Consider the following 55525-nt stretch of genomic DNA (forward strand, 5'->3'; position numbering starts at 1 on the left):
TTTTTTTTTTTTTTTTAGAAAAGACTATAGATCTTATTAAAACTTTCCCTGGGTGAAAAGAGATTGAAAATTGGTTTTGTGTTACCTACCTAGCATTGGTACCATCCTGGTCTGGCCAAAGAGATCATAGATTTAGAGTTGAAAGAATTATAAGAAACCTTAGAGGTCATCTAGTCCACCCCAACCCCCAATTTACAAATGGTGAATATGACATTCAGAAAGAATAAGTAAAGGATTTCCTTAAATGGGAACAGATTTGACTCAGTTGTTTCATAGACTAAAACTATTTGCCATGTTTTCCTGGGATCTTTCCATTCTCAGGAATGACTATCACCTTCCTAAGCTGTGATCTTTTTCAACGTGCAGCTTCTCCAAAGGGGAAATGAGTCTGGTGTCACAATCACACTTTATAGATGAAGAAAATAAGCCACATAAAGAGAGTGAGTTGGAATGTTCTATCACTCATCCATCAAGTGACTCTAAAAGTAACTTGTATCAGCTTTCCCATTCATGGTCTTATCACTTCCCTTTTTGCTTCTGACCATGCTGCAAACACATCTCTCCATCATTTCCTCACTACTTTCCCAAGAACTCTCCATCACCACATTACCTATCACCATTCTCTTCATCTTCTCTTTGAATTCCATGGTCATGAGTATACCACCACTGGAAATATTTAAATAAAAGAAGGATAAACATTTGTTGAGGATGCTGCAGAATGGATTTGTTATTTAGCTAGGTGAAGTGGTTGAATAGATGTCATTTGAAGTTTCTTCCAACTCTCTGGTTCTATTGCCTCCAATTCCCAACCAGCATCCTATAACATCTTTTATCACTTCCTTATTACCATCCCTCACTCATAAAGTTAATGTTCTAAAGTCTACAAATTCAGGTGGACCAAACTCCTAGTTCAGTGTACCATCTAGTGGGAAACAATACTGAGGCTTCATGAGGTTAAATCACTTTGTTCTTGGCCACCCAGACAGTAAGTAGAATCAAGATTTGAATTGTTGTGAGGAAGATTATTTTTTCTTCCTCACAACAGAATACAGGTTTAGTTATCAATTTCCAAGATCTTGCCATTCTCTGTAAGGAATATAGCATAGATAATATAAGACAATTAGAATGGGAAACTGACATTAGTAATAAGGGAAATCCAGGAAGGCTTGTGGAGGGGTGGCACCTGATCTGAGCCTTGAAAGAAGATAAGAATTTGAAACAAATGAGGAGGAAATACATTTCAAGCTTGGGGGATGGCTTGGATTGTATCTCCTATGCAAAAATAGGAGATGGAATGCTGAGTCTGGGGAAATCATTTGTCGTTTCAAGAGTTTATTAATCTACCTTTCTTTCTCCTTTCCAGTTGTCCCCTCACCTTTCCCTTTCGCTTTAAGACTCTAAAAAAACACCCCTTACCTTCTATCTTGGTTATCAATTCTAAGACAGAAGAGCAGCAAGGGCTAGCTAATAGGAATTAAGTGACTTGCCTAGGGTCACACAGATAAGGAGGTATCTGAGGCTAGACTTGAACCCAGGTCCTCCTGACCCCAAGCCTGGCACTCCATCCACTGTGCCACCTAGATTCCCCTTCTCTTTCACTTTAAAGGTGTCTATTGATGTTGACAATCTAAGTGAAGAGGGGAAATGCTATTAGCTCTGCCTAGAATCAGTAATATTCCCCTCCCTTACCCCCAAGGAATTGGGGAAGACAGTAATCACCTCACCTTGGCTAGTCACCCCCAATATATTGTTTGTGGTCTCATCCATCATCATGACAGCTGGGTAGGGTTAGGGAAGTGAAGGAACTGTCACTTATTCTCTAGGAATAATTTCTAAGCATTCCTCCACTTAATTATTAATGGTCCTCTACTTATAAAACCATATACTAGGAAAGTAATTTATGGTCAAGTCAATTCAAAAAATGCTTATTAAATGTATGTTGGGTGAAGAGTTTTGTGATCACCACCGGGATAGATAAAAAGTTTCTCTGTGTGCTTGCTCATATCAGATGTGGAGTACTACATACTGCATTGTGGGTGGGACATTGATTAGAGTGGCACCATTGTATAGTAGATAAAGAGCTGCCCTGGAGCCAAGAAGACTGGGTTCAAGGCCTGCTTTGGATACATATTGGCTATGTTACTCCAGGCCCCTCAGGACTCTGGGCAACTGTCAAAGACCATAAATTCCAGGGGCAGCTAGATGGCTCAATGGAAAGAGCATCAGGCCTAGAGTTGGGAAGACCTGGGTTTAAATCTGGCCTTACACACTTCTTAACTATGTGACCCTGGGCAAGTCACTTAACCCTCATTGCCTAGTCCTTACTGCTTTTTCTACCTTAGAATTGTTACTAGGACAGAAAGTAAGGTTTTATTTTTTTAAACGAGACTATACATTGTAGAAAGTATTGGTAGAAGGAATTCCCTCATATTAGAATTTCTTATACCAATGAAATCACAGATCCAGTTTCATAAGCTTGGAGATCAACCAGAGGAAGATGTTCGGATTGGTGAAGGGACTAGAGACCACACCATAGGGAATTTTTAAAAAATATCACTTATTTTATCAATTAACAAGCACTTATTTTCTCTCCTTCCAGTTTAAAAGAAAAAGAGAAAAATAAAACTTTTGTAACAAATACGCACATTTAAGCAATATAAATCCCCACATTGTCCATATCCAGATATGCATATCTCATTCTGCCTCTTGAATTCATCACTTTTTGCCTAGAAGAGGTTAACCTAGATCAGTAATATCAAACTCAAATAGAAAAACCATGCAGTTCTCATATTGACTTAGAAAACAAACATTATTCATATTATATTTTTTAAACCCTTACTTCTGTCCTAGTGACAACTCTGACAACAAGGCAAGGGCTAGGCAAACAGGGGTAAGGGACTTTCCCAGAGTAATACAGTTAGGAAGTATCTGAAGCCAAATATGAACCCAGGTCCTCTCAATTCCAGGTCTCGTGCTCTATCCACTGTGCTACCTAGCTGCTCCATCTATGTTGTACTGCATTTTTGTTTACTTTGTTAAAGATTTCCCAATTACATTTTAATCTGATTTGGCCTACAGTAGGAAGTTTTGCAGCAGTCTTGACTTTGGCACTTTTTGTGTAGATCAGCATTCATAGGATGAATTCTTGAAGGAACTGGGATGTTGAATTTGGAGAAAAGAAGACATGGAGGACCACTAGAGCTGTCTTTGAACAGCAATCAGAAAAGAGGGATTAGGCATGTTCTGCTTAGTCCCAGAAGGCAGAACCGAGAACAATGCATGGAAGTTTCAGAGAAGTAGATTTCAGTTCCATATAAGGAAAAAGCTTCCTAATAATTTAATGTATCCAAAAGAAGAATGGGCTGCCTCAGAAGGTAGATTCCAAAAGGAAATACAAGAGGTGTCCAACTCAACAATTTCCAAGGCCCTTTCCAGTTCTGAGGTTTGTGATTCTCCAGAATAAATCCTGGTTCTCATCCACAAAGAACTTGCCTTTGGGATATGAAACACATACAAATCACTGTATTATATAATTAGGTACAATAAGTGCAAAAAGGGGATGCTAGGTGAGGCCTGCAGGAGAAAGGCGAGCTTTTAAACTTTCTGAAGCAAAAACAAGGATAAAAGAACAGTGACCGAGAGAGGCTGACAGCTCTGTTATAAAGCCGAACAGGACAGGCTCCAGCAGAAAGGCTTGTGTGGTCAAAGATCATCTCTCTCTTTGTCTCATTTTGCTGGGCCTGTGGTGACAAAGAAGTGATAGAAATTCTTTTAACCTGAAATTACCAGTTACAAAGGTTTCTGGCATGGGGGGGGGGTATAAGGGGAAGTCAGTTTCAGAGCCTGTCAAGCTGAAAATGCAGCAACCTTGACCACCCAAAGGAGAGATAAAGTAGCTCTATTGTTAAAGTGGGAGCCAGAGACAATTGCATAACTGATGAAAAAGAGGAGGAGGAGCGATCACTAGGGTAGATCTAGAATCCAAATATGATAACCCCAAAATGGGAGCCAATTTTTTTCCCCTTTCTAATATTAGAGGCCCCTCTCTAGGCAGATGGCTGGGTTGGGCTTGGTATCCTGCCCTGTCTCCTTCAGCCATTTTCTGAGAGGGTGATTATGCTGGGAAAAGCGTTCTCTCCTTCCAGTGGGGTGAAACCTGTCCTAAATCTAAACTAGGTGGAGGGGATTTTGCTTTAATGGAGAGAAATAGTGGAAAGAGAGACTTTCAAAGGAATAGTCTTCCTGGCACTGGGGAATCAGCACAGGAATACCTGCAGTTTTCTTTGTTCAGCAAACAGTGCTGACTTCCCAAAGTTATCAGTTCTGGGGAGGTAGGAGTGGGAGCTATGGAATCAGGATAGCAAAGCTTGGCCAAGCTTGCAGCTCCGCCACCTTTCTGCCATCCCAGGATGGATAGTATTACCGATGAATGGGCTGCAAAACCATCCCAAAAAATTATTTGGAAACAAAGTGAGTGTCCTGGGCCAAGAAAAGGAGAGAGGCTGCTGTAGGAGAAAACTGGCCCTAGAGAGAATGACTCACCTCACGCTTGGTGAGGTTCACATCAGCACACATTTAATTGGGAGACTGCAGTGACTTCTTATCCCAGGGGACCAGCAGAGGGGGATGGAGGCCACTTGAAAATGTCCTGTCCTCAGCAATCTCATCTGTCCATGGACTCAGGCTGAAAGAAGAATGGCCATTTAATCAGATGCACAATCGGAAAATGTCACATTATTATTTATGAAGTGTTTAATAATCACACTGCAATCATGGGATGCAGCAGGGTGGAAAGTGCAAATGTAGTTTTTAAATAGTACATTTGAATGTGGTTATTGCTAGAAAAATCAAAATAGTTTCTTTCTTCTCTCTCTATTCTCCTTCCTTCTTTTCTTCTTTCCTTCCTTTCTAATTCCTTTCTTCTTTCCTTCTTTCCTTCCTTCTTATGATTCCTTCCAATGTTTCTTCTTTCTATCTGGGATGAGAATTGACACACAAAGCAGGATACTTATTTTCCTTTAGCCAGAGCTATTTGTATACAAGTTTTGATCCTTTCTTTTCTCTATCTAAATATGTGCCCTCTTCCCTCTTTTTTGTTTCCTACTGCGACTCTGGCTTTGGAATCCCACAATTAGCTTAGGCACAGAAAGAAACATTATGTTCTGTGAAGAGAGATGAGTTTACAAAGTTCACATCTAGAAATTTCAAGTTGGAAGCTGAGTATAAATATTCAACCACAGCCCAAATATAAAAATGAGTTACTTTCCAGGAGAATGGCATTTTCCTTTTGGATAGAATGACAGATTCTATGCATTTGTTTCCTGAATTAGCCTTGTTTTGATTTTGTCTCAGTTCAAGGCTAGACTCTTGCAATTGGTGACGATTGAAAAGGAACAAAGAAAATGCACCCTTCTTTTTAAAACTGGTAACTTTCTGATTTTGCATTTGGTATTTTAAAAAGCCACAAGAAGACTTCAGCTGTCTGCACATACGTGATTGATTCAACCTATTAAAATGGTCAAATTGGCTCTTAAAAAGAAAATCAGTTTTTGATCAACCAAACAGGGCATAAGCTTTTTGTTTAAAGTTTCTGCTGCCTCTTCACGACCTAAGGCCCTGCCCCCCACCCAGGGCTTGCAGCAGGGTTTGCTTTAGAGATCATCTCTCACAGTAGGAAGTGTAGCTGCCACCTGGCACCACAGTCTTTGGCCCTGTATTAGTTTGTAGTGATTCTTCAGAAAAAAGTTAAGAGTCCACCTAGAAAGGCCCAGGCAATTGAATGAGGCTGTGTGATCACGGGCAAGACAGTTCCTCTTGCCGAACCTCAGTTTCCTCATTTGTAAAGTGAAAAGGTTGAAATAAATAATTCTTAACTTCTGACATTTTAGGATTCTACACTGATTCTTCCAACTATTGGCCTGAAATTGTTCCAGAAGTGTTTCATGGATGTGTCTGCTAAATTTAAAGAGAAAAACCTGAAGAAGCTGGTGCTTGATTCAAAGGAATCATAGCCTAAATATGGAATTTCAGACAACAATAAGAAGCTGATAGGGGAGAAAACTATATCTATATCTACTTCACTATCAATATATAGATATAGAGACAGGAGGCATATTTCCCAGTTCTTATCAAATTGCACTATCACATATGTAGGTTTGGCCCTTTTTGTTGATGGTATTAAATATTCATTGAGTGAATAACTGAATGAGTTGATGAACAAGTGAATGGATGAAAGATAAATCTAAGGGGTTTCATCTTTCTGAAGGAGACAAAGAGTAGGATAATTTGGAATTGGGGGAAGATATGAAGAAAAACTGACACCTTTCAAGTGGGAAGGTTATAGGTGCTTAGACTGGAGAATCATCACAAGTCTGCTTGCTCCTCTGGGTAAAGCATTGCTCTCTTTAGTTTTCTCTTGTAATGTAGACCAAATGCCCAAGAAAAGACTCTGCAATGATTTCATTGCAACATGTGGGAGGTATGGGCAAGGAGATGGGACCATTGAGCATGATAATATCCATTCTGAAAGAGGGAGCAAAGGGACTGATTTCTTTAAGGACCATTTCCTTCTCCTCCCTTTCACTCATTTTTTTCATTGCCTTCTTCCCGCTTCTTCCTATGCCTCATTTTCACAAATTAATCTAAAAGGAGAAAAATCTTAATATCTTCCCTTATCTCTGGCTGCGATGACAGTAAACTGGTCATATTGTTGGTCTTTAGTGGCCATGAGTCCTTGGAGATGCTGGGGTTGGTCATAGTGGTGGAGCTGGAAAGGGAGTCTTCACACAAGAATGGATTAGGGTTAGGGCTGATGTTCTCAGCCTAAGGAGAAGAATAGGAAGATGTGTAAACTGAGGACAGAAACTTGCCTACATCCAGCATATGAGAAAAAAGGAAACAACAGAGCAGATAGGAACATAGAAGTGATGCCAAAGAGTAAGTAAAGGCTGGGAGAGAGAGACAGATAGACAAAGATGGCAAGAGAGGGGAGAAAGAGAGAGAGAGGGAGAGGGAAAGACAGAGACAGAGAGAAAGAGACAGAGACAGAGACAGAGACAGAGATAGAGACAGAGACAGAGAGTGAGTTATTGTTACAGTACCAAGTTTTCCAGGGCACTGACCCTGATGAGTTGCTCATTACAGCTAATATAGGTATTATTTGGTCCTCAGGGCTGTTTGAGTCAAGGACTTCAACAACTTTTCCCTTCTGGTTTCCTTTCCTGTTGTTTGCCAGCTCCTTTCAGGGGTGACAGAAACAAGGCTCCTGCCTGATCTGCTATGTTCTTCTCTTGCAAGATCTGATTTCTTTTTTGTCTATTACCTTCTTATCCTAAGTTTTCAACATCATAACATTCATGCTCCTGGATTGGATGCTGGTAGCTTCAGAAACATCTCTGATGGTAATGCTTCAGTTCTGGAAATGCTGATTGTCCATTTGTTAGTGTGCCCAAGGAAAATATTGTCTGAAACATGTTTGGAAATGAGAGTAACACTTCAAGACAGTCTTGCATATAAGGACCTAGTACCACCAGACTGCATAGTCACTTCCTCCTTTTAACCCAAGAGTTTTCAAGAGGTAAGGCAAAGAAGACACTAAAATATGCAGGACACCACTGGAATAACCCTATCATAGCCAACTGCCCCCAAATATTTCCCCCAGTGATATTTTCCAGTGCCTGAAATTTCATCATCAGAGATTTTTCCCTTTATGTTAAGGTGTTGTATTTATATTTACAGTGGAACAGTCTGGAACAGTCTTGATTTTTTCTTATTAAATCCTAACCAGTATATAAGGTCCATTTCAACTTATTTGGTTTTTCTGGGCTTCATTTTCCTTATCTGTAACATAAGGGAATTGGTCTACAGTGCCCTGAAGGAAAGACAGGAGGCAGCATGTCCTAGGTGGGTCAAACTAGTATCTTGCTCAGCAGGTAGTTATAAAAGACCCAGAAAAGAAAGTTCTTGCTCCCAAGATCCTTGGCACTCTCAAATGGTTCAGCATCAGAAATGGACATGGTTCTATCAATAAGATGCACTAGCATTTTCTCTGCCATTATACTCTAAAGATCACTGGGCTTTTTCAATTGCTCAGCAGCTGAACTCTTCTGTTTTGTCTCCCTTTATTATCTCTCTTTGTGAGCAGGGATTTTTGAAAATTAGGACATATAGCAGTCTCTAATATTTTGCTATTTTTCTAATTCAGCATGATTTCTTAGAGATAATCAATAATGGTTCTAAGATCACATTTGTAAGCTTTTTCAATACTTTTGAATATAATTAATATGGATATAGATATCTGAACTTAAACAGGGTGTGAGGTGGTATAATAGATAGAGTCAGGAAGATTCATCTTCTTGAGTTCAAATCTGGCCCCAGACACTAGCTATGTGACTCTGAGCAAGTCCCTTAACTCCATCTGCCTTAGTTTCCTCATCTGTAAAATGAGCTGGAGAAGGAAATGCAAATTACTCCAGTATCCTTGCCAAGAAAACCCAAAATGGGATCATGAGTTGGATATGACTAAAATGACTGAAGAGCAACAAATTGGAACTTAAAATTATCTTCCTATACTTATATTTATGTAGCAGTCCTTCAGGTAAGCTCTTCTATCCACTGATACTGGGGATACCTATGATACATACATAAGATATGAATTGCTTCTAAATATAAGGCAGAACACATAAAACATGAGGAGAAAAGAAGGAGAAACTAAGTTTCAAGGACCTGGGGAAAGGCCTGTGCAACAACATGAGTCCTTCAGAGAACTATGCTCACTGAGAAGCTGTTGTCAAATGGAGAATCTGAAATTATGAAAGAGGCCTGATAAGGATGAGCAACCCCAAAGACTTTGTCTTTAGAAGGACTAAAGAATTGGTACAGAAGGTAATTATGTAGACTGAGGAATGATTTGGACCTAGCCCATTGCTGCTACTGTGAGTCATGTGAACTATATAGGTCCTGAGTACTTGTAGAAGAACTCAAAGTACTTTTTTTTTGTGGAGAAAGACATTAACAAGATGCAGACGTTTTCATAGCTTTCCTAGGAAGGAATATGACTCAGAGGAGTTTTTGTACCCATGTCTATCATGGACTAGACCCAGCTGGCATATAAAATTACATATGTATGTAATGGGGAAGGTTGATCATACAATCCTCATCAGTTGTTTTCCTTCAGCCTATTTGATGAAATTACAGATTGTAGGAGGTGGAGCAAGTAACTGACAGGGGTGTTGATAATTTAATCAATAAATTTTGATAAAAGTAATAGGATATAAGGGACAACAAGTATTAAGGTCTTAAATGAATTATAAGGTAACATTTACACTTTATTACCCCTTTACAAGGCATGAAGAAATTCTTCATTCAAATTTGATTGAATTATAGGGTGAATATCCATTGGCAAACTGAAAGCTCAGTAAAATCCCAGTGGCATTTAAAGAGCAAGTTAAAAAAAAGAAAGAGCAAGTCATACTCTCTCTAAGAAGTGAGTCAGGGAGGAGACAGATTTGAGGAGTGTGACCTCTGGCAGTCAAGAATAAATCCAGTTACAGAAGAAGAATGAAACTTTTGAGATGGAATTACTCTTTGCCTCTTTGGGGTGGGATGGAGGTAAAGAGATTTCTCTCTCTTCCCCTTGAATAGCCATGGTGTCTTACACTGGAGCTACTCACCCTGTAGGAAACACTGTGCCCATCAAGAGCATGGCCAGAAATCCCAGTAGAATGACATATCCAACAGACTGTACTTCAGAGGAGCAGCATGAGGACACTATAAGAAGAGAAAATGAGGACCCTGTAGCCTTAAAGATGTGTTGCATGTTGGGAGTGATGATCTGTAGTTTTGGACCCACCGGCTATCTCCTTGAGTCTGTGGTAGTGATCTCCTAGATGTGCCACTGTGGGGGGAGTCTGGAAATGATCCTACATATATGATGTCCCTACATTATTTGTGGGCAGAGGCTTTGTCTCATGCTTCTTTTGTAACTCAATAGCACTCAGTGCAATATAGACATATAGGCACATACTAATTGCATCCATGAAGAATGCACTAGAGCTTCACATCCTTGGTGAATGAGGTGATAATCTGGATGTCACCAATAGATCTATTGGATGGCTCCTGTTACGATTAAAAATTATCTCAAGAGACTGATTTTTGGTTAAGAGTATAATAATAATAATATTATATTATAATTATTATTATATATTAATCATATGATAATATAATTATTATTATATCGGGTTTATTGGTTAGGCCAGCATCTTAACTGATAAAGTGGTATAAGTCTCCATGGCTGTCTCTCATGACCAGGGATAACCAGCACTGCCTCTGGCAGCCTTATATAGATTTTTTTTAGGGGCTCATTATTCAGCCCCTCCCTTGACCATTCTAAGAGATCTTTAATTGGTGATAGCTGATTTAAGAGGTGATCCATCAACCTATCTATCTATCCTTATACCTATGTCACATGAAAAGAGCCCTTGTCCCATTTAATTATTAAACAAATTCTGTTAAAAGGAAAGACATTCCTTTGGATTCCCAAGAAAAAGAAAATGCAAAAAGTAGCAAACTAGATGGTATCTCTGATCCGGATCCCAGACAGAGGAACACACAGTAATTCTCCCTAATATGTAGGAAATAATACAATATATGAAAAATGAAATCTCATACTCTGGTGCTGTGATGCCACCCTTTGCTAGTGTATCCATAATTTGCATTGATGGCTATGACTTCAGTTTAATCTCTCAGATGATCTCTCCAGCTAAATGGCATGGAGCCTCATCAGCATCTTAAGAACCCCCCAAAAAGAATAAAAGTGATATGTCTTAGTTAAAACTCAACCCTTTGGCAAAGAATTGAAAACTGAGAGGATGTTCATCAAGTGGGAAATTTGATTGAACAAATTATGGCCTATGAATATGATGAAATACTATTGTGCTGTAAGAAATGATGAAGAGAATGGTTTCAGAAAAACCTAGGAAGATGTATATGAACTGATACAGAGTAAAGTGAGCAGAACCAGGAGAACATCATACATGGTAATAGTAGAATTTTAATAATAATCAATTGTGAAGACTTCACTACTCTGATCAGTACAATGATCATGGACTTATGGTGAAAAACACTATTCACCTGCAGAGAGAGAACCAGAGATGGATTCTGAGTACATATGGAACGATATTCTTTTTCCTCTTTATTTTTCTTCCTATTTAATATTTTCACAACAGGACTAATGTAGAAATATATTTTCCATGTTTCATATGTATAAAAGGACTTGAAGTTATTGCCTTCTCAATGGGTAGGAAAGGGAGAGAATTTTGAACTGAAAATAAGAATAACTTTTAAAATCTTAAAAGAAAAATTAAGTCTAACCCTCATCCTTGGTGCTCTTTATCCCTTCTTGGAGATCCTTGACATTGGAATAATTTAGATTATATAATATTTTATGATGTAATATAATAATATGGGATTCCACTGGGAAAATACTTTCTAAAATACTTCTTTTCTTTTTGGCCATACATTAATAACTGTCGTTATTTTCATCACCTTCAAATAAAATGCCTCCTGACAAAATATTTTCCTATTTGCTTCAGATTTGGGAAGGAAGGGGTTTTTTCATTTCTATATAGGAACAACAACTTCTTGCCTCCCCCAAACACAGATGATTTCACACATCTTGGGTAAAGACACAGAAATTAAAGCAAGAAGTTGCAAATGGAAACAAGCCACAGCTGTCGGTATTTCTTCCCAAAGCAACCGGAGGTACAACCACAGCCAGTACCTGTTCAGGTGGCCTCTTGATGCTATAGAGAGTCACATTGTGCTTTAAAAAAATACAGTGTTTTCTTTCATTTCTAAATGAAGCAGCCTATGAAATAATCACTATGACTTTTCTTACTCACACACAACCTTGAAAGAGAAATCACCTGATAAGAAAAAAATACCACCACAGCTGGTGCCAAAAGCTTTATAAATATTGCTTTCTTGAGCATCTAGTTCCTAAATATTTGCATATATCAAATTTGACTGAAAGCTCGATGTTTCTTCAAATTGCTCTAAGGCCCCCCAGAATCCCGTGATCATGAACAATCTATAATTTGCCATTTAGCGAACTGTCTCATTTGGGGGGAAGGGTGAGTAAAGGGAGATGGGAGGGTGGGAGAAGAGGAAGAGCAAGAGCTGGAGAATTGAGGGAGAGGAAGGAGAAGAAAAGGTAGGGGCTTTGGATTTAATCTTGTCTAGGCATCTAAATTGCTATTTGATTTCCGACTCCTCTGAGTCTCTATGTGACAAATATATTTGGCTTAGGATGTCATAGAAGGCTGTAGATTGCTTTGTTTTTGGGATATGTGTGTGTATGTATGTGGTATGTATGACTGGTATGTGGGGTGTGCATGTGTGTATGTGGCATGATTGTGTTTACTGATATTTTCATTTTTAAACATCACTAAACCCTGCTGTTGCTGCAATAGGAAGGCATTGGGGAAGAAAAAGGAATATTCCATTTATCTCATTCATCTTTATGTCCTGTGGTACAGCATGTAAGCAATGAAGGCTCAAAGCCAAAGGCACAAACCTACAGGCAGGCGCTGAGATGTATGGGCAGTGGAGAAAAAGTCATTATTGTCTGTCTGTATGGCCTGAGAGAAAAGATGCGAGAATTCCAGAGGAGGAAGAGCCACTTTAGGGAGGATTAAAAAACTTCGGAAACTGGGCAGAATAAAATGATGCTCATGGAATGTAGGCATTAAACTGGGAAACAGTCAAGATGGACTTCCAGTGGCAGCTGGACCATTTGAACAGGAAATGCCTTCCCTGCAGCTTTTGCTTTTGGGACCTCCACTTTGAAGAAGAAACTGGGACTGGTGCAGCAGGGCATAATAGATAAATAAAAATAGGGCAATCGTTTTGTTAGCTTGTCACATCTTCTGGCTAATTATTTAATTACTCTAATTTAAAGTTTTACCAGATTTAGCATCAAAACATAAAAATCTTGTGATTGCAATGTCAGAAAGTAATAATGTAATTAACTTATTTAGTAGTAACATATTAACTGTACTGATTGCTAGGCACTAATCTTAGAATGAAATCACAGGTGAAAGTATGTACCTGAGCACATGTGTGATCAGCACAGAGGTAGGAATACATGCCCTGGAGCATGCTGGGGCTTAGTGAAGATGCTGCTCTCCCTAGTCCTCAGGCAACCAACCACACTATTGATTTTCAAGTCTGTTTAATGGACACAAGGGACTTTGAACTACTGCTCTTTTCCCCTGGGGTTTCATATAATGGGGGGATGAGAATGTCTGGAAAATAATGGGAAAATATGATATTTGAAGTAATTGAAGTAGTTCAATTGAGATTTTTTACCCTATACAAATGCTAGTTAAATATAGGTGGGCTTCACTTGAGACACATGATATGAGATATTGCATGTGAGTCAAATTTTGCAAATCAAAATACAACTAACTCCATGAAGGAAGTTCCATATTTAAAGCACCTTTTCAGTAAACCCTTTTATAAAGTGAATAATCATACCCTATCCCTGCTGTCTTATTTTGTTTAATTAAAAATTATATTTTGGGAAGCAACGAGGTGGCTCAGCAGATTGAGAGCAGGTCCAGCAATGGGAGGTCTTGGGTTCAAATCTTAACCCAGACATTTCCTGGCTGTGTGACCCTGGGTAAGTCACTTAACCCCCAGCCTAACCCTTACTGATCTTCTGCCTTGGAACCAATACATAGTATTGATTCTAAGATGGAAGGTAAGGATTTAAAAATAAATAAAATTATATTTTTATCTTTTGAGTTTTCCTAATAGAAAGTGAATTTATGGAAGAATGTGGGTGGGGGTCTTCACAGGATGTATATTATCACAATCTCTATTGCTATCTAATTAACCCCAGAGGTTAACTACCTCAGGTACAAGGTCCCCTGCGAAGCTTCAGTCCTAAAACTCAGAATCCTCCACTAGCGCATTTACCTTTAATAGTCAAGAGGACACAATAATCTTACTTGATAAAATTACGGATTGATTTGGATATTAGAGATTCTCCTGAAAGAAAGGACAGCATCTCTCTTCCTTTAGCAGTCCCTATGCCCCTTTCCAATTTTGCCAATCAAAAAATGTTTTCTTAACTTTAATTCCTGTAATGGTGGCTACTAGTTCTCTGTATAAAGGTTAGTCATAGCATGGAAAGCTTGCTATTGGATTCCCAAGGTAGAATTTTCTTTTAATGAGAGAAAAAGGGTACATTCTAGACTCTTTTAATACAGAATATCTGGTCACTCTGGTTTTAACAACGATACTTGGTAAAATGATAATGGATGAAGGGCTAGCCATATGGTCCCACATTTCAAATATGTGGGTATTGTTTACATGCATATTGGTATACGGACACACAGCACCCTTCTTGGAGTCATACAACTTTTAATTCATTTCCTTATCAGCTATTTTTTAGGGAGGAAAAGATTTTGCTTCAGAAGAAACTTTAAAATAGCTTGAGTGTTTCTGTAGCTTGTTTTGGGGGCTAGTTCTATCTTGGAAGGTACATAAATCCATATGCTTTCATAGGAAAATCAGACCTACCAGACTGATGAAGTGTGATGCAGCTCCCTATAAAAGCAGGTCTGATAGGTGATGAGAAAGTCTCTGTGTTTAGCAGGTGAATGGGTAAGAGAATAACAAAAGGACTTATGATTTTGGCATCTGGGTGTCAAGAAAACAAAGCCCCCCAGTACAGAGGAACTCAGCCACCTTTCAAATAGATTCATCAATGTATGTAAAGCAAAAGGAAAATTTCATTTTATATTTAAACACAGACTTCAGAGCCATGCTTATGAAAGATGTAACCTTCCCAAGCAAAGCATTTCTGAATACATCATCTGACTTATCTCACTGTGCAGGTGTTGCAGACAATTCCAAACCCAGTTAACTTTGGGAAGAATGAAAAAAAAATTCCAAACCCAATACCCTGGATATGGTTCCTTGAACTGCCTCTAATAATTGTAAGCATAAGAAGGTACAGATGAAGGTGTGTAGTTTTAGGACACATTCATTTGGATATTCTATTCTGAGTTCCAGCAGAGCCAACAAGAGGGCAGGGCATTGTTTCTAGCTCTTTCCATCCTTCAAAGCCCACCTCCTCCAAGAAGCCTCTCCTAAGAGGCTATATGAAAAGAGATGCTGGAGCACTGGCCTTGGACTCCAGCGAGTTGACTTCAAAGCCCATCTCAGATATTAACTTACTATGTAACCAGGCAAATCACCTCATCTTTCAGTCATAATTTCCTGTAAAGTAGGGTGTATAGCACTAAGAGATACTACTTACCTCACAGGATTACTGTGAGAAAAAAGTACTGGGCATCTTAAAGGGGGTATAGATATGGGAGCCATTATTTTCCCCTTAGAAATTATTTTTCTCCATGCAGCCAGATTTAGCATTTTTGCATACTTAAACATATATCATATCTTTTTTGCATTAGAAAATTATTTTTGTTTTAGTCAGAATAAAAGCTACATAGAATCATAGACCATGTAACAATAATAGTATTTACATAGCTCATTAGGATTACAAAGTGCTTTACACAAGTTATCTCCTTTTTTCCTTACAAACGTTTAAACTCTATGAAGGAGGTGATATTGCTGTGCCTGTTTTACAGATAAGAAAACTGAAACTCAAAGACGTTATTAAATAACTTGTTCAGGATCACAAAGCTAATGTTTGAAGCGGGATTTGAACTCAGGTTTTCTTGACCTCCAAGCCGAACATTTTCTACTATGATATCAATCAGTTATCAATCACAGAGTTCAAAGGGACCTTGTGGGGTCACAGGGCAACATGATCACAAATTCAGAGTTAGAGGAGACTTTAGAAATCATCCTCATTTTACCGATGTGGGAACTAAGGTTCATAGTAGTCACATTATCTGAGCTTTTGCAGAAAATAAATAGGTTAGATTTAAAAAAATTTTTTTTTTTATTTTAAACCCTTAACTTCTGTGTATTGACTTATAGGTGGAAGAGTGGTAAGGGTAGGCAATGGGGGTCAAGTGACTTGCCCAGGGTCACACAGCTGGGAAGTGTCTGAGGCCGGATTTGAACCTAAGACCTCCTGTCTCTAGGCCTGGCTCTCAATCCACTGAGCTACCCAGCTGCCCCTAGGTTAGATTTTGAACCCAAATCGTCTAGCTCAAATTCTATTAAATTTATTAAGTGCTTTTTAGGTATGCGGTATTGTGCAAGATTCAATCAAGTCATTCTCTAAGATTTGTGCTATGACCTGCACACATACACAGTAGATGAATCAGTGAAAAATTATTTATTCAGTGATTATTATGTACCAAACATTGAACTTGGCACTGGAGAGGACACTAAAAAAAGCAAGTTCAGTGCCTGTTCTCAGAGCTTGTATTATTTTTTTTTAAACCCTTATCTTCTATCTTCAAATCAATAATAAGTATGAATTCCAAGGCAGAAGAATGGTAAGGGCCAGGCAGTTGAGGTTAAGTGATTCTCCCAAGGTCACAAAGCTAGGAAGTATCTGAATCCAGGACCTTCTGTCTCCATACCTGGCTCTCCATCCACTGAGCACCTGGCTGTCCCTGAGAGCTTACATTCTAATCAGGGAGACAACACAGAAAAAAGCCTGGTGGCCGGGAAGGGGCACATTGGTTTGTGAACTACAGGGATGCTCGGTGCATGGCAGAATTCATTCAGTCATGATGAAGCATGGCTACGGCTTTTCTTGAAATAATGGCGCCCCAGGAGTGGTGGTCAGCAACAGGAGGGCAGGGCCTCAGCGTGGAAGTTTCTCCAGGGAGGGAAGGTGGCTGATTAAGACAATGGAAGAGATGACCAGAGAGTTGGGAGTGCTGTGAAGTACCGATGGAGCTTTTCCATCATTTCCTGGGCCTCTGGGATTCTCCACTGGGTTTCTTGGAGGACTGCCTTCCTACTCTTCCAGGTTCGGGGTTGAATGCTGTTCTGTGCATAATAGATGCTTAATGGTTTTTCAGCTAGGTGGTACAGTGGAAAGAGGACTGGGCCTGGAGTCAGGAAGATCCAAATTCAAATCTTAACTCTGACACTTATTAGCTGTGTGACCCTGGGCAAGTCACTTAACTTCTATTTGTCTCATTTTCCCCATCTATCAAATAATAACCCCTACCTCCCAGAATTGTTTTGAGGATCAAATGAAATAACAATTGTAAAGCACTTAACACAATGCCTGGCACATAGTAAGCTTTATCTAAATATTAGCTATTTTTTGATTGAATTGAGTCATTGAATTTACTCACTTGGATGGTAAGGAAAATTGGTTATGCTAATTTTCAAAGGGGCAGAAAACAGGGACTATAGGGTAGTGGGGCTAAAAGGAAGTCTTGCCTGCCTGCTAAAGATAATAACAATAATGACTAGCACTTATATATAACACTTTACAAATTTTATCTCATTTTAGCCTCTCAACAATCCTGGCAGGTAGGTATTATTATTAGTCTCATTTTATAGATTAAGAAACTGAGGTGGAGAAAGGTTAAGTGACTTGCCTTACTTACCATCACGGCTAGTATCTGAAGTAGGATTTGAACTTGGGTCTTCTGGACTTCAGGTCCCTGAGCTATTCACTGCTCTACCTAACTGTATAGGTATCAGACAAGTTATTTCGTTGATTAAGGGAGGGGTGGGGAGGAACCCCCTTTTTGTCAGTTTTATTTTTCTAGAATGCAAAAACTGGAAAAGTGACTTTAAATTTAATCAAATACATTGTATAACTCTTGCATTAAAGTCCTTCGGTGTTTCACAGCGGGTTTCTGGGTGAAGCCGGGTTCTCCGAGGCTAAGCCAGCAGGGCACAAGCTCAGGTTGCTCCTGCCAAACTGGAAACGTGTCAAGAACAGGCCAGGGATAGACTCTGTGTTCCTGTTGTCTAAGGACCTGCCTCGCTAGGTTCCAAGAAGCTCATCACCAAAAGGTTGGTCATTGGGATGCCTTTTTTTTTGGCTACTCCTGAAAGCAGCCTGCAATCTGTTTGGGTAGAGAGAGTATTTATACTGATGAGATAAGGGAGTTTTTAAAAGTACTGGATAATCAATTTATTCCTTGTTCATGATCTGAGGTTCATAGGTTTAGAGCTGGAAGGAACTTTAGATTTGTGAAGGAGGAAGGAAAAAAAAATTCAACAAGCTCAAACATGATGTTAAAGCTAGCTTTAATCAATCAGCCACATCTGCGTGTGTGTGTGTGTGTGTGTGTGTGTGTGTGTGTGTGTGTGTGTGTGTGTTTAGCACTATAGAAGGGAGAAGGCGAAAAGTATGAGGTATAGTTTTTGTCCTAAAAGAGTTTATGATAATAGGATCGATTGCTCAAAAGAGTGAAGAAAAATAGTCTAGCATTCTTTTACATATGAGGAAACTGAGGCCCGGAAAGAGGAGTGATTTGCCTAAAGTCACATAGGTCTTCTGACTCCAAATCCAGTTATTAGGGACAGGTCTGACTCAGGTCAGACCATGTTAGCTCAGGTTCAATTTTGGGACAGAATGAGGCGTTAAAAGGTCATTTGACAGCTTACAAATGAAGGTTTAATTAGCCCCGACAGAATTATTGAACAAGGATACTCCAACCCTTAGCTAAGATAGATACAAACCCTCCCCTCGGCCCCCACAATCTTATGTCCAAATGGAAATGGATCTAGTCAGCAGGGTTGAATATGGAGAATCACAATATCTTGGGGGATATTTGTCAAGTCTTAAGGCCTTCAATTCTGTGCTTTTATACTTTTAGGTAATTAGGAAGCCATGACTAGAAGCTACCATGAAGTGGTGTCAAAAGGAAACCTAGAGGGGGGCAGCTGAGTATCTCAGTGGATTGAGAGCCAGGCCTAGAGATGGGAGGTCCTGGGTTCAAGTCTGGCCTCAGACACTTCCTAGCTGTGTGACCCTGGGCAAGTCACTTGACCCCCATTGCCTACCTTTACCACTCTTCTGCCTTGGAGCCAATACATAGTATTGACTCCAAGACGGAAGGTAAGGGTTTAAAAAAAAAAAAAAAAGGAAATCTAGCTTGAGCCTTGGTCCTCTGAATCCATTAAATTCTGGGACCAACTATGTCTCTTTTTTAGAAGAAAAACTAGTCTACCCCATTTTGCAAGGGGAGGGGGGAAACCCCAGCAGATAGTGGTCTTATCACACCAGTGATTTTAAAATTTTATCACAGAGATTTGTACGAAAACCCAACTCCTAACAGATAGGCTTGTTTTCTTAGTGGTAAGCATTTTATACCTTGCTCTGTGTTTTTCTCATTGGGTTGGACCCATTTCTGAGTTTCAAAGAGTTTGTGGGACTATTGTGACCACCTTTTCTCCCAGAGGGCCTGATTCTGTGCCAAGAACTAGAATGGAAGTGGAATTGGCCCATGCCCCAATAGTTTAGTACATTCAGCTGCTGTCTGTAATGGCCATTTAAATATCCAATGGCTGCCTACGGAACCTGCTTTAAAAAGACTCTGCCCACTAAGGCCATTCCACAACAACTGAGCATGACAGTGAACATTCCCTGGCACGTAGAAGGGCACAGACTGTCCTAGAAGTTGCTTCTCCCAGTTATTTTCCCAGATACCCTGGCAACATTCTTTCCTAATTTGTCATTTTATTTATTAATGCAATATGCAATTTTAGCAGAAATCCTTAGGAGGTCAGAGTCAAAAGCTTTCTTCATGACAGGTGATTCACGGCTCAAGATGCCCTCCTGAACCACACTTTTAATAACTTGGGGAGGCCAAGAGCAAAGGTAATTTTCAAACTGTTACAACCTTTTGAACTAGGATGGTGCCTATATAAATTACCCTTCCTCTCAACCCTTTGACTTCCCCCTTTCTCTACCATCTCTGCACCTGTGTTATGATTAGTGGAATAAGGGATGTGGAGAAATATAAAATATGTTACAGAAGGGTTTGCTTGGGAAGAAAGAATAGAAAAGGGATTCTCTGGGATCATATGGTTGAATCTGACAAATGAGAATTCCAGGGCTCCTTGGAGATGCAGAACTGTGTATGGTCTTTTACATTTACTTTCAGGGCCATAAGTGAGGAGCTTTTGGATGGTGATTAAAAAAAAAAATCCCTGGCTTTGCAGGGGGGTGGGGAGGAGAGAAGGTGGCAGAAGATCTCTATAACTGACTGATTTTGTGACTTTGCATAAGTCACTTTGCTTCTCTTTCACTTTTCCCATCTCTAAATAAGGAATAATAGTAGCTACCATTCTCCTGTATAACATACCTATTTGTCATAAGTAGAGGATGATGAGATAATGTGGAAAAACTGAATTTTTAGGAATGAATCCTAATTCAAGAAATCGTTGTCTTCTCTTTTGTTGTTTTTAATCCAGCATATATCTTACTATTTACTCAAACCCCTCAGGAAAGTGATTTACTAAGAACATAATCACCTTGACCCTCACCTCTTCTTTGAGGATAAGGATGCTAAAGCTCCTAGTTTCCAATGTGAACTTTGTAAGCAATCTTCTATAGGACAGACCTAGAGGATGATGGATGTTTGCTGTCTTCATTGGGTTGAATTTTGTTTTCTATAGTTCCCCCTTCTGTCCCTGATACCCTTAAATCTATCATGCCAGGGTCAGAATGCCTCCTCTGTGTGATATCACAATGCTCTCCATGGCAACAAATTATATTGTCACCAGCACTGGCTGGATTGGTGATTGGTGGGTTGCCAATGATCTATGGCACTGGGTTCCCTTGGGGACACAGCTCTTGACACTCACATTTAGATAGACTTTCTGTGATATCGGCCATCTGAAGATCTCAAAGTACATTATGGGACTTTCTTATTTCTTAGAATATTCTAAATAGAAACAATCCGATATGATCATTCAATTTAATTTAACAAAGCTTTAATGAACACTTATCATGTAGATTATTGATGCTAGGGGCTAGAGAAGTTTAAATGAGATATAATCCTTGTCTTCACGGGGCCTATAGTCTAATAGGTAGTTTTGGCAAATAAATAAATAACTATAATTCAAAATGGTGCTTGAAAAGGAGTAAAAAGAAAAGGAAATATGAAGTTTGGAATGAGGGAAGAAGTAACATTAGAGTTCAGTTTAGTGATTTTAATGAATGGTTAGGAATTAAAGGGGGCATCTAGGTGGCATAGTCGTTAGAGTACCAGGCCTGGAGCCAGGGAGACTCATCCTCCTGAGTTCAAATCTGGCCTCAGACACTTTCTAGCTCTGTGAACAAGGGCAAGTCATCTATCCTTGTTTTCCTCAGTTTCCTCATCTGTAAAAGGAGCTAGAGAAGGAATGGCAAGATATTCCAGTATCTTTGCCAAGAAAACATCAAATGGGGTCACAAAGAGTTGACAAGACTGAAAAATGACTGAATAAAAACAACTAGTAATTAAATGAGTGGGAGCAGGCATTCCAGGTATATCAGGAGCAAAAGTTTAGAGGTAAGAAAATGTCTAGTGGTGAGGAGTGTTACAGTTTGAAAAGCAGAGTATTTTGAATATTTTGAGTATTTTGAGAGGAATAATATAAGAATGGAAAGATAGGATGGGGTTAGCTTATCGAGGGCTTTGATTGCCAAAAAAGAGAGTTTAAATTAATATTGTATTCAATAAAGAGCATTTAAAGGGTTTTAAACAAAGACATTACATGTCCAAACTTAAATAGAGAAAATCAGTTTGACAATGTGAAGTGTGGAATAGAGTAGGTAAAAAGAGGAGATAAGGGAGATCTATTAGGAGGCTACAGCAATGGCATGTGCACCAGTGGCAACAACAGTGGAAATAGAAAGCAGAACAAATGGGGAAAATATTGTGCAAATAGATTTGGTAACTGATGGCAAATAAGAGAGAGAGAAAGAACAGTAAAAAACAATGCCAAGGTTATCAACGTGGGGCATTAGGTGAATGTCGATGCCACTGATAAAAACAGAGAAGTTGGAAGGAGGAAGAACATCTTCTGAAGAAAATAATAAACTTGGTTTTGAACATGTATTTGAGATATAGAAAGAACTACAGGTAGAGTTCTCTTATAGACAGAGTTGTCGATCTGGGTCTTATTTGAAAGGCCAGGCACAGAGAAATCAAGCTGTGAAACATACTTGGAAGTGATAGTTGAAACTATGGGAATGAATGAGCTTGTAAAAAAAAAGTTCACTGAAAGAAAAAACCCGAGGACAGAACTTTAGGTGAAAACTCCCTTTAGAAGTGACCAAATTCAGATGAGGTCCAATTGAAATAATTCAAAATACTGTAATTTCCATTCATTATGGAGTTCCTGTCTTTCATTCATCTTTAAAAATAAGAATTTCATCTGCCAAGCACAGTTTTGGGGGTATATCCTGAAAGGAGGACGATAGACTAGAGAAGAGTTCTGGGATTGTGCATTATTGATTATGAGCTCATCAGCAAGAGGGTAGTATGGGCAGAGAATAGTCTTTTCTGGCTAGTCGCACTCATTTCAGGAGAGGGGGAGGGGGTGGCCCATTCCAATGGAAGAGGGGAATAAGGGTATAGGAAGATGAATTCTAGGTAAAGGATGAGACCTTCAGAAATGGTGTCATTGGGCAGACAGAAAACTTTGAGGTAGAGTGATGGTGTACCCCCTAGAGATGTTGACATTAAAGCATTCAACTATATCCATCTAACCTTATTCTTCACTACATTTTGAACTTCTACCCATCCTTCCAATCCTATGTCCTCTGTGGAGACTTCATTGACTACTTCTCTGGCCCCCAATGCTTTCTACTTTCAAAGGGGAGGCAGTATAATGGAAGTGGAAAAGGCATTGGATATGAAATCAGAGGTCCTCAATTCAAACCTTACTCTAATTACTTGGGTGCTCTTGGGAAAATCAATTCATGTGCCTGAATCTTTGTTTCATCATCTGGAAAAGGAGGTAATTGTACTAGATGGTCTTTTAGGTCCTTTCCAGATGTATACCTAGGATCTAGATTCTAGGAGCCTATGAATGCCTATGATCCTCAGAGTCAGCACCACAGTACCTACCACTTGAATCAATAATGTATTGTGAAATGCCCTATGTACTTTGTTTCCCCTTTCTACCTGGAAGTGAGGCATTGTGCCATAATCTAAGGACTACTAATGACGCTGTTATGTTCTGTTTTTAGAGCTGTGATGCTATTATTATTTAAATTCTACCAAGGCTAACAAACTCTTCTCCAAAGTAGTATTTACTGAGGTGCTAAAGAATTTCCAACTCCATGTGATGAATTCCACTGAAATTGAGTTTCATATAAAAACCTCCCTTCACTAGGGACAGACTTTTTAATTCTAGGACTCACATAAGATGCACCAGAAAATGAACTGTTGACATATTGGAAATTCTTTGCTTTATATAATCAGACTCTTGAGAGCTGAAAGAGATCTTGGCAACCATCTACCCTGGCTTATACTTACTAAGTGGACATCTAGTTTGTGTTTGAAGACCTCTAATTAGGGAAAACTCAATACTTCCCAAGGCTTCATATTACTCTATTGAATAATCTTAATTGTTGGGAAGTTTTCTTGCACCAACCCTAAATATACCTCTATTTTACAACTTCCTTCATCTAGTGCTCCCTTTGGGGCTCAGCAGAATAAGTCTAATTCCTCTTTTATGTGAAAGCCCCTCAAATAAGGGCTATCATGTCCCTTTAAAGATGAGTCATCTTAAAAAAGTTGCATGGGAATTTAATTAAAAAAATCCAACAAGGGAGCTTGTTATTTAAAAGGATCCATTCATGAAATCTTACCTCTAACCTTTTTCTTGTAAGCCTGGATATTTTGACTTGGATTTGCTTAATGTGAAGTTCATTTGCAAATAGATGCTTATTAGTAGAATATCTCTCAAACTAAATTGTTTTTCCCTCAGTGAGTAGAATGACAGCACGTAGAGACTAGCCTTAGCTTCAGGAAGTTGTTTCCACAACTTGTTTCGGTTTGGGACATGCAGGATTGGAAAACATGCCATCTTTTCATTGGCTGCTGTCCTTTATTCATCCTTTGTCACATGGATTGGTTGGTATATCCACTTTCAAAAGCAAGAGGAAGGAACATTGGAAAGTAGGGGACCAGGAGAGAGAAGGAAATAATGGGATTTTAATGCTGTAATTTTGCACATATGGTATGGAGAAACAATGGACCTGACCACACATCCTTATGTCATGAACATCTATTCTCTCTTTTTTCTATGACCTTGGACAGCTGCCCTTGTTTTGACAGAACAATCTTGATTGAAGGGAATTTGTTACCAGGAAAAGATGACTTCTTTCCCTTTATGAAATATAAGACTAGTTACTAGCCATTGAGCAGGGGCTTATTACTACCCATTTACTATGATTAGCACAAGACCTTGCACACAGTAGGCACTCAAAAAATATTTGTCGAATAGCCGAACAATTGAATAGATTCTAATTGAGAGAATTAGGTAAGAACTGAGTAACTTCCTTTTCAATAAACTTTAAGGAAAAGTTAGAAATTCTTTTGCTCTATTGAAGTTTTTATATATTTCATGGTCCTTGAAATAGGTAGCTCAGCTACAAGGTGAGGGGGGAAAATTTTTAGTAAAATAATCAATCTATGACCTTTTCAACACCAGATTACCAATGGAGGACTGTCCCATTTATGCTTAACTCCCATGTGAAAGTTACTGCAAGGCAGAGGTGGTTTGGAGTTAACCCATTTTTCTCCTGAAAAGTCTTTTACATTTATGTTCTTGTTTTGATTATGTATGTCATTCAGTTCCGTGGCATCATAGGACAGCAGGATGCATTTAGGATAGAAGTCCAAAGTCAGGACCACACCTGTTTGGTGTCTTTGGAAGTTGTTTAGACCCTGAGAGTTCTTTCACATGTGTCCAAGATGGATTCCTGCTGGTTTTAATGGCAATGTAGGCTACACAAGGACAGTCCAGGACAGACAGATTAGCATGCACCTCACTTCTGGGTAAAATTCTCACCTCCACAGCAACTTTAGTTGTTTCTACAAAGGAAAAGCTCTCTGTTTCCCTTTCCCCTCCTCTACTCTAAACAAATTGTGGAAATTTTAAGTGCCTTTCATGATACTGAGTCTAATTAATTAAAGGTTTATGAAAAACAATTAGGGTTTTGATAGGAATCACCTTCTATCCAATCCCAGGTCTGTGTGGAAAACGAGAAAGGTTACAAAGGCACAGGATGAAATTTAGAGCTACAGCGAATAAGAGAGCACTCAAGTCCCACATGGATTGAGGAAATTAGGACATTTGGTGCCAGATTGTCTGACTAATTAGATTTCTATCAACTCCAGAGGGACTGGCTGAGGCAGCATTTAATTTAAAGCAGTAGCAGCTTTGCTTATAGTGTCCGTGTCTTTTTGCAAAATGCCCATATTCCAACATGTGAACAGCCTCACTCTTGCCCATCTCAGAAGTCTGAATCCTTTCCATTCTAGGACTCCTAAAACATGCACACCACACACACATGAACAGACAGACACACTAATACACGCATGCCCTACATTCTTGTTAATTTGGTTGGAGAAAGTTTTGGTGGCTAATCACACTAGAACTAGAGGAAGGAGCTCTGTTATTGACTGGGAAAGAGTAAAATAGAGTGAGAATAAAAGGAGTCAGCCTAGGTCCTGGAACCATCATTTCTCTGAGGCAAAATTCAAGGGTGAATTCTGGATTTTTTTTCCTGCTGAAAGTTTCTGAGAAATATGTTATTATCTTGAGTAGTGCTACCTAGAAAACTTGCCTAGGAAAAAAAAGTTTCATTATTTACTTTTAACAAAGACTAAAACCTCTGGTTATCAGAGTCTGCAATTTGGTGTTAATTGACCTAAAATGAGTAACTCTCATTGGAATAGACCAAATAGAGCCTTAAAGTCTTTCCTTTTTGTCAGAAGGTGATTGCAAAAGTTTCCAGACCTATTTAATGAAAAATGAGCATATGATTAATGATATTTCATATGATGGATATATAATTAACTCAGTTGCTGGTTTTCTTTCTCCTTCCCTTTCTGATGTTCTGTGCTTTTGAGATTATTTTAGTTTAAAAAAAGAGAGGAATTAAACGACAGCATTGGCTTCAAAAAGGCTGAAAATATGTTCATTTCTGCAGCAACTGGACCCACCATGTTGGTTACATTATATATGAAAAGCACACTCTCAGATATTGGTGGAAGAGTTCCTGTTTCAATTCAGTCTCTCAAAATATGATCTAGCAGTGTTGTGTAGAGAATCTATCATAGATTTGTTAGGATTGAATTCTAATCTATAGCAAATAGGACAATGTCTTCCCTGGTAATATTACATTTTTGTGTCTGTGTGTGTTCTTCTTCATTCCCTTTTTTCCTTAAGAAGTTAGAGGAGCTTTTTACCAAGTTGTGTCTAGATGCAAAGGGTCCTCTTGGCCATTGAAACTCTCTATATAGGCTTTATTACTTTTCTTTTCTTTTTTTTTAAACCCTTACCTTTCGTCTTGGAGTCAGTACTGTGTATTGGCTCCAGGGCAGAAGAGTGGTAAGGGTAGGCAATGGGGGTCAAGTGACTTGCCCAGGGTCACACAGCTGGGAAGTGGCTGAGGCCAGATTTGAACCTAAGACCTCCCGTCTCTAGGCTTGGCTCTCAATTCACTGAGCTACCCAGCTGCCCCCTAGGCTTTATTACTTTTATTTATTTTAATTATAAAATTATAAAATTAATTATTACATTTTATTTATTACATTTTATTACTTCTGGATAGCTTGCTCCCCACCTCCTTAAATCTTCAAGATTCTCCTATTTAGGAAATCATTCTGTCGCGATGAGTTATAAACTCAAGGCTATAGATTAATTTTTCCTTTTCTGATCAGCTAGATGATCTTATGGAGAACTGAAAATATTGATGCATCTCCCCTGGTGCCCAACTGTGTTACTTTCTTTAGGCCTCATCTATAAAGTGAAATAGATGGGCTAGATGCTAGATGATATTCTAGTTTCTTTCTAGTTTTGACATTCTTTAAGTCTGAGTGCTTATTCTTTTGCAAACTGATTCATTATCCCCCCCACCAAATATTCATCCATCTATATATTTATACATCTATCAGTAAATCTGGATTTTTATCCATTGGGTTTATCTAAAGTGAGTAATAATTATATAGAAATCCAGTATAACATAAGAGAAAAACATAGTTAATGGACTTGGCTCTACTTATGCCAGAATCAAAGATCCAGAATCCCTGGATAGGGAGGCTCATTATAGCCTTCTCTTTTTGGAAAAGTGGGACAGCCACAAGAATTCAAAAGAAATTACCATCTGACCAAAGAAATCAGTCAGGTTAACAAGCATTTGTTAAGCATTTATAATGCATTAAACTCCATCCTAAATGCTAGAGATATAAAGACAAAAACTATAGTTCCTGCTCTCAAGGAGCATACATTCTAATGGCAGAGATGACATGTAAATGCCTGAGTAAATACAAGATACGTATAGAATAGATGGAAGCTATTCTGAGAGGAGAGAGAGAAGAAATCAGTGAACCTAAAGAGAAAGCAGCTGTGCTCACTGCCTTATTAGGTGGTTTGTACAAAGAAGATACTTAATAAATATCACCAATTTCTTTTTCTATTCCTTCTTGCTTGTTTTCATGTTAATTCTGTTGACAAATTTTATTAGTCACCAGCTCTGTATAAGGCCCTGTGCTAGCTGCCATGGGAAAATATAGAAATAAGATATGGTCCCTGCCCTCAGGGAGCTCACAGTGTCATTGGGAAGACTGGATGTATATCAGGAAGAAGAATTAGACAGAAAGGTATGGTTAAGCAGAAGGAAATACAGCCAAACAGGAGGTGTGAAAAACGATCCCTAGGAGAGACCAAAGCAGATTGCAATTTTCTTGGAAGTCTTGTCCTTTGGAGGTTTTTAACCAGAGGCTGAGCTTGTCATGTCTGTGGAAAGGATTCTAGTATGAATCAGGATTGACTGAGATGATTTCTAAGGTCCATTCTAGCTAAGATCTTAAGGTTTTCTAATAAAATGTTATTATGGTCTATAGCATTGTTCATTTCATTTTCCTTTCCCAATCGCCTTTCTTTACCATAATTTTACTTTATGTGAGGTGTGTGTGTGTGTGTGTGTGTGTGTGTGCATGTGTATGTATATGTGTATAAGAAGTGGGGGGAGGAAAGGAATCAGATATTTGTTGGATGCTGTCTATATGTACAGTCTTGTAATTGGCACTGAGGGATACAAAAAAGTTGAAGACGTACCCTACTATTGAGTTGTTCACACATAGCCTATCTGGAGAGATAGAGGCTAAGACACATAGAACCAATGACGAATGATATAAGACCAAACAAAAGGCACTGTTAATTGGTGTGGTGTGTTACGAATGTAAATCCAACCAGATTTCTGGATCATTGAGTGTGTTTTCCATTGTAAGATCCTACAGGCAGGATACTCATTTTTCAGAAAAAGACTTCTTGAAGGATATGGGACAAGGATATGGGACTTGCAGGGATGGGTCATATTTGGATATGGGTAAGGAAAAGTATTTTAGGAGTGTGTGTATGTGTATGTGTGGGTGTGAAGACCCTTGAATTTAGAGTCTGAGGAATTCAAACTTAGGGAAATAACCATCTGGTACTTCTCTATACCATTGAAATCACAGGTCCAGTTAGTTGATCAAATCAACAAACATTTATTAAGTAGTTATTACATATCAGGTACACCATGATAACCACTAGGGACAAAATGAAAGGCAAAATCAAGATCTCTGTCCTTCAAAGCTCACAATGTGAATGGGGAAGACAACATATAAAGAACTATATATCTAGTAGATGTGTAGTATAAATGTAAGAGAATCTCAGCAACAGCAATAGGAAGGGTTAGGGAGGAATGCCAAGAAAGGCCTCCTACAGAGGGTAGGATTTTAACTAAATCTTGAAGGAAGTCAGGGATGCCAGGAGGAAAAGAGTAGGAAGGAGAATATTCCAGGCATGGGAGACAAACGGTGGAAAGGCAGGATGTCAGGAGGTAATGTCTTGTTTAAGAAATAGCTTGTAGTCCAGTGCTGTGCATGGAGGGTAGTAAAATGTAAGAAGACTGGAAATATAGGAATGACCCTATTTTTGAAGGGCTGTAAATCTTAAACAGAGCCCATATATGTCTTGGCCTTACCTCTTTTGCTCTGAACAAAGGAGATAAACTTATCCATGCAGGGGAAAGTGAGTATAGACTGATTAGAATAAAAGATCTGTGTTAGAGAGGAGATGGTTTAGGTAAGATGGGACCATGCCATGAGGTACCTGGAGAGTCAGATAAAGATATTTAGATCTGGAAATAGTACCCACTGATAATTTTTCAGCAGGAGAGTGCCATTGTGAAAGTAAAACTTTGACTACCCCCTATCTTCTATAGCCTCTCAATATTCCTTAAGTAAGAGTCATTAGGGAAATCGAAGAAGAGAATAGTTGGAAAAATTTCTGTTGGACTATGAGCTACATGAAGACAAGGACCATGTCTTAATAATCTTTAATTGCCTCAGAATATCTAGCATAACTGCTCTGCCTACAGTGGACATCATTTATTTATTTATTTATTTATTTGTTTGTTTGTTTATTCATTCATTCATTCATTCATTCATTCATTTATTTATTTGCTTATTTGTTTATTCATTCATTCATTCATTCATTTATTTGTTTATTTATTTATTTATTTATTCATTTATCTATCTATCTATCTATCTATCTACATTTTTAAATCCTTAACTTCTGTGCATTGGCTCCTAGGTGGAAGAGTGGTAAGGGTGGGTGGGCAATGGGGGTCAAGTGACTTGCCCAGGGTCACACAGCTTGGAAGTGTTTGAGGCTGGATTTGAACCTAGGACCTCCCCTCTATAGGCCTGACTCTCAATCCACTGAGCTACTACCCAGCTGCCCCCTACAGTAGACATTTAATAAGTGATTTATTAGATCAATGTTTGAAAGAGGAAGATCTTAGAAAGAACCCAAATGAGTGGAAGGGGGGCCACCAACTGGGTTCTTGTTCTGAAATATGGTCCAGATGTCACTTGAACCCAGTGACCTTTTCCCCATCTGGAGAAGTGTAGGCTCTCTTTAGAGAGAAAATATAAGGAAGGAAATCTCAAGCTATTTCCAACTAGTTGCATTAGAGCAGACAAGGTCCCTATAAAGAGGTGCTCAACTTTCTCTGGCCCCTTGGGTCTGTTCACAAAATTGCCTTCCCTGAGGGGACCTTCCTCAGAGAAAATAAAATGAAGACAAAAGTCTGCATCAATTCCAGTGAAAAATGTACAGCCTTCCTACAGCTAGGTAGCAAATAACCAGTGAAGATTGGGTTTGAACATAAACTCATAAATTCATATTTAAAAAAAAAACTCAATAAAACTTCAAACTCTAGCCTACCAACCTTACTGAAGAATCTTAGAACAAATGAGTTTTTTCTACTCTCTCTTTTTCACCTTTCTACTTCCTGTTTTTCTCCCTTTTCCTCCCTTATAAGGAATTCAAGTGCTTTTTTATTTTCTTCCATGAAAATACACCCATTGGAATCTACTCAGCTTTTCTCAGGATGGTTCCACCTGGGAAAGGGAAGTTAGCAGCTTCCTAGACTCACTAGAGACTCCACATTGCCCTTCTCTAGGGACCAAAAACATGATTTTGTTAGGAATGATTTAGCATTTCTAACAAGTCTCATCTTATTGCTAGGCTGCTCGGACTCAGTGTGATGATGACTTAACTGGCTTTCTCATTAGTTGAAAATGTTTCTAATGTCCTAATCAGCAAACCGAAGAACAAGGGGAAACAAGTTAGAATTTCCAAAAGCTGGGTGTCAGGCCCATTCTCTGGCAGCCTGGCTGTTGGGAAAGCAGATTAAGATTGAATGAAAGATTGCAGCGACTGCTTCACTCCCTCCAGCCAATTTAGTCTCCAGAATTAGACTTGTAAATGTCATTCGCAAACGAAATTCTCTTAACTCAGAGACAGGTATTACTCTTGCTTTTCCTCTTGTCAGAGTTCCCAATAAAATTCACAGATATCTGGAGTTCTGGGTCTCATTCTAGGTAATTCCTATTCTCTTCTCTTGACCATCAGTCTGTATCCACCATGTAACACTTCCCTGTGAAATGAAGGGGAATCTATTTTGTTTGTAATAAAGCTGATTATCATAGATAAATGTATCTAATTAGTCTCATTTGCTGACACACAAGCCTTTAATTGCAAGTTGAATAATTAGACATATCTGCATATGCAAATGAACATGGTTATACACTATGTCAGTCTTTAACATGATTTCTCTAGAGACAAATAATTCTCTATATTTCAGGAGAGAATATGATATATTAATTTACATAGACAAATAACTTTATTTAGAACGCAGCTCTCATGTTTGTTTATATAAAGCAATAAGTGAAGAAATAGAGGAGATTTTATGTAGAATGTAACATCGAGGGGATTCTAATTTATGAGGGAGTCTTCGCAAGCCTTAATGTACTGTATACAGTCAGGGAATGGTGTGATGCGTGTCTGAATATTTCCCATAATGACAACCCCATTGCGGAGATTTGATATGAAGAAGGCGCAGACCTTTCTGTTGAATGGTTTCCTCTCACCTCCCTCAGAGGTAGCAGCCCTACATTCTGTAATGCAGAATCACGTTCTCCTCAGAAACTCCTACCATTTCGTTAAGGTATTTTATCTTTCAGACTCTGCAGTAAAACCAAACGCCCCTCCCTTCCTTCTTCCATTGCGTTTCTTTTCTCTCTTGCGGGCATTTCTGCATTTTCTTCCCTCTGCTCCATCCCTCTTCGCCTTCCCACTCGGCATGGTGGATTATATGACGTTATGCTTAAACCGTTTGGCCTGTTGTTTTCAAACCAGATGGCCACTGCAGCACAAGCAATGGATGATGGTCCGCAATTTGGGGCCAGGTGCATGCTGGGATATGTGTCCCTCCCCCAGGGGCTGTGAGTTGAATACTAATCATTCTACAGGATGGCAGGTTCCTACTTATGGTCACCTCGCTTCCTGAGGATAGGGGTGGCTCAGTTGTTTGGGGTACCAGGCCTCTTTATCCTGGATTCAAACGCAGTTCGTTAGTCAGCTTTTCTTTTCTTGCCTGCCCAAGCAGAAATGTTTCCGCAGCTTGGTAGAAACATGTCGGGGACTATTGTAGGGGTTTCTTCGGTCCAGCTACGGTTTAGCATCTGCCAACAACTCCAGCTCTTTCTTCTATTAAAGGACCAGGCCAAGAGAGGCCTGGGTATCCAACAATAATATACCATAGTTATCGCCCTCATCATCATTATGAAACCAGCTCGGGGGAGAGGCTGGTAATTGGGCTCCCATCTCCTGAGCAGGCTGGAGAACAGCTCTAGCTCAACCTTCGCTGAAATGCCCTCTCGCTGGGCGGCTCCGTCGGTGGCCACGAGGCCCGCTGCGGCTACAGTCCGCAGCCTCCTAGGGCGCTGCCACTGCCCGGCGACCCTGCCACCGGGCCCACCCCGCCCCGTCCCGTCCCGCCCTGCCCCTTCTACAGCTCGGGCTGTCGCGGCGTCCGTGTCATTGCGCTGGGCTGAGTGCACAAGTCATTTCCGAAAGACACTTAATTATTTTTGAAGTGAACCCTGATAGTGAAGCACATGGGTTTACACTGCTACAGATGCTTAATAGTAGAAATATTGCTCTGAAAGAAGTCTGAAGTAATCTAATTAGGAAGCCTGAGCCTAGGTGGAATTAATGGGGTTGCTAATTGTGTCCCTGCTAAAGCCGCGGTTTTGGCTGTATAAATAGCACGGTGAATGCTGCCCACAGCGGCAGTGCAGTGTGTGTGACAGACCCAGGCCTCCTGAGCAGCTCTTGCCCAAGGAGAGAAGTTTTGCCCTGCTCTTCCTCCTCCCCACGTGCCTGGACCCGCCTTCCCTCCCTCCTCCCCCAACGCTCATCCATATAAGAGTAACTATGCCATCTCACCAAGATTTATTGGGGTGGGGTGGGGGTGAAGATGAATTTGCATATTCTGAAGAAGGGGAAAGGGGTTTGGGAATGGAAGAGCCTCCTTTTCCTCCTTCCTTGCTACCTCGTCCCCCCCTCCCCCTCTTTCCCGACTTCTCCCCTTTCCCCCTACCATATCCTAGCTCCCGGGGCCTCGTTCCCCGCCAAGCGGGAGGAATTCGGCTTTACCTCGGCAGAAAGGATTTGCTGCAGAACCCCCTTCTATCTCCCCCACCCCCTCTCATTGCCATGGCAACCAGAATGATGATGCTGACAGGAGCTGACACTGTCCCAATTCACCACCCCTCCTCCTCCTTTCCCTTCTCTCCTCTCTCCTCCTCCTCCACCCCTTCTTTTCCTCCTCCTCTTTCCCTCTCCCCTTTCCCCCTCCTCTTTCATCCCCTCCTCCTTCACCTCCTCCCCCTCCCCCCCTTTTTTTTTGCAGAGCCCCTGTGGGCCAGCAGGGGGCAGCACTGACACAGGAGTGGTTGAAGGAGGTGGGAGGAACAGAGGGGGTGGGTGGCGATGGTGGAGAGAGCCAGAACGAAAGCTTCACCCGAATTAGAAACATGTACCTTGAAATGTAAGGTCTGCGTTATTAATGGACTAACACAGATTCCCATGTACCCCAAAGGCAGGCAAGCCATTCTCACTGCAGAGAGAAGAGAGCCCGTGGTGGGGAGAGTATTCCTGTGGATTCCTTCTTGCTGCGGCTCTAGTTTGTGCTGGCCACGGTGGGCCAGCCCGCTCCGCGCCGGGCGAGCCCTGCTTGGCCAGGTATTTTATCTCTCAGCCAAGCCAGCAGTCGGGAAAGGACAGGTACATTTGTCTCCCGAATCAGGGTCGCTTCCTATTACCACCGAAGAGACAATCACAATAACAGACAATCGAAGTTAAAGGACTGTGATTCGGGGCTAATTTACAACTGGCTCTCTGCAGCTGGCTGTATTATCAACTTAACAGCAAATAAAGCTTTCTGATAAGGCCAAGTTGAACTCAGGTGATCAATTGGACTCTGCCATCCCATGCTACTGCTGCCGCTGCCTCTCCACCGTTGCTTCAGATGGGCAGCGGGGCTTCTCTTGCCAGATGAATGTTTTGCAATCCTATCGGTTCGCTTGCCAGATGAATATTTTGCAATCCTATCAGTTCATTGAGAGAAAAGGTCTCCTGATCAAGGCCTGGGGAGCGGTGGCCTCTTTCATGTTGTGGCCCTAGTTGAAAACGGGCAAGTGTTAACTGTAAAGCTTCCGTTTCACTCTGGTCGATGCTGTGTAGATTAAGGAAGCCATCCCTTAGGCAAGCCCTATTCTGAATACTTTATTCCTTCCACATACTTCAGGAAACAACAACAGCAAAAACTTGCTTTCTTCCCCATTTCAGATCTTTCCACCAAAGGTGGAAGGTAATGGGCAGGTTCTCTTGGCATTAAAAAAGAAACGAACAAATAACATCAACAACAATGACAGAAAAACCAAGGAGGTATGGGAGGGGGAGAAGGAAGAAAAGATCTAGTCAAAGTGGCCTTGGAAAAGGCAAAATTTCCTTGTGCAGTTTGGAGGGGAGGAACCATTTGACAAAGAAAAGGGAAGGAGGTTGGTAGTAAATGATTTTGTTTCCTAGGTGTCTTATATGGCTTCTTGGCTCCATGAAAGATAAAAATATTTCTTTCTACTTATAAATGCAAAGGATGCCCTGACTGAAGAAAGATGAAGAATAAAATGCAAGGAGGGAAGAGAAAAAATATGGCATCAAAAGTACCTTCAATTAGTCACATTAAGCAGATTTTATGAGGACATTGTTAATGGGGTTGAAATAGTCTAATTGTGGTTGCCAGCATGAAATGCCATGTATTTCTTGTAAAGCTTTATTAAAAATTATAAGCCCAGCAGTGACATTGCCACAGGCAAGAAGGAGTTAACTGTAGCTCATTTTCTTTAGAAGCATTAGCCTCATAAGGGCAGCTCACTGGAGTCAGGGTTGCTGAACAGAGGTAGATATGCCCTATATAGAGAGGAATGATTTGATTCCTGCATCAAAATAGCAGGGACTGCGGCTATGGGTATGGGCCAGGTTCAGCTGCTCAGTGTCCTAACAAATGGCCCTGTCTGAGAGGAGGAGCACATATCTCCTTATTACTCAGGCTTCGTATTTGATCCTATTCAAATGACCTCAAGTTCAGATCTCTACCTTCTTTTTTAACCCTGTTTGCCTTCTTTTATGGTGGATGGGGAGTTGGGCCAGCCAAAAAGAATTTTAATCTTCTTCACCCCTCCAAAAAAAGACATGTAAGTGCTCTGAAATCAACCTCCTTGAAAAGCTTCTCTTTTGTTATTTGGGTTCAGAAATGATTTGGAAAAAGCTAGAGAAGGCTCGGGAACAAAAATATTCTTTCTTCTTTGGGCTATCCCTCTAGGCTGCTGTGGTCTGTGGATTTACAGGGAAGGGGCAAAAGAGGAATGACTGGTGGGTTTGAGTCACTCAGGGATATATGGCTCAAGAGCAGCCATAAGCTCTTTTCTCTCTAGTCTCCATACTCTCTAATTTTGCCTCAGCTTTCTCTTTTCCCTTAAAGAGGTGACAGAGACAGATCAATGGCTCCTTCAGGCCCTTCTGCACAGCTGACTTGCACATGTAGCTGAGAGTAATGGTGGTGACCTCTCAGAGCCCCTAAGCCCCAAACCTTGCCCCCTCCTTCTCTCTCCTTCAGGGCCTGACTCCCTAACACCAGAACAACATTCATTTCCTCTAATGATAAACTCAATTATTAGGAAGTCAAGTTATTGGAAAGTCTAGTTTAGTTCTCGTGAACCTGTCTGAAGATGTGATATTTGTAAGTGTGTAAATGCACACAAATACACAGTGACTGGCTGATTCTGTTCCCATTTGGAAGTACTTCCTGGTCTAAGCCTTACTTATTTTTCAGGATGCTCTATGTAAAATAATCTTATATTTTAATGAAGGATTACAAGCTATCTTGACATTTCTATATTCTTTTACAGTTTACATAAAATGCTTTACTTACAAGTTCCCCGGGAGGGAAATAGTCGGTATGATTATCATTAATCCTATTTTTGACATAAGGAAACTGATTTTTCCTTAGAATAAGGAAACAATTTGTGCAAGGTCACACAAGTAGTAAGCAGCAAAGATAAGCCTAGGTCATTTGCCTCCACAGTGCTTTTTGTACCATAGCCTACATTGCCTCTAGACAATATGTAACTCCTGTGCATTTCTCAGTTTTCATTTCTCTTCCATGGGGGAATGTTATGCTCAATAAGGAAGATCCTCAAAAGTAGAATCTTAACTCTTTAAGAAATTATAAAATTTCCAATATATCATCCTCAGTCATAGACAATTTTTATATATTTGGTTTCAGATCTAGATTTTTTTCTGAGATAGCTGACCTCTTCCTTATTTTATCTGTCCAGGAAGACAGATCTTTATTTTTTACTGAGGCAGGTCATATCATTCTATGAAGATCAAATAGCTGCTGTACCAGTAAGTCAAAAGAACTAAATTGACCACAAATAGGAAACAATGAGCTGGCTTGTAGTGACTGGCCACAGTTTACTTTGAGAGTTTTTCCAGTTCCCAAATCCCCAGACCTGGGGGAAGGTCAATTTGATTTTCTTATTTTTGCCAGAGGAAACCACCAAATGAAACTCTTTTCTATAGCACAATCATACAGAGGTTGCTCCAACACCTAAGAAAATGCATTGTCAAGGAACCCAAATGAATAAATATTAAAATAGTTGAGTAACTCCTCAGGAAACCAATGACTGATTCACTGAAGGCTTCTTATTTCTTTCACATAGATTCCTGTAAACAGCCCTTTTTTGCCTAGAGCTTTCTTGCTTTCCTGAGTTTCTTAGCAGGAAAGATTATGCTGTCTGTCTTCCAGGGAGAATCTATGACCCTGTCCTTTCTATTGCTTTGCATTATCAGTTAAAGATGGATACCCTTTCTCTTTTTTTCTTTTTTTTTCTCCTCCTCTTTTTGGTATCCTATGCTGCAGCTTTTTACTCTGTGTGCTCTAAGATATCTGTCCTTGACATTGGGAAAGTTGCTTTTGAAGACTATCTGTATGCTCCAGGATTGAAAAAAAGGGATTTATTTAGAAATTATTATTTCTTAAGACAATGACGGGGGGATTTACTAAAGGGAAAAGTAGGCTAAGGAAAATTTCTCTCAAAAATATCCTTTGCAGAGACTTTTCCAAAATGAGGAGAGGGAAGAGAAAGAGCTTTTCTTAGTGCTTTATAACTTCTTTCTTAATCATTTCCCCCCTCAAACACTGTCACTTCCTACCTATGTGATCTTGGGTAAGTCATCTAGTTTCTCTAGGAACTCAGTTTCCTCATCTGTAAAATGAAGGGTTTGAGGCTAAATGTTCTCTAGAATCTCTTCCTTCTCTAAAGCTATCATTCAGTGACACATGCAACTATTTCAGGTTCTTTGCTAAAATAGAAACCAAGAATTAGCACAGTAGACAAAGAAGTTAGTCACAGAAGGCAGGCCTCACTAACCTGACCCAGTAGTTGGCCATTGAATAGGGCCCACTGAGTGTTAACTCCTTCCCCCAACCACCTCAGGAGAGAGAGGTTTTATATCCACAGCCTGGCACAACCTGGCAAAGCTGCTTATAGTCCATTTATAGTCCATTAGGGCATGTCTTACAGGGGTCAGGACCATAGACAGGGGTAGCCTATGCAATAAATGGCAAGAAATGTTAATCATTCTTAAAATGCTTTGTTTGAAAGACCCATCCCAGCAGTGATGTGATCACAAACAAGAAAGTGTTAAATCTAATTCATTCCTTTAGACTTAAGAAGGCTTTAGGGAATGAAGAGAAAGGTCCTTAGGAACTGGCTTGACTTCCTGGTGGAGGATGTTGGGGCCTTTGCAAGATAGAAGTATCATTTGAAGTTGTTTTGGGAATTATGGAGATGCTTTCAATTTTGGCTTTCCATAGCTCTGCATTCTCTCCTTGAGCAGGTGAGACAGCATTGAATACAGGAAGGAAAATTCTGCTTCTTCCTTCTTGTTTAGATTTCTTGATCTGATCAGCTCCAAGCACATTTGCAAGAATCCTGGTGTGCATTCTTGTGCATGTAAGCTGAACAGCTTTCATGTGATCTGCTATGAAGCAGCCTCCTTCTCCTTACTAAGCCCCTATGTCTTCCCCATCAATATTTTAACTTCATCCTGGAGTTCAAGGTTTTTTTTCGCCCTCCTTTTTCCTTCTCCCTCCCCCTTCCCTCTTTTTAGATTGTAATAAAGAAGGCACATGGCTTGATAAAAAAAAGAAAGAAAGAAAGGCAAAATCCAAAAGATATGTCATTGTGGCAAGTGCTTTCAAATTTTCCAGGGTGTCACTGTGTCACAATTTCAGTTCATTAGGCAGTGTACCAGGGAGTAGATGACATCAAAGCCCTCCTCTCCCCCTATAGAAAACAGCAACGAAGACTCTTTTGATCTCAACCCCCACCTTACTATGCCCTCCCCCACTGATTAATATTGACTTGTACAACTGAAGACTGCAGGGGAGCCTGTACTGAATTCCCCTATACATTTTGGCCCAGTTTCCCTTGTTTTCCAGATTTCCTTTAAGGATTCTTCCAGACCGATATGCATCTGACATCTTTAACCCTGCTTGGGGTAGAATGCATCATCTTGAAGCCAGTAGAGCCCTTTGAAGGCTGCAATCCCCAGCTTTGATTCCAGGTTCCATCCAACTGTTGCAAACCCCTGGTGGCAATGACTATGTCTAATAATAATACTGTGAGTTTAAGCAGGTGGGGGTGGTAAAGAAGGAGACTGGATCTTCTTGCAGATCATCAGAGCAATGGCCACTCTATTTGGACAATCTGAACCACACCCCTGGGGGAAAATGCAGATTTGTCAAGAACTGGATGGTGAGGCAGTGAAGTGGGATGTACCCGGCTTTTGTACAATCTATTGATAATGTTTCTTTGTAGAGATTAATGTATATATAGAAAAAAGCTCAAGGGATGGTCTTTGCTAATTAAGAGACTGCTCTTGTTTAGCATGCTTAAGGCTGGACCTTTTATTTGCTGCTGAATGGCAAATGTTGTTTAGAAAATGGACACCCAGTCACTGATTTCCCATGTAAGTGAGGATCAGAGTAAACCATGCTTTTGAAAGTTGCTCAGATCTTTTAAGAAATGCATCAAAATACAATAGACTGTTCACACAAAGCTCGTTAAACACCTGATGCTGTGAATGGTAAAATACAGTTTAATAAGTGAATATTAATAACATTTCCATCTTTCAAGATACACTGGCTTAAAATAGCATTCATTTGAGAGAGAGGGAGGATAGAAATCATAGAAAAGAGGGAAAAATTGGCTCAGAAAGAAGCTGTAGGGGAAAAGGGAGAGCATAAAGGTCAGTTCTGAGTTACAGCCTTCCTATTTCCCTGGGTGGGTAGCTCCATGGTGCAGTGCTGGCTCTGGAGCCCAAAAGACTCATTTTCCTGAATTCAAATCTAGCCTTAAACATTTATTAGCTGTGCGACCCTGGGCAAGTAATTTAACCCTGTTTGTCATCATTTCCTCACCTGGAAAATTATCTGGATAAGGAAATAGCAAACTACTCCAATGTCTTTGCCAAGAAAATCCCAAATGAGGTCATGAAGTCAGACATTACTGAAATGACCAAATCACAAAATTTCCCTTGGTGTTAGGGCACAGCACTCTGATCTTCTTCTCTCCTCATCAGGGAGTAAGCCAATTCAAATGATGTTAGCGTTTAGAGTTGGAACAAACAGAAATAATGGGTCAAATCCAAACCTTTCACTTTGCAGATGAGGTAATAAAGACTCACAGAATTTAACTCCTCCCCAAGATCATACAAGTAAGGGACTTGGAGGGAACAAGTATTGATAAGTAATCACTTTGAGCCGGGACCGTGCTAAGTGCTTTATAAATATTATCTCATTTGATCTTCATGACAACTCTTAGAGGTAGGTGCTACTATCTCTAAATTACAATTGAGAAAACTGAAGTAGATAGAGCTTAAGGTGACTTGCCCAGGGTTATGTGGTAAATTTCTTAGGCTGGATTTGAACTCAGGATTTTCTGAATCTAGGTCCACCACTATCCCTTTTGCCACCTAGCTGATAATTGAGGAGTTGAATCAATATTTGACTCAACCCAAATTCTCTTTCCATTGCATCACATTACATTGTGTTCTCTCTCTGTAATACTCTCTTAATTCTTCTGATGGAGAATTCTCTGGCTAGTCAGATTGTCAGGTCCATATTCCCACAACTGCCAAAGCAAATAAGTAAAACAATTTCTTTTGCCTGAAGTTCTTTGATTAACCTCTGGATTTTGCCTGAAATCCCAAGGTGGATCCCATGCATGGATGGGTGACAGCTATAGAAGTAGTGGGCACTGGGTTTTATAACTTGACTCAGAAGGATCCTTTAGGGAGATCATGTATGTGTTGGGTCATAACTGACATTATTTTTATAAAAACCTGAGTTTTCTGTATTTGAAAAAAAGAGCACTGGCTTGGGAACCTGGAGGCCAGAGATCTCTTTCTGATTCTCCCATCAATGTGGTACATGACTTTTGAGTCACTTAAACTCTTTGCTTCCTCACTCAAAAAAAGGGAGCGGGTTGGAAGAGATGATCTCAAAGGCTCTTCTAACTCCAACAGTCCATGTTTTTTTGTTCCAAAGTCCTATCTAGCTCTGTCTTTCTATGGTCTTTGTTCTAAGATCCTGCCTCACTCTCACATTCTATTTCCTAAGGTCTCCCCACCCTGCTCTAACATTCTATGTTCTTTGTTCCTAAGTCTTGTCTAGTTCTGTAATTCTATGTTCTAAGGTCCCTCCTCCCCCCTCTGACATTCTTTGTTCTTTGTTCTAACAAAGAACATTGATTGTTCTGTCTAGCTCTGACTATGTTCTTTGTTCTAAGGTCTTGGCTAGCTCTGACATCCTATGTTCTTTGTTCTGAGGTCCTGCCTAGCTCTGACATTCTATATCTAAGGTCTCTCTTCCTTGCTCTAACATTCTATGATTCCAACATGGAACATCCTGCTGGAACATGAGCCATCTTCTCAGAAACAGAAAACTTGAGCAGGCACAGATTGTTCCTAATAAGGAAATGTTACTAGCCCCATTTCAGTGCTGCTTTTCGGCTGTGTAGGGGCTGAGCAGGCTGGGTTTTCTGTGGCTGACAACACTACCCATATGCTATTTATCTTGTCAAAACTCGCTTACGTGTGCCCTCAGCTCTCATTTGGGTCTCATTAATAGTGATTATGAAAAATGGTACTAAATACTTACTTTCATATGATTTATCCAAATGTTGAACTGCATAATTGTGGAACCTAAGGCATTATCTCATCAGACTCTGTCAAGAAACAGTTTCTGTGTTAGATTTAATTTTTAAATTCATAACCCATAATATTCGTTACCTGTTACATATATTTATTGCTTTCACAATACAGTAACTGAACAATATATCTATCAATCATGAAGGGGAAGTTGCATGTAATTTCAAAGAATTAAAATAGTCATTTAAAAATAACATTTCTGTTATATACAATGTAGCTAATTCAGTGGAAAATTAAACTGAAAGAGGAAATCCGAGTAATCAATATTAGAAAGGAGACACATCAAAGCTTACTTTTGTTTCTGTGGAATAGAATTCTTGATGCAACCTATCTGTCTTGACTTTTTTTTTTTTTTAAAACTCTGCAATGGTAAAAAGAGGGGTAACTTCCTTTTAAGCTGAATTCATGTTTTGGCTTATCATTTACTCAGATGAGCTGCCCCTTTGCTCTTTCTGTGTTTATGTATGTATGTGAAGTAATAATAATAGCTGACATTTATATATTGTGTGTGTGAGAGAGGAAGAGAGAGGAAGAGAGGGAAGGGGGAGGGAGGGATTGAGAGAGAAAGAGAGAGAGAGAAAGAATGGGAGGGAAGGAGGAGAGGGAGAAGGAGGGAAGGAGGGAGAGAGAAATGGAAAGAGAATTGTTGTTTGTTACAAGACCAATTATATTGTCCTGTAAAATACATCAACAATGTACAATGCAGGAAAAGTCATTGTTTGCTCTGCTTTGATTCTTGTGAATGTAGACTTGCTTTCAGAATTGGAGGCTTGTGCATTTCTGTCACTCAGCATTTTGACTCCATCTTTTGTGAAGTGACATTGCCTTACTCTGTTCCCGAGGTCCAGCTATAGACCTTGAGCAGTTATCTCCTGGGAACTGTCTGATTGCATGTGTTGTCAGGGTGCAGCTAAAGCCAGTATCCAGTTCAATCTTTGAAGTGATTCCTGAGCAGTGACTAGAAGGGGAAAAAAGACATAAACAAGTCCCAAAAGGACCAATGGTCCTCTTTTCAGCCTTTCAATATTTCCCCCAAGTGACTAGTGACCAAGCTGAAATAATTTTAAAAATAGGCACTGGAATACTAATGATCAGGAAATACCATTTAGAGAAGAGTGCCACAGACTCGCCAGATAGGGAGGCTGCTGCATAAAACTGCTGCGACTTTACACAAATACTTACTAACTGTCCTCTCTCTCTTTCTCCCCCAAGACGGAGGTCTTCGAGGGCAGCAACTGTGAATTAGGAAGGGAAAAAAAACCCTCAAAGGTCCCTAATTTTCTTGGTCTTGGTGGCAGCAAGAGAAGACATTGAAGGTAACTTGCAGTTGGCATCAACTTTCTCCCCCGCAGCTTGCTAGAAATGAAGCCCGCAGCATTCGCCGAAACCGGATTTTCCCTGGCTTACTCTGGGCTAACCAATAATAGAATTATTGGAAGCCCACTCAATTACCAAGAGATTGTTCATGTCAGTAGTTGTCCTTCTTTTAAATACACACGAAGCAATCAATCTGAAGAGCTTTCTTTTAAGTCGGCATTTTAAACAAAAGGCCCTTATTTCCATTTCTGGTGAGAATGTTCTTTTCTTTTGCAGGGAGCCGGAAGAATGTGCAGGGAGGCACCTCATCCCGAAGAGACTTCGGGTTGGAAGGAACGGTGTTTTGACTCAAGGAGTAAAAGAGGCAAGTTCATCTACTCAGCTGCTAATATCCCATCAGCTAATTGTAATTTTTGGAGGGGATGTGATGGTGGCTACTTTGATCACATTGCATCAGCTTATCTACCCTAATGGCAGGGTCCTGAATCCTGAGCTCAAACTCTCCCTTGCCTTGGCAGGATCTGTTACCTCTTTTTCAGTCCCTGTCCGGAAGGATGCTGAAGGGAAAGTGCTTTGTAATTCTCAATTCAATTCAATAAACATTTACAAAGTTTCGACTAATTTCTAGTACTGTGCTAAATGCTGAAAATGTAAATAAGAAAAAGACATTCCGTGGCCTCAAGGAGTTTACTATCTAATGGAAAAGACAATACACAAAAAGAAGATGGAAATGTAGTGAGAGAGGGGAAAAGGGGTACCCTGCACCCAAACAATCCAAGCCAGAGATGCAGATGGAAAGTGGAGCTTTAGCTAGAGAGTCCAGAGCACAGCACTCCAGAAAGAAAGTTTTGTGAGGAGTTTGGTGTTCTACCTTCCAGACCTCCAATCAGAGGGGTGAGCAGGCTGAGGGAGTTGAGATGGTATTGAGTATCCAAAGCTGAGTTAATCAATATGGTGATGATATTTCAGGTGATCAGTTTTATGCTGTATGGGACATCATGTTTGTGGAGTCCAAGCCAAGCAGAACTGCTGATGGAAATATATTATTATTATTGTTACCTACTAGAAAAATAATCCCAAATCCTAATAAATGAGAAATATTAAAATGGCATTGGCATAGTAAATTGGCTTGGGCATAGTAAATTGGCTTGGGCATATTAAAATATTAAAAATATTAAAATGGAGGTCAAGAGAATCTTGGATATCATCTAGTTTAATTTATACTGAGCAGGAATCTCTCCTACAACATTCCTGATGAGATGCTATCCTATTTTTGTAATCTCAAGGCTCTCTCTTACACCTTTTTTCTGATACCCAATAAATTACTGTTTTTTTTTTTAATTTACCTGTGTAATAATTTTTGGATTTGCTTACTTTTCTCCATATAATCACTTCTATCATCCATCACTGTTACCCACTCATATCTTCAAAAGTCTTTCAATAGAAGTCATTAGGTTGGCTTAATGAATTTTTAGTCAGGTGAGAGATGGGAGGTCCAGGGTTCAAATTTGACCTCAGCCATTTCCTAACTGTTACTTAACCCCCACTGCCTAGCCTTTATAATTCTTCTGCCTTAGAACCAATATATAGTATTGATTCTAAAATGGAAAGGAAGAGATTTTTTTAAGTCTTTCAACAGTTCTTAAGCCTTTATTCTTTTCTCATTCTAACACATCCTTTTATTATAGATGAGAATTGTTATTCTAGTTTGTTGAGATCCTTATTACTCCCGCCAACTGTCCATCCAATCCTTCCTATGCTCAGATCTGATCATTTGTCTCTCACTCAAAAATGTGCAGTCACTTCCTATTGTACCTTGAATGAAATTCAGCCTCTTTTTCTGGCATTCAAGGTTCTCTATGATCTAGTACCATCCTAATTTTCCAGTTTTACCATATCTCCTCCTTATATTCTATGTCTCTAAAAATAAATTATTTCTCATCAGAATCTTTTGAGTTGTCAAAGAACTGGAAACTGAAGGGATGTCCATTAATTGGGGAATGGCTAAACAAGTTGTAGTAGGTGATGCTAATTGAATACTCTTGTGCCATAAGAAATGACAAAATATCTAAAAAAAGCTGAAAAGATTTATATGAAATGATGCAAAGTGAAGTGAGCAGAACCAGGAGAATGTTGTACACAGCAACAACAATAATGTATGATGATCAACTGTGAATGACTTAACTATTATCAACAAGGCAAGGATTCAGCACAATTCCAAGGGACTCATGATGAAAAAGGATATCCACTACCATATAGAAGGAACAGATGGAGTCCCAATGCCAGATTGAAACATAACATTCTTCCCTTTATCTCCTCCATGAATTTTTCTTTAGTGTAACCAATACATATCTTGTTTCACAACATGATGAACAGGGAAGTATGTATTATATAATAATATATTATATATATATATATATATGACTATCTCATATTAGCTGCCTTCTTGGGGAGGGGTGGGAAGGAGGGAAAAAAGAATGAGACATATTTTTGGACATAGGATAAGCATATTTATAAAAAGTGTATATTATGTTACATATTATGTTATATATAAAAATGGTAACTAAACAATTTATGTTCCTTACCACCTGTAATTGTCCATATGCTCTTCTGCTTTTGTTTATACCGTTCCCTAGGTTTGGAATGCCCTCATGCTCTCCTCTTTGCTTATTGAGTTTCTAAACATTAAATAAGGGGAACCTTAATGATCATCTTCTCTGTGAAGTTTTTCCTGATCACCCTGGTCAGTAAGAATTTACCCCCTTCAGATAAATTGAAATACAGAATTTTTAATATTATAAGAGCGATGTTAAAGGTTATCTCTTTCAACTTTTGGCTTGAAAAGAATTTCCCTATAGCATATCTGAAAAATGTTCATCTGGTACAGAAGTTTATAAACTTTTTTGTTTTGTGAACCCTTTTCAATCAATCAATAAACATTTATCAAGTGCCTCCTATGTGCTAGTCCCAATGCTAAGGACTGAAGATACAAAAACAGTGAAAAGACAGTCCTTGCCTTTAAAGAGCTTACAGTCTAATAGAGAAAACAAGTGCAAGCAAATATATATAAAACATATGCTGTACACAGGATAAATAAGAACTAATGAAAGGAGGGAAAGCATTAGAATTAAGAGGGGTTGAGGAAGGCTTCTTTTAGAAGTTATGCTTTGAGATGGGACTTAAAGAAAGCCAGGGAGGTCAGTAGGCAGAGATGAGAAGGGGGAACATTCCAGGCATGAAAGACAGCAAGGGAAAAAAAAACGTCCTGAGCCAAGAGATGGAATGTTTGGTTTGTGTAACAGCCAGGAGACCAGTGTCACTGGATTGAATAGTACATGTTGGGGAGTAAGGTATAAGAAGACTGGAAAGATAGGAGTGGTCTATTTTGAATGCCAAAAAGAATATGTATTTGATCCCGGAAGCCACTGGAGTTTATTGAGTAGGATGGGAACATGACTGAACCTGAGTTTTAGGAAAATCATACTTTTGGCTGAATGAAAGATGGACTGGAATGAGTAGAGACTTCACTAGGCAGACCCATCAGCAAGTTATTGCAGTAATCAAAGTGCAGGGTGATCAGGACCTACCCTAGAGTTCTGTTAGAGGAAGATGGGGTCGTATTCAAGAAATGTTGCAAAGGTGAACTCGACAGGTTTTAACAACAGCTTGGATTTGGGGGGAAGTGATAGGGAGGAATCCAGGATGACTCTTAGGTTATGAGCCTGAGGAACTAAGAAGATGGGGTCATCTTCTATGGTAACAGGGAAGAAAAGTCGGGGAGGAGGCTTTGGGGAAAAGATAATGAGTCCAGTTTTAGACATGTTGAATGTAAAATGCTGGACATTCAATTCTAGATGTCTGAAAGGCAGTTGGAGATGTGAGATTGGAGGTCAGCAGAGAAATTGGAGCAGGAAGTAAATCTGAGAATCATCAGCATAAAGATGGTAATTAAATCCATGGGAGTTGCTGAGATTGCCAACTGTAGTACAGAGGGAGAAGAGAAAAGGGCCAAAGGGAGAGCCCTAAGGGATGCTTTCAGTTAAAGGGCATGATCTGGCTGAAGACCCAGCAGATGAGATAGTGAGTGGTAATATGGGTAGGAGGAAAACCAAGAAAGACACATTGCTCCCTTCCCTCCCAGAATAATGTTTTTAAGTGAATAAAATAAAATACATAGAATTACAAAGGAAACCAATTATAGTAAGAATAAAGATTTCTATTCAAGTTCACAGACCTCCTGAAATCTATTCTGAGACACTTGGTGGCTAATGGGCTTTGGGCCAAGAGCCCCTGATAAGAAGATCTCACTACCTTTCAAGGCCTCCCTTATCCACTTTTTTTTTTTTTTTTTTAAATTTTAAACCCTTAACTTCTGTGTATTGACTTATAGGTGGAAGAGTGGTAAGGGTAGGCAATGGGGGTCAAGTGACTTGCCCAGGGTCACACAGCTGGGAAGTTTCTGAGGCCGGATTTGAACCTAGGACCTCCCGTCTCTAGGCCTAGCTCTCAATCCACTGAGCTACCCAGCTGCCCCCTCCCTTATCCACTTTTGAACAGCTATAACTGTTAGGTAGTTTTTCTTACAGAGCCAAAATTTTCTGCTTCACTATTTTTGACCCACTGTTCCTAATTCTGCCTCTTGAGCTAAGAAGAATAAGTCTAATCTCATTTCCACATAACAACCCTTCAAATATTTGAATACAGAACAAAGTTTTCTCTTCTTTAGGCTAAACATAAAGGATCTACATACAAACAGGATCTCTAGTCTCCTCTTTGTCCTGGGCACTCTCTTCTAGACTTCCAGTTTTTCAGTGTCCATCCTAAAACATGATTCTCAGAATGGAACATCCAATTTCAGCAGTCATTAGACTAAAGCAGGATGAAGTTGGGATGATCACACCCTTCCTTTGATTCTTTGCTTCAATTGATACAAACTGAGATCGGGTTAACTTTTTGTCTGCCATGTGCTTGTATAAAGAAGCTTGTTCTTTTTAAACACAAGTGTAGAACTCCACAGTTATTCCTATTAAATTTCACTTTATTAGATGTGGCCTATCATTATAGCCTGTCAAGATCCTTTTGGATCCTGAGCTATCATTCACTGTGTGAGCTATCCCTGCCAGATTTATGTCATCTGCAAATTTGATGAGCATGCCATCTAAGCCTTCATCCAAATAATTGATAAAAATGCTGAACAGCACAGAGCCAAGGACAGATGCTTGAAGCACACCACCAGAGACCTCCCTCCAAGTTTACATGGATTCATCAATCATTGCTTTTTGGGTCTGTTCATTCACCTAATCCTCCTAAAAGGTAATATCACCTAGTACACATCTCTTGATCTTGTTCACAAAGAGAGCACAAGAGACTTTGTCAATTGTTTTGCTGAAATCTAGGGATATGTGTGTTCCTTTGTTCTACCAGTCTTGTAACACTGTCAAAAAAGGAAATGAAGTTATTCTGGCATGACTTGTTCTTGATGAAGACACACGGATTCTTAGATATCATTTTCCTTTCCAAATGTTCACAAACCACCTCCTTAATACATTCTAAAAATTTGCCAGAATTCTAAGGCAATCTTAGTAGTTTATAGTTGAAGGCTTAAGTCTCCACTTTTTGAAAATTGAGGCAGCACTTGCCCATCTGCAGCCCTGGAGCATCTCTGATTTTCTTTCATTTTTCAGGTAAGTGGTTCAGCAATTAAACCTAGCAATTCTTTTAGGACCTGGGTTATGGTAGAAGGCATAGTGGATCTGCAAGGCAGAGGATCTGAGTTCCAGTTCTGGTTCTGCCACTTGCTACCTGTGTAACTTTTGGGCAGGGCATGCAGCTTCTCTAGATCTCAGTTTTCTCATCTGTAAAGTGATCAAGTAGGACTAGAAGACCTCATAGGTTTCTTTCATTTCGAGGTCTATTTCCTCTAAGATTTCATCCAGATCTTAATCTAAGGATATATCCTTTGATGATAATCTTCTGACTGTGGTCCTAAAATCAAACCCTGGAATAAAGTTGATCTGGGTCAACTGAATTGAATTTATTATCGAGGGCAATTAGGTACTCTCTTATCATCACACCTCCATCACTACCACCACCACTATCACCACCACCATCAAACAATAACAACAACTCTTTAGTATTTACTGTTAGACCCAGACCATTTGGAGATTTTATGCTTCTGATAGTATTCCTAAAAGACTGTGCTGCCTTTTAAAAAAAAACCCTTGCCTTCTGTATTCGAATCAATACTATGTATTGGTTCCAAGGCAGAAGAGCTGTAAGGGCTAGGCAATGGGGACCAAGCTTACACAGCTAGGAAGTATCTGAGGTTAAATTTCAACCCACGATCTTCTGTCTCCAGGCCTGGATCTCTATCCACTGAGTCATCTAGCTGTTCTGGGACAATGCCACTTTTTGATATTAATTCTCGGTTACCTGCTTTTCCTTCCATTGTGTGTGTGTGTGTGTGTGTGTGTGTGTGTGTGTGTGTGTGTGTGTTTGAATCTCAGTCTATATACATCTGACTCTGTCTCTTTAAATGATTGCCTCTTTTCTTTTTCATCAGAATCATATGTTTATCTTTACAATTTCATAACTTAGAATCTTGAATCCTTCTTGGATCTACTTGCCTTTAACATTTTTCACAGGGAGATTCTGCTTACCTTCCCTGAACTCTTTGTCCTCTACTGTCTCCAAATGTAATTTATCTGTTAGAATATATCTAGCTTTTCTTTCCTCTATAACACCTCTTTGTCACAAAAGAAAGAAGGGTTACTTCCTCCTCCTAAGATTCTATTTGTTGCTATTTTAGCAACTTGTTCTTCCTTATTTATCACAATCAGGTTCTGAAATGCAGTTCTCCACATTGTTTCCTTCAAAATTTAAAGCTTAAAATTTTCAATAAGGCAAGTCTAGAATTTTTCATTTGATTTTGGAAGAGACAGAGAAATACAAAGAAACAGAGAACCAAATCATACAAAGAGGAGAGAGACAAAGACAGAGACTTTAATTCTTCCCTCTAGGATTGAGCAAAGATCTTCAATCCTTCATACCTTAGCACTACTTTTTAAAAAATGAAATATTTAGGTTACCTAAGTCATGTCTTTGAAAAAGTATAATAATAATTAAGATTTATATAATACTTATTTCATTTGATCCTTTTAACAACTTTATGAGGTAATCACTATAGTTTTCATTCTTATTTTACAGATGAGGAAACAGAAACTAATGGATTTTATGTGACTTTTCCGGGGTTATACAGTTGTATAATTTTAATTTAGGTCATCTTGACTTCAGGTCTAGCATTCTATCCACTAAGCCACCTAGTTTTCCTTCCTTCCTTCCTTCCTTCCTTCCTTCCTTCCTTCCTTCCTTCCTTCCTTCCTTCCTTCCTTCCTTCTTCCTTTCTTTCCCCTAATCGTCTTTTTCACAATCAATGCCAAGTATCAGTTTCAAGACAGACGAGTGGATTGGGATTAAGTGACATATCCAGGTGACACAACTAGGAAGTATCTGAGGTCAGATATGAACCCAAGACCTCCCATCTTCAGGTCTGGCTCTTTTTCTACCAAGCCCCCTAACTTCCTCTTGATAAATATTTATTAAACATTTCTTATGTTCCAAGGATTGTGCCAAACCCTGAGGATACAAAAAGAGGCAAAAGAAAATATCTACCTTCAAGAACTTCACAATCTAATTTGGAAGACAAGAGGCAAATGACTTCCAATAATTTAAAAAGGGGAAATTCCTAGAATTAAGAGGGGTTGGGAAAAGGCTTCCTGAAGAAGATAAGGTTTCAGTTGAAATTTAAAGAAATCCAGGGAAGCCAATCAGTAGAGATGAAGAGGGAAAACTTCCTGGACATCGGGCATCAGTCAGAGAAAATGCCAGAAGTGAGAGAGAGCTATATTTCACTTTCTTTCTTCATTATTTTTGAATTTTCTCCCACAAAATGATTAATATGGAAAAATATTTTATATGATTTCAAATGTAAATATCCTCAGATTATTAACCATCTCAATGAGAGTGGTGGGGATAGAGGGAGAGAATTTGGAATTCAAAAGTCTTTTTTAAATGAATGTTAAAATTCTTTATTTTATAAGTAATTGGGGAAAAATAAAATAAAAATAGTGAAAAAATGCCTGAAGGGGAGAAATGAAGTATTTTGTTCATATAATAGCCAAGAGGCCAGTGCCACTGGGTCAAAGAGTACATGTTTGGGAGTGGGGTGTACAAAGATTGAAAAGGTAGGAAGGGGCTAGATTATGATACTAAACAGGGCTTTTTGTATTTGATCCTGGAGGTTTTGGGGGAGCCATTGGAATTTGAGTGTAGGAAGTGGGGTGACATGGTCAAACCTTTACTTTAGAAAAATCATTTTAATGATTGAATGGAGGGTGGATTTGAGTGGAGAGAGACTTGAGCACACAGACCCACTAGCAGGCTATTGCAGTTGAGGCATGAGATGATGAGGGTCTGCACCAGAGTGGTGGCAGTATCAGAGAGAAAGGGGTGTATTTGGGAGGTATAGCAAGGGTGAAATTGATAGTTCTTTGTAACAGAGTGGCTATGGGAAGTAAGAGAGAGAGAGGAATACAGGATGACTTCTAGGTTGAGCCTTTTAAGAGAATGATGTTGCCCTTCATAGAAGAAGGAAATGTAGGTGGGGAGGAAGCTTTAGGGGGTAAGAATGGGTTCAGTTTTGGACATGTTGAATATAAGATGTTTACAAGATATTCAGTTTAAAAGGTCTGAAAGGCAACTGCAGAGATGTGTTTGGAGGTAAGCAGAGAGGTTAGGGCAAGATAAGTAGATCTGAAAAACATCATCATAGAGAAGGCCATTAAATCCTTGGGAGCTGAAGAGATCCCCAAATGAAGTAGCAGGAAAGGGAGAAGAGAAGAGGGACCAAGACAGAACCCTGTAGGATACCTTCAATTAGAATGTGATCAGCATAGGGATATAGCAGAAAACTGAGGAAGAGCAGGTAGATGGGCAGGAGGAGAACCAGGAAAGAGGTGGTATCTCAAAAATTTAGAGAGAAAAAATATAAAAGAGAAGAGATATTAACAGTGTTAAAGGCTGTGGAGAGGTAGAGGAGAATGAGGATTGAGAAAAGGCCATTGGATTTGGCAATTAATCGATTATTGGTAGTTTTTCAGAGAAAAGTTTCATGAAATGATGCAGTGAGGATTCAAGCTATAAAAGGTTAAGAAGGGAATAAGAGAAAGTGGAGGAATCTATTGGAGATGTCCTTTTTAAGGAGTTTAGCCACAAAGGGCAAAAGAGATATAAATGAGAGTTAGTGGGGACAGAAGGACCTAGTGAAGGCTTTTAGAGGATGAGGGAGACAAGAGAATGCTTGTAGGAAGCAGGAAAGAAGCCAGTAGACAAAGAGCCTGAAAATAAGGGACAGAATGGGAATAACAGAGGTGACTATTTGCTGGAGGAGACAGGATAGAAAGAAATCTCTTGATCAGGTAGAAGGGTAATATTTGTAAGGTGTAAGACTACTTCTTCATGTGATACAGAAGTGATAATGTGAGGAATGATGGTAGAAGGCAACTGAGAAGGGGCAGTTAGGTGCTACAATGGATAGAGTGCTAAGCCTGGTGTTCAGAGGACCTCATTTCATATCTGGCCTCAGACACTTCTAAGCTGTGTGATCCCAGGCAAGTCACTTACACCTATTTGTCTAGCCCTTGATATTCTGTCTTAGAGTTGCTACTGAGATAGAAAGTGAAAGTCTTAGGAAAAAAAGAAGGCATCTGTATGATATAATATGGAGAAGAGGGAGCTTGTGGTGAATGGTATTAAAATGAGGCATTCTTTCATTTGTCAGGATAGGAGGAAGTGAAAGAGAGATGAAAAAGGTTGGAAGAGATCCTTTGGAGTGGAAAGAGCATTGATAATGGAAATGTAGGAAGACTTGCCTAGCAGCACTGAGAGCTAAGTTGACCTTGTATAACTAAGATGGAAGATTTCTTTTCATTAGATCTTTGTTGATAACCAAGTTTAATTTACTAAAATGAGATCAGAAAACAACTTTAATCCATGTAATTATGTGCTTTTGCTATTTGGAGGGAACCAACAGGTCAAGCAAGCATGAAATATTTATTAAACACCTACATACAATGAAATGGTCAATCAGGAATTATGTTCCTGGTGAGTTCGTTTGGAAAAAAAACCCAAAAATAAAAACCTACACATGAATTAGTTTTGTTGACCTCAGGGAAGTGCAGGATCCAATAACCCTCTAATTATTCTGGCACCTTGGATCTTAAGTTAAAGTTTGTTTTTAGGGATTAAGATGCATTAATAATCATAACTAATATTTACATAGTACTATAAAGTTTGGTTCTGCCAATTTTGTCTACATGAATTGCTATGGCCATGAGTTATCATCTGATGGCTGACTTTCTGGTTATGAGATACTTGGAATGCAGTGAAGCTGGTCACTAGATAAGCCATACAGTTCAATACTAGGCTCAACAATAAGAGTATTTCTGACTTGGTGGAATATATAAGAACTTATATTCTGCTGGCATAGTTGGTAAGGAACCAGGAAAACCTCTGTGACTATACAAGGAATAAGAAGACTTTAGTGCAAGGGTAAACATAAATGAGCAGGCAATTAATTAACAAGAATTTATTAAGCATTTACTCTGTTCTAGGTTAAGTTCTGAGAATACAAAGAGAGCAAAAAACTGTGCCTGCCCTCAGGGAGTTAATACTCTAATGGGAGGGACAATATATAAGTAAATGATGTTGTCTAGTCATTCCATTCATGTCCAACTCTTCATGACCCCATCTGGAATTTTTTTGGAAAAGATACTGGAGTGGTTTGCCATTTCCTCCTCTGGTTCATTTGACAGATGAAGAAAGATGATACTGAGTCAAAAAGGGATAAGTGACTTTCCCAAGATCACTCAGCTGCTAAGCGTCTAAATCTGAATTTGAACTCAGGTCTTCCTGATTCCAGGCCTGGTACTCTGTCCAGTGTATCAGCAAGCTGCCCTAAATATATATACACATATAAAACGTATAAATAAATAGCTACATGTAAATACAGAATGGATAGAAAGTCACACCAGAAGGAAGGGAAGCCTCTAGAAACTGGGAGAAAAGAAACTGAAGCTTAAAGAAATTAAATATTTAAATGTTTCACTGCTGAAGTTGGGAACAGAACCCAGGTTTCTTGACTACCATATCTTTGCTTGTCTGGTGCATCATGCTACAGAGAGGGTACTATGCCACCTAAATATTATTTTAAAAAACCAACCTAAAAAAGATATTATAAGAAGGGAAAAAATCCTCAGCAGAAACAGAAAACAGGAAAGCATTTATTGAGGGTTTCTGTATGGAAATCTATTTGTTGAAGGGGGAACATTTTGAACATGAAAGGCGAGGTATTTTGGGGAAGACTGATTTAGTGGGATAAAGCTAAAACCTACCCTTTGTACGCAGCACATCCTTCCTAGTTCTTGCTAGGATAAAGCAAACAGTCCCGCTGAGATGGGCCTGGGGAGGTCACGTGCCATGCTGTGTGCCTGCCTACATCAGCTCATTCCTGACGGCTTCTACAGCTCATGGGAGCAGCATCCTGGTGCTCCATACAGGCAAAACCATCTGTTTTCCTGGAACTTGGAAATGCTGGGTTCTTCTAAGATACCAAGAGAGAAAAATCCTGGTTCTGAGAGAAAGGCCAAGGTCTGAGCACGGGATTTGGAATACCTTGGGTTTGAATCCTGACTCTGGCATAGGCATGGGTAATCTTGGGTTACTCATTTAATCTGTTCCCCCCCCCACTTTGCTTTTTTATTTATAAAAGAAAGGAGCTGGGTTAGCTGATCCCTGAAGTATTTTCTACTTGTAACATAAAATCATGTCACCAGGAACTTTTTGGGTTCCCCTTTGTTTGGAATTATTGGTGTAAACCCTTGTCCCTAGTGCAAATAACTAGAAGAAAACTTGAAAAGGGAATGAATAACATGGTAGAATGAGGATTGGATTGGAAGTTGGGAGATCAGGGACCCTCAGTTTTAGTGAAGCTTTGAGACTGAGACAGCCATCCATTTTCCTTCAGTGACTCTTAATTTTCTCCTCTGTCAAATGAGGGGATTATATTATAAGGTTCACAAAGATCTCTTCTTTGCTGCTCTTCTTGGATATTTTGTGAACTGTTACTATAGAAATAAATGTATGGGAAAGTATAAATGGGAGAGGAAAATTTTCAGGGAAATCCTGGGAAGATTTGTATGAACAGATGCATGATGAGGTAATTAACTCATAAAAGAAGAAAAAGACAACTCTTTGACCCATTTTTGCTCAGATGATTCTCTGATCCTTGAATCTGGGGGGAAGAATATACTTTCCTGATGAAACCTTTTCCTGGAGCTCATTGACCTCTCTAGAAAGGAAGACAGGCACAAAGGACACATTCACATATTAAAGGAAGCTGAGTTTCAACAGTGTCAGTCTGGTTTTCATCATCAAAAGGCACTGACTTCATGAGGAATTATGCTGTGGACTTGGAGCCAAAAGATATGAGTTTGAAGCCATACTCTACTGACTAGCTGTGTGACTTTGGGAAAGTCACTTCCTTTTTTGTACCTCTATTTCTTTTGTAAAATGAAGGTGTTGGACTAGATGACATCTGGGGGTTCTTTTAGTCTCTAAAGTCCTATGATTTTGGTGAAAAGTTGACAGCTACATGAGGCTTCAAGAGCTCTTGTACACCTCTTAAGTAACCTCTTTCCAATTCTTCTTCTTCTTCTTCTTCTTCTTCTTCTTCTTCTTCTTCTTCTTCTTCTTCTTCTTCTTCTTCTTCTTCTTCTTCTTCTTC

General features: G+C 39.5%; 1 long non-coding RNA gene across 1 annotated transcript; it reads left to right on the forward strand.

The window, feature by feature from the left end:
* Positions 1–19710: 19710 nt before the first annotated feature.
* Positions 19711–43046, forward strand: LOC123235107. Its single transcript, XR_006505365.1, has 3 exons — positions 19711–19783; positions 42580–42683; positions 42961–43046. It is a non-coding gene; the product is annotated as an uncharacterized LOC123235107 (long non-coding RNA).
* The last annotated feature ends 12479 nt before the right edge of the window (positions 43047–55525 follow it).

Source organism: Gracilinanus agilis, chromosome 2 (assembly GCF_016433145.1).
Source record: "Gracilinanus agilis isolate LMUSP501 chromosome 2, AgileGrace, whole genome shotgun sequence".
Classification (NCBI taxonomy): Eukaryota; Metazoa; Chordata; class Mammalia; order Didelphimorphia; family Didelphidae; genus Gracilinanus; species Gracilinanus agilis.